Raw genomic sequence first — 60,948 nt, 5'->3', positions numbered from 1 at the left:
GGTACCCCAGCATCATCATTTCGATCAGCGGCCAAACTACTGTGCATTTCGGAAATGTCAAAACGTTAAAAAACTGTCCTGGGCCAACTGATCCATAGAAAATCTCCGAAGCAGCAGTGGTGACCCTGAGAGATGTCTCAGGACCTTGGATTTTACTGTTGAAAATTAACCTGGTCCCACCAAGTCTGCATCTGGATGGGGAACCAAGGCAAACCAGCACAGCGAGCAGCTCGGCCGCAACCAAGACTTAAATAAACCGGGTTTTTGTGGGAAGGGCACCTCCTACAGCCGGCTTAGCTGGGCCAGTCTTTGTTTGCAGCACAGAACGCTCAAAAGCTTAAACACTGGACAAACTGCTAAAGTTACAGCTAAACGTTATACCATCGACCTACTCGTGGCTAGAAAAAAAGGAGAGAGGCGATCCGAAGTCCTTCAGGCTGCGAAAGGTCCCCATGAATTACTGCTTAGATGCGTTGCCTCCTCCGTTGTGCTCAAGGAATGTCTGTGAAGGTCTCAGTCTCGTTTCTTCTCCCTCCCCTTCGCTGTGAATTCGGAGCAGCATCCACCCGAGATGCTCGAGAAGAGCTGGGAGCTTGTCCATGGTCAGGAGGTGAAGTAGGAGCTCTGCATGGAGTAGAGTCGGTCGATGGGGTTGCCCACGCGGGCTTGCAGGAGGTTGGCGTCGGCCGTGGACAGCAGGCAGTCTCCCAGGTGGCCGATGCCGTCGCCGTCCATGTCGTGAAAAACTCCTTCCGAGTCTGGAAGAGGGAGGAGAAGGAAATGAGAGCGTGTCTGGCGGGGAGCTGCAGCGCAGAACAAGTGGCTGGAAAGCTGCCCGGTGGAAAAGGACCGGGGGGTGTTGAACATGAGCCAGCGTGTGGCCAAGAGGCCACCAGCATCCTGGCTTGTGTCACCAGCGCTGTGGCCAGCGGGACCAGGGCAGTGACCGTCCCCTGGGCTGGGCACCGGGGAGGCCAAACTGCGGATCCCGGGGGCGGTTTTGGGGCCCTCAGCTCAGGGCTCAAAATGGCGGCACCAAGATCACCTCAGGGCTCGAAATGGCGCCAAGGTCACCTCAGGGCTCGAAATGGTGGCACCAAAATTACCTCAGGGCTCAAGATGGCACCAAGATCACCTCAGGGCTCAAAGTGGCGGCACCAAGATCACCTCAGGGCTCAAAGTGGCGGCATCAAGATCACCTCAGGGCTCAAAATGGCGCCAAGGTCACCTCAGGGCTCGAAATGGCGGCACCAAAATTACCTCAGGGCTCAAGATGGCACCAAGATCACCTCAGGGCTCAAAGTGGCGGCATCAAGATCACCTCAGGGCTCAAAATGGCACCAAAGTCACCTCAGGGCTCAAAATGGCGGCACCAGAATCACCTCAGGGCTCAAGATGGCGCCAAGGTCACCTCAGGGCTTGAAATGGCGGCACCAGAATCACCTCAGGGCTCAAAATGGCGCCAAAATCACCTCAGGGCTCAAAATGGTGGCACTAAAATCACCTCAGGGCTCAAAATGGCAGCCAAAGGGGCATCAAAATCACCTCAGAACACAAAATGGCAGCCAGAGGGCTGTTGGGATCACCTCACGCCAAGAAAAACCTTGAGGAGCTGCAGCGAGTTCAGAGGAGGGAACGGAGCTGGGGAAGGGGCTGGAGAAGGAGGCTGAGGGTGGAAATTTGGGGTGATTTCTTCCCCAAAGGGCTGTGGGGCGTTGGAACAGGCTGCCCAGGGCAGTGCTGGAGCCGCCATCCCCGGAGGGGTGAACAAAGGAGGCTCTTGGGGATGTTTTAGTGCTGCTTAATGGTTGCACTTGATGATCTTGAGGGGCTTTTCCAACCAAAACGATTCTATGAGTCTGTGATTCTAACTCTTTCCTCCCTCACCCCAATAATTCACATTGCCAGAGATAAGCCCTCACCCTCTGGCCCTTATCAGAGGCTCTGGCCTCACCAAACTTCTGAGAAAGGCTCAGCTTAAAGTCCAAGCGCCATGGAGCACTCGCTGCCTTCAGCAGCAGCCCCAGCTTTGTCATGATTTGCGCTGCTATGGGCGGTTTTAAAGCAAAGAGAGGATAGTTTCCTACCATAGGGGTGCAGGTGGTCCCCGGGCAGCTGCGGCGGCGTCAGCCCTTGTCGGTACAAATCGGTGCTGTAGCCGTTCTGGTCCAGGGGCAGAAGCTGCTGCTGGGGGATCCTGGGGTAGGGAACCATGAGCCCATCCAGGCCGTGGACGCTCGCGCCGTCTAAAAACACAACGTGCGGGACGTGTTGAAGCAAAGGGCGCGTGGTGGGGCGACGTCGCGATAACGTTATTCACATCGCCGCGGGAATTTTTGGTGGTCGGACTCCAAACCAGCACCGCGCGGTACCAGGCTCCGCGTGTCCGTACAACAGATAAAACCCCGCCGCCTTCTCAAAAAGAGGAGGTACGTCACGAGCCTCGCTGCACTCGCTCCTCCAGCTTGCACCTACCGATGTGGTTATAACCCGCGTGCTTTTTGCCAATCTGTTTTCCCCCACGGACGCCCGAGTCGATCCCCTCCGCCGCAGCCCCCGGAGCGGCTCCTCACCTTCGCTGTCGTCGTTGCTCTGCCGGCTGCTGCGGCCAGTCCCTCTCCCCGTCCCCAGGCGAGGGTTCCCCAGCTGCTCCTGCTCCTGCTGCTGCTGCTGCTGCTGCTGCTGCCTGCGAGCGATCTTCTTCATCTGCAAGGACACCGAGATGCCGGCCCTGAGGTTCTGAGCGAGGGCGGTGGGTTGTGCGCAACACCATCTGCCGCCGTCCAACCCCGCTCAGACTCCTGCGGGTCACCCCTCTGCAGTCCGTGCTCTCTGCAGACGTCCCTGCATGAGGACCGACACGTTATCTTTGTGGGAGATGCCGTTTAAAAAAACCAAAGGACTTTGTTTTACTACAAAGCCAGGTTGCCAGAGCCGCGTATTTTCTGTTTTCACCCTTAAATTCTGCAAAATTAGACGTGTTTCAGCTTCTAGAAGTGGGAAATCCTTCTAGTCTTTCTATAGTGAGAGGGAAAAAGCAAGGAGAAGAAGAGTAATAACAAAAAAATGTGTGAAATATGTTAAGCCCTGCGAACATCTATAATTAATCAATCTTCGTATTTCTCTTTAAGCTTTTCCTACTACTAGATACATGTTGTAGGACAAGGTGGACCTGTGGATGGTCCCGCGTAGCTGTTCTTCTAACCATTTTCTCTTTTTCTGAGCTATTCTACATTTCCTGCAAACCGAACGAGCGCGGGTGATACCCGGCGGGTCCGCAGAACCCAACTGCGGCACGGGAACCGTCACTCACCTTGGCTCTTTGGTTCTGGAACCAGACCTGCACCACTCGCACCGTCAAGCCCGTCTCGGCCGCCAGGGTCTCTCTTACCTGCCCACAAAACCCGGAGAGCTGAATCAGAACTTAAGCCGCGCTTAAGAGGATCCGAGCCAGCGGCTGGGCTGAGCGGGCTCATACCTTGCGGCAGGGTTTTGAGGAAACCTCGAAGGAGGCCTTGAACGCCCGCCGCTGCTGCGTGGTGAGGATGGTGCGCGGGCGCTTGGAGCGCTTGTGGTCTTTGGCGTCCTCGCCGCCTTTGCCGTGCGAGTGGCCGCCGTCTTCGTCCTCGCTTTTCACTGCAACGAGAGATCCGGAGTGGTGATTCGGCCGCCTCCCCGGGTGAGGATTTGGGAGAAGTTTTATTTAGTTTTGCTCTTTCCAAGGTGTGATTTAGAGCAGGATGAAGCCAGCAAAGCTCCCGGACTGAGCTGTGGCTCAGGGGAACACGGGCAGCTCAGAGATGGAGCCACGCTGGTCCCAGATCATCCCTTCCATAATGTCTCAGAGCCTCAAACCTCTAGATCTTGGCAGCCTCATAGTCTCTTGTCTGCCTTTTCAAGGGGAAAAGATGCTCCAGCCCCAACCTACCTACATCTCTTCCCCCGGAATCTTTCGCTATAATTAATTAGGGACCAGGCGTTACCTGCCCTCTCCAATGTTCCCCACCCTTCGGCCCCTCACCGGACTCGGTGGGCGCCGGGCTGATGGCGCTCAGCATCTCCTTCTCCTTCTCGTAGTCACTGCGGCAGAGCAGCTGCCCCTCCTTGAGCACAAACTCGTCCCCTCGCTGCAGGCGCCGCTCGCACTCGCAGCAGTAGAAGCAGTGGACGTGGTAGACGTTCTCCAGCACCCGCATGATGAGCTCGGAGGGGGCGATGGCCTTCAAGCAGCTGCTGCACTTGGTCTGGAACAACCTGCGAAGAAGGTCCTGGGGGTTAAACACTCGAGTTGGGGGGATCAGCCCTGGGTTGGGGCTCGGGAAGCTGAAGGAAGAGCGGGGTGGGTGTTTAGAGCACGTCCCAGCAAGAATCGTAGAGTCAGCAAATCATTTTGGTTGGAAAAGCCCCTCAAGATCATCAAGTCCAACTGTTAACCCAACCCTGGCAAGCTCCTGCGTCTTGGAGTCTGAACCTGGGCAGCAATGGAGAGATGGCGTGAGAATCAGGGAATCAGAGAATCATGGAATCATTGAACCATGGAATCATTGAATCATGGAATCATTGAACCATGGAATCATTGAACCATGGAATCAATGAACCATGGAGTCATAGAATCATGGAATCATCAAATCATTGAATCATCGAATCATTGAATCATCGAATCATTGAATCATGGAATCATGGAATCATGGAATCATAGAATCATCGAATCATAGAATCATCGAATCATAGAATCACAGAGTCATCAAATCATAGAATCATCAAATCATAGACTCATAGAACCCTAGAACAATTAAATCATCAACTCATTTTAGTTGGAAAACCTCAAGATCATCGAGTCCGACCATTAACCCAATCCCAGCACTAAAATGTCCCCAGAACCTCATCTCCGTCTGTTCACCCCTCCAGGGATGGCGACTCCACCACTGCCCTGGGCAGCCTGTTCCAACACCCCACAGCCCTTTGGGGAAGAAATTGTTCCTAATTTCCAATCTAAACCTCCCCTGGTGCAACTTGAGTCCGTCCCACCTGGGCTCTGGGCTTTTCTGAGCCTCCTTAGCCACAGGGAGGAACACGAACTTGCCCGGCCCAACATACAGAGCTCCGTGTCCCCTCTTCCTCCTCAGAGCTGTTCAAAGCCCGGCTTTGTTAGGCTGCTCCTAGCAAGAGGGCTTTGTGGAGCTCTCCAGGACCATCCCCAGGGACCGTCCCCTTACGCAGGGCGTCCCACGGCGGGGGATGTTTGTGCCCCACACCGTGTCCAGAGAGAGAAATAAACAACTGCCGAGTGCCCCGCATACGGAGCAGATGGTTCTGATGAAGTAATTTGGGATCTAAACAAATGTGAGCGGTGGTGGCTGCCGGCTGACAGCTTCTATTTAGCCACTTGACAAGAGAAAGTAATAAAATAGGGATTAATTAGGCTGTTGTTTAAACACACAGGATCTTCCCCACCAGCAGGGAACTCATAAACTGGGATTGAGAACAAGACTGGGTTAATCCTCCTGGCAAACTCTGCGGAGCGGGATGAAGAGGCTTTGCAGGGGTGGGCTCATCCCTTCCAAATACCACCGTGGATTTGTGCTGCGCGGTGGCTTTGGGCTGAAGTGTCTGGGACATTCCGGCTGGAATGGGCTGGGATTTCTCTCTCCTTTGTGTGAGCGCGTTTGCCTGCGTGTTCCTCTCTCTCTGTCTCTCTCTCTCCCCCTTCCCTCTTTGTCGTTCTGTAATTCCTGCTTGAAAAATAAAAATAATAATAATAATGGAACTTGAGTTGAAAAAGCTGGGAGAAAAGAGCAGCCTTTTAACCACGACCTCTCGCTGTCTGACGAAGGCGCAAACTGGGAGCACATTCCAGGCACAAGCCCAGTCTAAATCTGGGCTGAGTCCCAATCCGTGCCTTTCCTAACACCGACAACCTTCTGTTACAGCAGAAGCGCAAGAGTAAAAAGAATAAAACCGACCCGACAACGGAGCCAGCCCGCGATCGCGGCTCTCTGGGATCAGTCAGTGGCATGTGATGTATTATTAAACATTAAGTTATTAATGTTTGGGGGCTTTAAGCCCAGATGGAAGATAACGGTGATGTAGATTCATCGCGACCCGGAGGATCTCGCCCGGGGATTCCCACCTCAAGCCGGAGGCTCCGGGATCTTTCCGCATCCCTTGAGAAGATGCTCTGGGGGCTGATTACCTCCTCGTCCCTTATTTCCAACTGGAATTGTCCTTCACTCCGTGCCGAGCAACTAGACCTTGTCACGGCTTTATGTTCTCGAGAACCACTTCTGATTAGTTCTGCCAATTGTGGGAACGTAGCGACACAAGCACCGTTCGACTCAGAGCTCCCGTGTCTTTCGGAGCCGCGTTTACTCCTGTCGCACAGCCAGGCCAGGCTGGTTCCACCCCAGAGCCCCAAACCCAGGGACAGACACACTCAAAACATGGACCTGCCAAACAGGAGCATTACATTAGTATCCCGACCTGTCTCCAAGTAAGAAACTGGATGGTTTATGAAAAAAAAACTGATGGAAAACTCTCTGTCTTGTTTCACATTTGTGTTTTCTTGATTATTTTTATCCGTGTAGGTGCTGGAGCATTCCCCAGGTCCTTTGATATTTCTAACCTCAGTGATTTCATCGGTTGCTTGGGGAAAACACCCAGAATATCGTTTGAGCAAGGCAGGTAGAGGAAAGCTTGGAGCACGATGGATGGAGCGGGACGAGGAGACACGGAACCAAATGTCAGAGCTGGAAAAAGTGATTTATTCACCTGCAAGGCACCAGAGCGGTCCCTCCCGCCGCTCTTGGGACAAGGCAGTTAGCAAACCCTACTTCAAGATGTTGTCATGCGCCAGATTTCCTCGAAAAGGGCTTTTTTTTGCAGCCATCAGGTGAGGGAAGCGCCGTTACCGCGAGGTAACTCAATAACCCTCCCATCTCCCCGCTAAGCCCCGAAAACAAATCCGCTCCGCTTTGTACTAATTGAAGAAAACATCCAGCGAGCAGCTCATAAACACGGTGTCAGCTCGCATTACACGAAATTAAAATTCTCAGCCCCCTCCAACACCAGGAATTCCTAAAGAGGCTGGTTTTAATATTGCCCGAATCCGTTTAAGTCAAGGTAATATCGTTTGGGTTGCCATAGGAACGCAACACGTCTCGGTCGCTGGCAGAGGGTGGCGAGGAGGTTTGGGAGGCCGCGCCACGGCCGCGGATACGCGACGTCCGCCCAAAAAGCGGCGGCTTCCCGGGTCCGTAATGCAAAAATGTGTTACGGAACAACCGCGGCAGAGCGAGAACAACAACCTCGGCAGCAGCCGGAGCGATTCCAAGCGCCCGGAACCCCCGACAACCGCATCCCGCTGCTTTTGGGGGGACCCTTGTGCTGCATAAGCCCACACGCTTCTGTTTTGGGTGTCCCCGTGTCCTTGTTTAACCCCCTTGTTTTCGAGGCTACAAGGACAGTTTTTGGGGCTACAAGGATGGATTTGGAGGCTACAGAGCCAGGTTTTGGGGTTACGGGGACAATTTTTTGAGCTACAAGGACAGGTTTTGGGGCTACAAGGACGGTTTTGGAGGCTACAGAGCCAGGTTTTGGGGCTACAAGGACAGTTTTGAGGGCTACGAGGACGGTTTTTGAGGCTACGAGGACAGTTTTTGGGGCTACAAGGACGGTTTTGGAGGCTACAGAGCCAGGTTTTGGGGCTACAAGGACAGTTTTGGGGGCTACAAGGATGGTTTTTGAGGCTACGAGGACAGTTTTTGGGGCTACAAGGACGGTTTTGGAGGCTACAGAGCCAGGTTTTGGGGCTACAAGGACAGTTTTGGGGGCTACAAGGACGGTTTTTGAGGCTACGAGGACAGTTTTTGGGGCTACAAGGACGGTTTTGGAGGCTACAGAGCCAGGTTTTGGGGCTACAAGGACAGTTTTGAGGGCTACGAGGACGGTTTTTGAGGCTACGAGGACAGTTTTTGGGGCTACAAGGACGGTTTTGGAGGCTACAGAGCCAGGTTTTGGGGCTACAAGGATGGTTTTTGAGGCTACAAGGACAGTTTTTGAGGCTACAAGGACAGGTTTTGGGGTTACGGGGCAATTTTTTGAGCTACAAGGACACTTTTTGGGGCTACAAGGATGGTTTTGGGGGCTACAGAGACAGTTTTGGGGGCTACAAGGACAGTTTTGGGACTACAAGGACAGTTTTTGAGGCTACAAGGACAGGTTTTGGGGTTACAGGGGCAATTTTTTGAGCTACAGGGACAGTTTTTGGGGCCACAGGGGCAGTTTCGGGCAGCTGATTCATCACTGATGGACACTCATCCCATAACAAGGAGCTACATCCTCCGCGAAAAACAATTCCACTGTTCGATTCCTTCGCCCTACGGCTTCGCTGTCTCTTTTTTGCCGCGAACGAGTTGCTTTTAATACCGGACTGGTTGAGGAGGGCCCAGCGTGTCACTAAATTTCCCCCTTGGGAAGTTCAGCAGCGTTTCAAAGCGTGGAAGCAACCGCATGCATCTGTCCAGCCGAGGAGCTCCCAGATCTTCCGACAGGCATTTCTCGGACTTTATTTAATCAGATTTTAGCCCTGGTGAAACACCCCGATGCCTAACGCCCCGTTAATCCTCGCAGAGCACCCGTGTTGTGGCTCTGGAGGAGCCCGAGCTCTCCAGATGGGGACGAGCCGAGCAGCAAATGATTTGAGAACTTCTCTGACCTGCCGTGACACAGAAAAGGCACCGACCCAGGCCTGGGAAGGGTAATTTGGGGGGCACACGATTGTCTCGCTGGGATTAAAAGGTGTTAATGAAGCAAGGAATAAGCCGGGAGGCCTGCGCTTCATGAAATGAGCTTATTTAGTTAGGGTTTAGGCAAAATGAAGCAGTCCGGGCTTAAGCGAGGTCTGTTTACTTAACGCTGAGCTGCAAAATCCATTGTAGCCATCTGAAATATTGAAGTGGAACTTGCAAAGCCTCTTTCCAGAGCTCGGGCCGGGGGCACGACGGGGAAGGGGACGCGCAAGGGAAAGGAGGAGGCGGCGGCGGCACAATCTGCTCTTTCATTCAACAGCCGTTTCCCCCCGGTTCAGCCACACCGAGCGGCACCGGGGGATTAAAGGGGGAAAAATTCCCTTCTGCTTGATTTCTGGCTTTTTCCAGCAGTGTTTGGGTTGGGGAGGGAAGGGGTGATTTGGGGACAACGGTCGCCTTTGCTCTCCGTTCCCTCCACAGCTCTTTGTGGGTTGTGTGGATAGGAACTTAAATCTCTGAAAGGAGAGGAAAGGAACTTGAAAGGAACTTAATCATGTAATTATGTCGTTGTCCCTCTTCTCAGAAATGGCGAGACTCAAACGTGCCCAAACCTCCTCTACGTACGTACATCAGAAAATAAACCTGCAGGAGTCAAAGCCGAACTGCCTGCAAAGTTCTTGCTCGAGGAACAGAAAAAAAACCCACCCCAAATTTAAAATAACAAGTGTTAGTTATGTCACTTAAACGTTTCGCTAAAAGGCAGAAGGAGAAAAGCCACCATCACGACCCGACCTTCTCGATCCATCTCTGGAAATACGATTTGCAAGGCCGAGGGCAGCACCGCGGTCGTGTAGAACAGGAGGATCTGGAGACCGAGCAGGAGACCTCCCCAAAGCTCTACATCGAGCGCCACGGGCAGCGTTTAACGTCATTACACCTGGTTATAAAAAAAATAACCCAAACAAGCTGCATCTCACAAGCATGGTCCTTGACTGGACCCTGGAAACGCCTTTGGCGTCCCCCAGAAGGCACGAGGTGTTACGAGCTTTGCTCCCCGCGCTTGGTTCTCTTCATGTCAGAGATGAAAACTGACGCTGGGGAAAAAAAAAAAATATATATATATATATATATATATAAAATAAAACCGCCACCGCTACCGAAAACCTAAACCGCAAGCAAAACAGAAAAGCAAAACAACACCAAAGAGGTTCCCAAAGCCGGAGAGATTCATAAATATTAAAGTGACACGAGTGAAACGCTTCTGAAAGATTTAATACTGTGCTGCTGCTCTGTCCCTCAAGGGGTTAAACCCCCCACTGCGAGGATATTGCTGCCAGCACGGTGGCACCGAGCCATCACCATATAATCTGATGAACTCTTTTATTAAATTTCACAGGCCTGTCTTCTTTATTAAAATCTCCCAGAATTCATAGGGCGCCTGTCATATCGCTGCTGAATGCTAACAAAAAAATGTGGTGCATTTTTTTTTTGGGGGGGGGGTGGGGGGGGGTTTATTACCTTTTTTTCTGCCAGGTTGTGTCGAGGTGTCTCTATACAGGTGAGGGGAAGGGGGGACGGTGCTATGGTGGGAAAGGGGGCTGAGTGCCTTCGCAAGCACGTACCCCCCCAAAAAAAAACCCACCTCCCTTCACGCCCCACAGTCCCTCCCTGCAGGTGGTGGGAAAATGGGTCCCAAAAATGAGTTTTACTCATTTCGGGTGCTTTCTTCGCTGGCAGGGTGTCCCCACGCAGGGGGACGCTCCATGCGATGGAGGGACCACGACAGGACCACGGTCACCAGAAGCCACCAAAAAACACCATTTCCAGGGAAAAAAAGGAGCAGAATCCTTCCAGAGACACCCCGAACAGGGGGGTGACAACGGGACACGTGTCCCTGCCCTTCGCTTGGAGCCGCTCACACCCCATTTACCATCCTCGCAAGAGCCCTCCGGACCCAAAAATGCTCTTTTGTCACCGAGGCAGCGCAGAGGAGGGAAATTCAGCTCTTGAAACCGCCCTCGCCCCTGCAAAACAGAGACAAAACTGCTCCTGCTCAGCTTTAATCCCACTTTAGACCGGCTCAGAGCTGCGGGACGGTGGGATTCAGCCATTGAGTCTCTCCAGACCTGCGCTAGACTGGAAATTAAGGCTGCAGCTTCGGTTTTATGCTCTTCAGTGTACACTCTAAAGGTTTTTTTTTTCTTAATATTTCCAACAGGACGCTGCGGGAGTCCTACCCGGATGGGATGCGCAGAGTTATCGCGAGCAGGTGCAGCATCGATTTCTCTGCAGCCCGTGCAAAGTTCCAGCTGGAATTCAGCAGCTCTTGGGGCTTTTTCAAGGATATTCTGCAAACTGTGAGGAGCAACAGAGTAAAGCCAATTCTTACTGGTGTGGGGGAGAGGAGGTGGGTCCTGCCCCAAACCTCCACCTGCCCAGAGAACGGTGTTGCCCGAGTCTTAGAATAATTGAATCGTATAATCGTCTTGGTTGGAAAAGCCCCTCAAGGCCATCGAGTCCACCCATAACCCAACCCCGGCGCTAAAATGTCCCCAAGAGCCTCCTCTGTTCACCCCTCCGGGGATGGCGGCTCCAGCACTGCCCTGGGCAGCCTGTTCCAACGCCCCACAGCCCTTTGGGGAAGAAATCACCCCAAATTTCCACCCTCAGCCTCCTTCTCCAGCCCCTTCCCCAGCTCCGTTCCCTCCTCTGAACCCGCTCCAGCTCCTCAAGGTTTTTCTTGGCGTGAGGTGATCCCAACAGCCCTGGGGCCGCCATGGGAGCCCTGAGGTGATTCTGGCGCCATTTGGAGCCCTGAGGTGATTCTGGTGCCCCTGGGGCCAACATTTTGTGTTTTGAGGTGGTTTTAGTGCCATTTCGTGTTTTGAGATGATCTTGGTGCCCCTGGTGCTGCCGTGTTGAGCCCTGAGGTGATTCTGGCGCCATTTTGAGCCCTGAGGTGATTCTGGTGCCGCCATTTTGAGCCCTGAGGTGGTTTTGGCGCCGTTTTGAGCCCTGAGGTGATTCCAGCGCCATTTTGAGCCCTGAGGTGATCTTAGAATCATTTTGTTTGGAAAAGCCTCTCGAGATCATGGAGTCCAACCATAACCCAACCCCTGCACTAAAATGTCCCCAAGAGCCTCCTCCGTTCACCCCTCCGGGGATGGCGGCTCCAGCACTGCCCTGGGCAGCCTGTTCCAACGCCCCACAGCCCTTTAGGGGAAGAAATTGTTCCTAATTTTTCCTAATATCCAATCACAATCTTATTGAAATGCTTTTATTCTCCAAGCATAGAGAGCTGGGGTAGTGCCTTGGCGAGCCGGCTCAAGCTGAGCTGAGCTCTTAAGAAACTTCAGTCCCTGGTTCGAAAAAATGAGAACCGCATCTCTTATTTGCGGGGATTCTCCCTTTTTAAGAAAAGACCAAGTTTCTGGTCCTGTCTCACCAACAGCACCATTCTGAGACGGGAACCATCACCTCCTTTCTCTTTCCTCTTGTTTTCCCCTTCTCTGCTCAACCGGGCACAACCCAAAAGCTCGTTTTGGGTTTAAAACCAGGAGTTATCAATTCCGATTATTGATTTTTTGCCCCGGCGCGGGGAAGGCTCCGCGTCCCCATTAGTATGCCTGGCAGCAGAAGGGCTCCCTCGCTCAGTAGCTAAGGGTGATATTACCCATCCAGATAGTATCCCAGCTCAATATCCTGTTTCTCCTTTTCTCATATCCTGTTTGCAGGGCTGAAAGCCGCCGTTGTCACCGCGAGAAGGGGGGGACGGCAGGGGAACAAGGGAGACAGCAGGACCCTGCGTGCCGGGGACGGGGGGGAGGGAGGGAGAAGGGCCGCAGACACTTTTATTACAGATTTAATAATGACAAAAGAACATCATTAAACATTCATTAGAATTATTTAATTAAATTTTACTTGGTGGGGGGGGAAGCAAAAAAAAAAAAGAGAGATTAGATATGATGTAAAAAGCAATATTGATTGAGGAAAGAACAAGCTTGGGAGACGCGGTTTAAATTAAACTCGGCGCTCTCGCCCTTGCGTCTCTGTTTTAAAGGAGGAAGGGGCTGCGCGGTGGCACAGGGGACAGTTCGGTGGCAGGACAGGGACGCTGCCACCTCCAGGAAGAACATTTTAGCTCCAACCGGTGACAACTTTCCCAGCAAAATTCCCCTGGTACCTCCAAAGGGTCTCAGAGCTCAGCACCCAAGTCGGGCATCACCGGGTGAGGAACTGGAGACATCGGCAATTAAAAAATGTCATCTCTGTCCACACCCTGCTAGAATATTTTTGGTAGCTCTGGGTAAACCCTCTCTGTGCCACGGTTCCCGTTGTGGATTAGGAATAACAGCATCCGCACTGCGAGGGCTCTGAAGAAATTCTCCTCGAAAGCGAGACTCATTTTAGAAAGAATTAAAATGCTCGCCCAAGAGGCGGCCAGGGCGGTATTTCAGCACAAAACTGAGGATTTATTATAGAAAAGGCGCATTTCAGCTAATAGCGACCTTAGGAAAAAAAAAATTTGAATGTAAAGTTGCTCGTTTCTCCGCTTAAACCCAGGCCCTAAATTTAACGTAGCGCTACCGGTGAATTACGCCACTCTTTGGGATTAACACGACCGGTCGAAAAGCATATTGGTAATTAAAGTTGTGCATCTTATTTTTTATTGTTTTACAGGCCAGGCTTCTTTCTAGTTTCAGCTTTCTCCTGGCACCAGGGAAACCACATCCAGGAATCGGGGCAGGGATTTGGGACGCAGGGCTGACCGGCTCCGATATTACCATGGCTGTATGGGCAAGACCTCAATCGCGGAAAAAAAACCCACGTGGGCAGTCGAAGACGTGTGAAGCTGCCACCCAGATAGTGAGGATAAACTGTAATTAACCACAGTTAAGCTTAATTGCATTACGAGGGAGGGGGAAACGAGAGCTGGAAGCAGATTATGGATCTGGCTGATAATTCGATTTGGAAAGAAGGGGCCGCGTTCTCCAGCAATGCGGGAGCAACGCGGGAGCTGCTGGGGCAGAAACCACCGAGGGGAAGAGGGTTGGGAAGCAGAAAGTAGGAAAACACCCTGGGAGATACAAGGGAGAAAGAACAAATCGGCATCTCGCGGAGGGCTGGGGGGACAGGGTCTCGTTTTTGGGGCGCTGGGTGGCACCCACAGCGGCACCCCCACCTCGCGCCCCTGTTCCTGCAGCGTCTGGTCGCACATGGACTCGGCAAAGAAGGAAAGAGGGCGAAGGAACCGGGCGATGGATCGTAAGGGCTGCGCTCACAGGTTGGACGAGTTTAGAAATCGATGCGATAATCCGGGGACGGCAGCGCCTCGATGCTTCATAAACCACTTTCCCTTAAATCTTTGCAAATCAATCTGTCCTGGTTTTGGTTAAAAAGAAAATCGGTCTCGTTTTAACCAAAACCAGGACACTGTCACACCAGCTGTGGGGTCTCTACATTAGCGCAAACTCTGCCTGTAAATACCTCTCAGTGCATCCTCTGTTTAGATTACAAGAGAGAAAAACAGGCCCTTGCCACGCTCCAGGAATCCCTGAGTCTGGGAAAAAGCTGATTTTTTTGTAGTATTAAGAGTTCAGGGCTCCCCTTTGCCCATCGGGATGCTGAGGAACAGCTCCCGCCCGCCCTTCCCAGCGCCGCAGCCCCTGGCACCGCTGCGAACGGGTGCTCAGGAGTTTATTTCTGGCACCTTTTCCTTCGCGGCCGCCCTCTGCTGGTCCCCGGCTCTGGACCGAGCGAGATGCTGCGTCCACACAGAGGAGCGTGGTCCGGCCTCCGACCCCCGCGACCCTCCGTCCGCGTCCAGGGCCGTTCCCGATAGGCTGGGAAAGCCGACGGGGCAGCAACCTGCAAATATCCGCAGTGCTCGGTGCCCGTACGGGACGTCCAGCCCACCCTGGGACAGACGGACGGGACGGGAATCGCATCGGTGCCCAACCTCGCGGCGATCGCTGCTTCTCACCCTGACACCCCTTCTTGCTTGAACCCGCAAACCCCGTCGGGGTCGCGCTGCTTCTAAACCCGATTAATCCGGGGGACACACGCTCAGAATGCAGCCGGGTCCGTGTCGGGTGCAAACCCCTTCCAGCCCCCCCGACCTGAGCCAAACTTCCCTCCTCCTTCCCCATCGCCAGCCCCCAGTGAACTCGGGGGGAGACGGCAGAGCTGTCGCGTGTCTCTCAGTGCCGCGGTAATGAACTTGGCCCTAACGAGCTGCCTGTCGAACCCCGGGCTGCTCTGAGGGCTCTTGCCCGCTGGCCCGTGTCCCCCTCCCCAAACCCAGGTGCCAGCGTCCCCAATGGCTCCTTCGTGCCACAAAACCACGGGAGGGACAAGAAACATCTTTCAGTGGCCGTGCTGAGGATCCAAACCCTTTGCAGCCCCTCAGTTATCAAGGTACATCTGTGCCCTCCGTTTGGGGGGGCGAAACCTTCAATTAGACTCGTTTACTTTGATATCTAAGTCTTTTTGGGTTGGTATTTTCCTTTTCCTCATCAGAAGAGAAAGCAATTTTGACAATAAGGCATAACTGGTACCAAACTCTGGCTGCAGGGCTTCAGGGGCTTGGTGGGTAAGAAAAATCTGCCCGGATTTAGTAAGAAAGTTGGTGATGTGGGTGCAGGAGAGACTCAAAGCCATGGGACACAAAACATGGAAAGGAAAAAAAAAAACCAGCCCAAAAGAGAAAGAGTATCTATCAAAGTAAATTACATTTAATTAAACTAAAAAAATGATGTATGAAAAAAAGTTCTTCCTCCCCCACGTGTTCCCCCCGGTTCAAAAAACAACCCGAGAGCGCTGGGGAACAGACAGCACGTGGCGGCTGGTTCCTTAATCGCGCTCAAGGCGCATCTGCATATTTCTTTCATTTCACAGTGATTAGAGAGTTTAGTGTTTAATTTCCTGGGCCCTGCGAACAAACCGATGCGAGGGAACGGCGAGAACTGGGGTAGGAATAGCTTCGTGTAATTAACGCCATTAATCATCAGTCGGGCTTCACTCTCGGTGGGAGCCGGGGCTCAGCCGCCCGCCCGACGAGGAAGGAGGAAAAATTTGGGATGGGGGGCAAAAAAGGCGCCGGATTTGTTGTTTGCTGGAGCTTTGGGGAACCGGCCCCGCTCCAGGGTGGCGGTTGGAGATGGAAAGCTCCAAACCCAGCGGGACCGTCCTAAAAAACAGGGCGCTGGGCTCCTTCCCAGGCTCAAACCGCCCCGTTTCTGCCCTCCTGAGGTCCTGCTGCTCCTCACCATGGTGGCTGTGGTGACCCCCAACTTTGGAGGAGCAAAGTAGCTCAAGACACGAGCTGGGGCTGCTCCTGGGACCAGCGAGAAGCACCACTTGCCCTGTTGATGGTGCCACCGATGGGTGTTTGGCCTTGGTCCCATCACCCAGCCCGGAGGGGCTGGAAGGAGCTGCAGGTTTGTCCCTTCCCACCTCCCTCGTCCCCCAGGTCCCCGCGGGGTCCGTCCATTTGTCACCGCCTCGTCAAGGGGGCTCGTTATCTCATTTATTTGCTGAGCACTGTCACTTCTCGTTACCTCCCACCAGCCCGACGGGGAAGACGTGACTCGGTTGGGGACCCCGTTGCTCAACGGGTGGAAAATCTGCTGGGGGACAGGGGGGACAGATCCCCCCAACGGGACTGGGATCCCCATTTGGTAAAGCAAAGCTGAAGCCCCTTTTTAAGAGCAGTAGCTGCCATTAGCCCTTACAATAATCCATCACGTTTTGACACCGTTTTGCGCTTGAATCCCCATTTCTCAGGGTTATAAATATATCTCAAGCACCACTTTTTAACATCCTTATGCCTGGGAAGCGCTCCAGTAGCTCATGGCATGGGGGTCGGACTAAATGAGCTTTGAAAGTCCCTTCCAACCCCAACTATTCCATGATTCTATGATAGTTTCTGAGCTGACTACAACTAAATGTCCCAAGTACAGCAGCACAGGGGAAGGGGAAACTTTTATATTTAAAATCCAAACAGAAATCCCACCACACAGCAAAAGAAAAAAAAAAAAAAATCCTTCTGGTTTCGACACCAATTTAATCATTTTTAGGGCCTGACTCCTGCTCCTGGAATGCGCTGGGGGTTGCACACAGCCTGGGCTCCCTATGTCCAACTCCTGTCCTGGGAGATCTTTGCTGGGGGGGGGAGCCCTCCCACGGCCTTTAAATATTAACCAGCTCGCTCAGAAGAGCTGCCAAGGCGCCCGCTCGGGGTCAGCCCCCGATATTCCGACAAGGAGGGTCAGATTTGGCTGCGCAAGAGGCTTTCAGTCCCCTCTGCCCTCCCTCCGCGTCCCAACTGCTGCTTTAACCTCTTTACTCCACCCGAGGAAAAAAATCAGGTTCTATTTCCCCATTTCTCCGGCAACTCCATGCGTATCGCGCCACTCACCTCTCTGCTGAGCTATTCCCAACTGGCACAGCACAGAAAATCAGCCAAAATGGTGAAAGGTCCCAACAGGTCGATGCTGGACCACTCCAGGGTACCAAAATTTGGCATCTGTGCACCAGACGCTCCGGTCTCAGAGCTGCCTCGGGGTAGCTCGGGTTATTTGTGGGTTTCAAAAGGGAAGTGGTAGAACCGGAGAATTGTTTTGGTTGGAAAAGCCCCTCTGGATCACCGAGCCCAACCATAACCCAACCCCGGCGCTAAAACGGCCCCAAGAGCCTCCTCCGTTCACCCCTCCGGGGATGGCGGCTCCAGCACTGCCCTGGGCAGCCTGTTCCAACGCCCCACAGCCCTTTGGGGAAGAAATCACCCCAAATTTCCACCCTCAGCCTCCTTCTCCAGCCCCTTCCCCAGCTCCGTTCCCTCCTCTGAACTCGCTGCAGCTCCTCAAGGTTTTTCTTGGCGTGAGGTGATCCCAACAGCCCTGGGGCCGCCATCGGAGCCCTGAGGTGATTCTGGCGCCATTTGGAGCCCTGAGGTGATTCTTGTGCCCCTGGGGCCTCCATTTTGTGTTTTGAGGTGGTTTTAGCGCCATTTCGTGTTTTGAAATGATCTTGGTGCCCCTGGGGCTGCCGTTTTGTGTTTTGAGGTGATTCTGGAGTCATTTTGAGCCCTGAGGGGATTCTGGTGCCATTTTGATCCCTGAGGTGATTCTGTTGCCCCTGGGGCCTCCATTTTGTGTCTCGAAGTAATTTTAGTGCCATTTTGAGCCCTGAGATGATTCTGGCGTCATTTGGAGCCCTGAGGTGATTCTGGGGCCATTTTGAACCATGTGGTGATTTTGGCGCCATATTGAGCCCTGAGGTGATTCTGTTGCCCCTGGGGGCTCCATTTTGTGTTTTGAGGTGATTTTAGTGCCATATTGAGCCCTGAGGTGATTTTGGCGCCATTTTGTGTTTCGAGGTGTTTTGGAGAAGAGCCCAACACCCTCCATCCTACAACCTCCTCTCGGCCGAGCTGCTCTGGGTTCCGAAGGGTCTCCCCGCACTTTGGCCACCCCTTTGTGGGCTTTCGAAACCCCCGTGGCTCCAAATATCATCTCAAAGTCAAGCACAGCGCCGGGTTCTGCACATCCCACCCGGCGAGGACGAAAGAGACCCCGAAAAGGGACGCGGGTCAAATCCTCCTCAACCCTCTCGCTTCTACAACCAGATGGGGGGAAAAAAAAAGGACAATTTGGGCAAAAAGCGCGGAGCAGGAGGGCGCTGGGCTGCGCCGCTCATGTGCCGGCAGCCGCCGAGCGATGGAGAAGCTGCAAAGTTCAGGTTCGAGCCGAGTTCAGCCCGTATCTCTGTGAGGACGAGCAAATCATCTCCACATGGGCCAAAGGAGAGCGCGGAGGAGCCGGGAACGGCTGCCAGCGCCCGGTTCAGATCCCTCCCGACAGCTCCCGGCAGCCCCCGCACCGCCCGGCATCCCGCTCAACAAACTTCAAAGCCAACAAGGCGCCCCGGACCCGGCCGGTGCGGCCGCTCGATCGTCGGCCACAAGGATTTTTCCTTCCTCCCCCTCCTGGAGCTGGATTTACAGGGCAGGTGCCTGAGCAAAGCGCAGCAGAGCCGGCTGGGCCCCCGGCACGAGGGGAAGAGGAGAATCTCACAAAAAAACACCCCTTCAGATTGCGGTTTTATATGATAGGGACTGCAGAACAACATCCATCTTCGGGCTTAACATTTCATCTCCAGATCAACAGTTCCTTCCCCCGCGCTCAGCTGCAGCTGCTGGCTTATCTCTCCATTAAAGCATTTTCCCCTTATTGCGCGGGTTCACGTGGGGAGGGATCGATGCCAGACGGGTCTCCCCGCCGGGTCACGGCGCTGCGAGCCCTGGGCGACACGAGATGGGATTCATCGCCGGCCAAAAACACAAACTTGGGGAAGTCAAGGCCAAGAACGAACCCTCTGGGGGACAAGATTTGCAAACAGGAGGACTGAGAGTTCGCCTCCCTGAAAATTCCCATGCTGGGAGCACAAAGGTGCTGAGCAGAGACGCCTTCAGAAGGGCCTGAAGCACCAACTTTTGAGGAGCTGGAGACCCCGAGGGGTGTTTTTGAGACCAGCCGAGATACTTTGGAGTGCAGGAGAGGGACGGAGCAGAGCCCGGTGAGGGTTTGCAGCCCTGCGGCTGCAGCACAGTGCTAAGAAAAACAGCACAGCCACGCTATCCTGCCCGAAAATCAATAGAAAAATAAGCAATTTCAGTGTTCGGGACCTCTCCACATGGAAACGCCACCCTTGGCCTCGGGTCAGCCCAGAGGAGGAGATGACGCTCCTTCCAGACCCGTTTTGCAAACACGTTTTTAGCTGGTTCCTCTTAACCACAGCGGCCAAACCCGCTCCAGCACTTGGCTCTTGTCCACCCGCCCCGCAGCCAAAGCCAGGACCTTCCAGGACCTTCCAGAGGTCCCTCTCCTTCAAACATCCCTGTCCTGCCTCTCCCAGCCACCCAGGGAAGTGGGCAAGCCCTGGTATTTTTATTACCATCCCCATCGCTGCCAAGCACTTGCGTCAGCGGCCGGGAGGAGGCTGCGCTCGGTTTATGAAGCACAGGGAAGATAAGATGGGGCCGTTAAGTCTTTAGAGGATGCTGCCAAACTTCAGGGGATTGATGGAGCGTCTTCCCGGCATCCCTGGATGTCGGTGTGTCACCGGTTCTTCCCAGAGGCAGGAGGGTCACAACTGGGCACAGGGCTCAGGGGTGACAACCACGGGCTTGGAGGTGACAACCAAGACCGTGAGGAGCTGGAGCGGGTTCAGAGGAGGGAACAGAGCTGGGGAAGGGGCTCGAGAAGGAGGTTGAGGGTGGAAATTTGGGGTAATTTCTTCCCCAAAGGGCTGTGGGGCATTGGAACAGGCTGCCCAGGGCAGTGCTGGAGCCGCCATCCCCGGAGGGGTGAACAGAGGAGGCTCTTGGGGACATTTTAGTGCCACGGTTGGGTTATGGTTGGACTCGATGGCCTTGAGGGGCTTTTCCAACCAAAATTCTCTGATTTTATAAGGTGGGTGGACCCAGCAGCTGGCATGGAAGCAACTCCACTTTTTATGCCATAATCAAAGTGCTCAGTCTCTCATTTCTTGCAGACCATCCCACCAGCCACCAGCTCATCCTCTCATCCTCTTCATCCACCAGCTCAGCCCTTCCTCCTCTTCATCCGCCAACTCAACCTTTCCTCCTCTTCATCCACCAGCTCAGCTCTTCCTCCTCTTCATCCCCACCACATCACCACGTTCAAACAAAGCCAACTACTCCTGTCCCTCTGTTTGGACAACGTCCCTTCGCAGGATACCTCTGTGGTCCTCATCATCTCACCGGCCTCCATGACACCAACACCGCGATGCCCTTTCCTTCCAGAGCCCCCATCTCGTGATCGAACCCATCCCGCCTCCACCAAACCGAGCCGAGAGGGAAGGAAAAACAGTAAAAACACCCCGGAGGGCACTTACTTCTCGTAGTCGTGTTTGCAGTAGAGCTGCCGGTTGCGGCAGTAGCAGGTCCCGGCCAGCGGCTGCAGGCACACAGCGCATTTCACGCAGCCCTCGTGCCAGGAGCGCTCGTTGACTCGCAGGAGGAACCGGTCGGAGATGGGGGTGTCGCAGCCAGCGCACACCTCCCGCATCTTGGAGTCGGAGCCTGGGGAGAGACGGCGTGAGAATCAGGGAATCGTGGAATCGTTGAATCATAGAATCATCAAATCATGGACTCATAGAACCCTAGAATAACCAAACCATCAACTCATTTTGGTTGGAAAACCTCAAGCTCATTGAGTCCAACTGTTAACCCAACCCTGGCAACCTCCCGCGTCTTGGAGTTGGGAGCTGGGCAGCAATGAGGAGAGACGGTGTGAGAATCAGGGAATCAGAGAGTCATGGAATCATAGAATCATTGAACCATAGAAGCATCAAATCATAGAGTCGTAGAACCCTAGAATAATCGAAACATCAGCTCATTTTTGTTGGAAAGCTTTATGCCGCTTGAGTCCAACCCTGACAACCTCCCCCATCTTGCAGTATGGACCTGGGCAGCAAGGAAGAGATGGTGTGAGAATTAGGGAATCATAGAATCATGGAATCATAGAATCATCCAGTCATAGAATCATCAAATCATAGAACCCTAGAATCATTGAATCATCAACTCATTTTGGCTGGAAAACCTCAAGCTCATGGAGTCCAACCATCACCCCAACCCTGTCACTAAAATGTCCCCAAGAACCTCATCTGTTCAACCCTCCAGGGATGGCGACTCCACCTCTGCCTTGGGCAGCCTGTTCCAATGCCCCAAAACCCTTTTGTAAAGAAATTGTTCCCAATTTCCAATCTAAACCAGTGCCCAGTAAGGGAGAAAGGGGTTCCCTTTGCTGGGGGGCTCATGTCCTGCAGTCTCTGCCTTTTGATGGGGGGTGATGTTTAGCGTCACATAACTCCTTGCAATCATGTCCTGTTGTTTTTCCAAAAGCCACGTGGCGTTACTGGAGGAGAAGGAGAAGGGAGGCTCAGCATGGAGGTTTTTTGGGACAACCTTGAAAAGAAATGTCGAAGTTGGGTCTGGAAACGCAGTAGGTTCTGGGCTTCTCCGCAGGTGGGAAATTCAAGGCGACCCCCAATCCCACAGCTCTGGCACCATAAATCGCAGAGGATGCGGAGAACTCACATTTGGGAACCAGAGACACAGGAGACTTGTTGGAAACCTCGGCCCAGGTCAGAGGACAGACCCGGCTCTGAATTTTGTCCACTTTCACCCCAGATTCGCTGCCAAGAGCCTCTTAAAAAGGCTCCAGAGCTTTGGGATTCTTATTTCTTTTTTTTCTCCTTAGTGTTATCAACTCGTAAATCTATGGCTGCTCTTCAAAGGCTTTGTCACGATAACTTCAAGGTGAAGGAGTAAGTAATAAATCCATTCTCTGCTGCGCTGGAGCTGAGTCGCAGCGGCACCGTCTCCAATGGCCACCACTGAGCTCCTTGGGTTTTATGAGCCCTTCTCTCCATCCTCTCCAGCCTCTCGATACTTTTCCCCTCCTGGAAACTCATAGATCCTGAGGTAACACCTGCCCGGGCCCCTTGAAGGGGTGGGGGAACGATGAAGCTTATGGCAACCAAGGTCTTGAGCTGTGCCTTGGAGGAACAAGAGGTTGAGAGGGAGTGCTAAGCCCAGCTCTAATTTGGGCTCTGTCCCAGGGCAAGGACTCAAAGCCAAGAAGCAGCGGTGGCAAACGGCAGGAGACACGTGCCAGAGGGGCCCTGACCCAGCAGCAACTCCAGCGAAAAGGGCATTTTCTGCTTCTCCAGGAATGGGAAGAGACTTTCCCAACCCTGCAGATCTTCCGTCCCGGGCTCGGAAATCGGGTGGCAGCGTCAGCTGGAGGGGACCAGCCCCCAGGAGGCCTCCTGCCAACGGGGATCCAGCAGATCAGGAGGGGAAATGAGGATTTTCAGCCCAAGAAGAGGAAAAATAACGGTGCCTGGAGAGCAGCGTGGACGGCCAAGGCACCGAGCAGCCACGTCCGGGGGCTGCGGGCATGTGCAGAGATTCCCTGGGGATATTTATCCCACATCGAGCCTCCGCTTCTCATGTTCCTCCTTTTTGGAGTCAAATATTTCCACCCTTTTTGACTTGGACCCCAGGGGCTGCGTGTCACCGCAGGACCAGCCAAACCTCCAGTGGGTCGGAGGCACCTGGGACTCAAAATCCCCAACTCCTCTTTAATTTAGGGGTTAAAAAAAAATAAGCGGGGAATAATCTAAGAGTAAATGAGTCTGAGAGCAAAATGCCGGGGAGATTTGGGAAGGTGGGATCAGTCTGAAAGGGAGAGAGACAAAAACTTTGGTCTGTCCCTCCGTGTCGCCCAGGGAGAGGACAGGAGGATGCCGGGGATTCGGGATGCAGAGCAGAGGTTACCCAGCAATAATTCACCCCAAAATCTTGTTCGGCACAAGGGCCACAGCGATGCCATAACACAACGGGAGACAAGCGAGCGATCCCGAGCTCCGCAGGGATGCGAAAAATCCCAAGAAAACCATCGGCTTCCCTGAATCTCCCGCAGCCACCAACAGGCAAAACTGAAAGTAAAGGAGATTCTGCCTCGCGCTGCCCTAAAAACATCAGGCTCCTAAAAACGCAACAGTTTGGACCAGCAGATACGTTAACGAGGGGCGATCCCCAGCAACCACACGGTCTCTGAGCAAGGGAAAAAGGACAACAGGGGGGACGCGACCTGGTGAGACACAGAGGGTAGGCAGCAAGTCATCCCATTATTCTCCCAAATTAACCCCCTGCGTCCAGGCCCTCCCTCCCACGGCACGTGAACTCCCCACCAGCTCTCGGGCAGATATTTTGGCTGTAATTTAAATTTTAGGTCAGCAAAATCGGGTATCGCCGGGCGACGGCCACACAACCATGGCTGGGCCCTGCACGGGATGTTCCCAAAAATCAGCGAAGGCTCCGAAAGGGCTTATCCAGGAGGTGGGGACAGACAAGGGACAGACACTCGTGGTGTCCCTGTCCCTTCCAGGCTCCGTTGCGACGTCTGCCGTTAAGGAAAAACCTCAGCCCACGGAGCCACAGCCGCTTTGGGCTCGCAGGATGGCATTTTGGAGCATGCCAACATCTCGCCGCGGCTTTCGCCGCCGCCAAATTGACAAACCGCAAAGCCGGGCTGAGCCAGGGGGTGCTCCCCGGTCACCCTGACAATTCGGGGAGGAAGGAATCTCCTTCCCGAGCGGGGAATAAACACGGCGGAGGAATGCGGGATCCTACGGTTGGGGGAAAACGGGCAGCGCAGGCAGGGCCGGCTGGTCCCGCTGCAACTTGGGGACACGCCGAGACCCCCGGAGCAGCCGGGGAGGATGAGGATGGGGAAGGCGGCCGAGGATGCTGCCCGGGCTGGGGGCGCTGAGGGTCTCCCCGGTGTGTGACACCCGTTCCCGGTCTCTCGGGCACTCACCGAAGCCCAGGACCGGCGTTGCCTGCTGCAGGCAGGACGGAGCCTCTTCCGTCTTCATACCGGCGGCCGGCGGAGGGGCTGCGGGCGGAGAGGAGCGGTGAGACCGGGACCCGTCACCCCCGCGCTGGCTCGGGGCTTCCCGGTGCCTCCCGATCGTTTTCTGTGGCCCGGAGCTCCCGTTAAACGAACGTTAACGAAATCACGCAGGCGGCTCCGTCCACCCGCCCCGCTTCCCCCGCTCCCGTTGGGGTTCGGACCGACCTTGCCCCCGGTATCCCCGGAGCCCCCACCGGGGGCTGCACCGGGGGATGCGGCCGCGGTGATTCATCCCTCCCCCTCCCGTCCTGTCGGGACACGGCGGCCCGACGGGTCCCTGCGCTGCCGGTGCCGGTGCCGGTGCCGGTCCCGGTCTCTCCGCTCACAGACGGGGCGCACACCCGCGTTTCCCCCCGCCCTACGGGGCATCCCCGCCGCCCGGTTCCCGGCCCCGCATCCCCGCCCGCCCCGTCCACTCGCGGGCACTTACCGGGACAACGATCCCGGCGGCGGCACCGGCGGGGAGGGGAAGGGAGCGGAGCGGAGCGGGGAGCGACCGAGCGCGGGGCAGAGCGCGCAGCCCCCGCGCGTGTCCGCGCCCGCGCCCGTGAGCGCCGCCGCCCCCCGCCTCCCCCGGGAGCGCGCCTGAGCCGGGAGCGCGCCGGGGGCCCCATCAAGGCGGGGACCCCCCCCCCCCCCCGAGAACACCCGCTCCGGACCCTCCCGTTCCCCCCGAGGGCTGAGCCCGGGGCGCCCACGGGGCGATACCGACGGCGCTCCCGGCAGCGGCTGTCGCGACAGAGGCAGCGCTGCTCACGACAGGGGCTGTCGCAGGCACGGGGGAGGCTCCGCGGGGTTCGGACCGGCGCGGGGGCGGGGGGGGTGTCTCGTTAATCCGCTCCCCGCGGGGCGGTGTCACGACAGCCGTGTCGCCGACAGGGCAGCAGGAGACGCGTCCTCCCGCCGTCGGGGCGACTGTCGCCGCTGTCGGCTCTGGGGACGGGCCCACCGGGGAGGCACCGGCACCGGCACCGGCACCGGCACCGTGCGGGGGTCACCCGGGGGTCGGGGCTTCGCCCAGTCGGGGTCCGCGTCCCCCCCGCGGCTCCTCGGACGGATCCGCCGGGGGGAACGGGAGAGAACCGGGGAGAACCGGGGGGAACCGGGGGGAGCCGGGGGGAGCCGGGGAGAACCGGGGGGAACCGGGGGGAGCCGGGGGGAGCCGGAAGAACGGGGGCAACCGGGCACCTGCAGGACCTCGGGGCTGCAGCCGGGGGGTGTCCCGGTGCTGCCCCCCCCGGGTCCCGGCTCCGAGCTGCCCTGGGGTGGGGGGAACACGACCGGGGGCACTCCCGGTACCGGGCGACTGAGGGCGGCGACAATGCGCTCCCGGCAGCACAGACACGGACCTTGGGTGTGCACGGACACGCGTGTGCACGGACACGCGTGTGCACGCCCGCTGCCTGCAGCACAGACACACTTTGCAGTGTGCACGGACACGCGTGTGCATACCCACTCACTGCAACACATACACACTTTGCAATGTGCAAGGACACGCGTGTGCACGGACACGTGTGTGCACACCTGCTCCCTGCAGCACAGGCACACTTTGCAGTGTGCACGGACACGCGTGTGCACGGACACATGTGTGCACGCCCGCTGCCTGCAGCACAGACACACTTTGCAGTGTGCACGGACACGCGTGTGCACGGACACACGTGTGCATGCCCACTGCCTGCAGCACAGACACACTTTGCAGTGTGCACGGACATGAGTGTGCATGGACACACGTGTGCACGCCAGCTGCCTGCAGCACAGACACACTTTGCAGTGTGCACGGACACGCGTGTGCACAGACACAGGTGTGCACGCCCGCTGCCTGCAGCACAGACACACTTTGCAGTGTGCACGGACACGCATGTGCACGGACACATGTGTGCACGCCCACTGCCTGCAGCACAGACACACTTTGCAGTGTGCACGGACACGCGTGTGCACGGACACACGTGTGCACACCTGCTCCCTGCAGCACAGACACACTTTGCAGTGTGCACGGACACGCGTGTGCACACCCGCTGCCTGCAGCGCACACGCCTTGCAGTGTGCACACGCTTTGTAGCGCGCACACGTGCATGTGTGCACCTACTTGCTGCAGCTCACACACACTTTGCAGTGTGCACACGCACACGTGTGCATGGACACGCGTGTGCACAGCTGCTCCCTGCAGCGCGCACACCTTCAGCATGCACAGACAGCCTGTAGTGCGCACATACATGCACACCCACTCCCTGCATCAAATACACACCTTGCAGTGCACACGCACACTCGTGCACACTTTCTCTCTGCAGCACACACAGCTTGTAGTGCGTGCACACGTGTGCACACCCACGTGCATCATGCGCACACCTTGCAGTGTGCACACACATCCTGCAGTGCACACACACGCTCATGTGCACACACATGCATTTGCATGCGCTCTCCCTGCATCGCACACACACACACTCATGTGCGCACATATGCCTGTGCACGCGCTCTCCCTGCATCGCACGCACACACCTTGCAGGGCACGCACACACGTGTGCACACCCACGTGTATCGCACACACACTTTGCAGTGTGCGCACACCTTGCTGTGCACACACACACCCTGCAGTGCACACACACACCTTGCAGTGCACACACACCTTGCAGTGCACACACACACTTTGCAGTGCACACACACCCTGCAGTGCACACACGTGCTCATGTGCACACACACGCGTGTGCACACGCTCTCGCTGCAGTGCACACACGGCTTGCAGTGCACACACACCGTGCAGTGCACACACACGCTCCCGTGCACACATGTGCGTGTGCACACACTCTCGCTGCAGTGCACACACACCTTGCAGTGCACACACACACTTTGCAGTGCACACACACGCTCCTGTGCACACACACATTCATGTGCACACACGTGCATGTGCACACGCCCTCGCTGCAGTGCACACACACACTCATGTGCACACAGACGCGTGTGCACACGCTCTCCCTGCAGTGCACACACACACTCATGTGCACACAGACGCGTGTGCACACGCTCTCCCTGCAGTGCACACACACACTCATGTGCACACCCCCCCACGTGTGCACGCGCTCTCTGCAGTGCACACCCCCGTGCACACACCTGGTGACACCACGCACCGTCCGGCTGCCATCAGCAGCTTTTCGCACTTGGGCGAGAGGTGTGAGCCGACTCCTGCCTGAAACCAGCGCGGGAACTCCAGGTTTCTGGCCCAAAATGAGGGGGTTTTTTTGCAGAAGGATGGAAAATGGGGGAGGGAGCCCAATCCCTGCAGAGTCCCGGAGCCCAATGACCCTCCGGTGACCAGTGACACGGAGCTGAACCACGACCGAGTTTCGCATTAGAACCAACAAGCACCAGCCGATTTTGCCACGTGGAATCCAAACCTCCCTGATGGCTCCACGGGTGATGCCCCCGTCCCAGTCCGGGCATCCCAACCCCATTTTCTGTCCCATTTGTCCCCAGCCCGCTCCCGGTGGCACCGCTGACCTGCACCACGTCCATCCGCAGCCCCAGCTCCAACCCACCCCTCCAACACTCGCCTAGAAACAGAGAAGCTTCGTTAACCAGAGCAATAATCGTCCTTTATTAGGCTGAGCTCCCCACAGAGAACCCGGATTCCTGGGTTTATTGCTTAGGACCATCCAAATCCATCTCTGCTCTTCCTCGGGACAACACGGTGGGGAGGAAGAGCGGGGACCGGGCACACGGATCGTATAAATTAAGAAGAAAAAGGAATATTTGTGGTGCCAGAGCGTCGGATGGCGGCTCCATATGGGGCTCTGCTCAGTTGGGCAGCGGCTTCTCGCAGACGTAGTAGCACTCGTAGGTGCAGTAAACGTCGTTCCACTTCCCGGAGACCCAGACATGGGCACAATCTTCGTTGCTGTTGCTGTCGTTGGGCTCCCCCTCCTTCCAAAATCTGGGGCGAGAAGGGGCGAAGTGAGACGGGGCAGGAGGGGCCGAGCGGAGCCGCTTTCCCTGGGCCAGGGCTGAGCTAAATCGGGCTGATTTGAGATGGGTTTAGGTGCTAATTCTTGCCTCTGCTGCTGTGTTAGAAAGCCGGTCTACTGGCAAAATGTGGCACACGGGCAGGGCAGCCACCTGCTCTTTTGGGGTGACGGGCACGAAAACGCAGGGCGGGCCGGCACTCACGTGAACGTGGTTTTATAGTCAGTCCCGTCGATCCATTCCCATTCCCCTTCCGCGTTCTCGTCCGTCAGCCCGATCCAGAAGCGCTCATTCCTTGTCCTGAACATGACAAAATTCTGCAGCGGGGAGAGGGATCAGGAGGGAAAAGCGCCAGGAAACGGCTCCTCGGGGCGACCTCAGCTCCGCGGAGGAGCCGGAGGGCGCGATTCTGCACCGGGCGGCGGGTTTTATGAGGTGGGGGAGCAGGATGGGTGCTGGCGCCGTTCCTGAGCATCCCGAGCATCCCGTGCCTGTACCGGAGGAACCGGGACGTGCGGCTTCTGCCTGCTCTCTGCTGGCTGATGCAAAGGATAACAGCACCCAGCGAGCTGGGGGTGCAGCTACGGGGGGGGCTGGAGAAGCTTTGGGCTGCAGGCAGGTGTGGGCAGCACAAAAAGCAGTGCGTAAGCAAAATAAAAAGAAATCCTTACGCTTACACAATGTATTTTGGGCTGTGACACCTTTCCGAACCCCCCCCGGTTGTCTAGTAACGCTTCGCAAAAGGGAAACGCTTCCCCAGGTGCTCCGGTCCAGGCCTGGAGGGCTCTTTGCTGTCCCTCGATGTCCCCAAATGTCCTTCTCGGAGGGGCTGAGCCTCAGAAACACCCTTGGGGCAACCTCGGGGGGTCCACACGGGCGCTGGGCCGCGCGGTTTGGGAAGCTCGGCTTGGTAAAGCTCCAGCAAGAGCTTAATTTTCCTCCGGTCCAGGCCGCCCCAAGGCTGAACCCTCTCAGGTGTTGCTGGTTGAGCAACCACCAGTTTGACGCCGGCACCAAAGCTTCACCGGGGTGCCAGCCCCAGGATTTGGGATAAACCCCGACTTTCCTGCCCAGAACCGCGCGGGTGGGTTTTTTTGGTTTTGGTTTTGTGGTTTGCTTGGTTTACGATTTTTTTTTTACCTGCTTGGCGTAGCTGTTGATGACGGCCAACTGCGAGTGCATCTCTTCGCACTGCGCCTTCGCCTCGTGCCAGTTCGTTCGGGCGAGGGAGAAGTAATAACATTTGCCATCGAAATATTCCCATTCCCTGGAGCCGGGTCCGCAGGGAAACACTGCGAGAGAAAGGACAGGGGGACATTGCGGGGACGACGGGTGGACGAGGGCGTCCCAGCAGCCTCCCAGTACCAAACTGGGACGGACGCGACGGCTGGGTGGATATTGGGCTGCCACAACGGTGACAATTACCACCTGAAAAACCCTCGACCGCAGGGACAATTTGTCCTTTATCTTGTAGAATAGAAAAGCAAACCCAGAAGGGGGCGGATTTGTGTAGCGGATTGCCGCGAAGGTGACAATCGGCAACCCAAAAACCCTCGGTCGCAAGGAAAATTTGCCCTCGTTTTTCTAAAATAGAAAAGCGAACCCGGGAAGAAGGGACAGATCTCTACATTGGATTGCCGCAAAGGTGGCGACTGGCACCTGAAAAAGCCTTGATGACACCAAAAAAATGGTTTGGGTTTGGTTTTTGGGTTGGTTTGTATTTTTTTCTAAGATATAAAAGCGTTTGGTGCCGGCGGAGCAGCAAACCCAGAAGGGGACGGGTGCCCTACGCCACCCCAGCAAAGCAACCGAGAGCAGGAACATTTTGGGGACGATTCAGGGAAAATTCAGAGGGGAAGAAAAGCCGGCGGGTTGTGGCGGCATCCGGGACTTACACAGGGAATCCCGGCCAGAAAAGTTGTGTCTCTGTTCCGGCTGCACCTCGTTGAGTTTGGAAGAAATGGCCGAAACTATCGAGAGAGAGGGAGAGACGTCGGTCACGGGTCGTGTCGCCACCCGAGCGTCGCGAGACTGAAGACGCGTTTTGTTCTGGGTTCTTTATTCCGCTGGCGATGCGCTTCTCCAGCAGCCGACGGGGCAAAGAAATCCCAGGAAACTCCAAATGCTGAGCTAGAGCCTGGATCAGCCAGGATTTTATATGTTTTTATATATTTATACATATAGGTGGTAGCGTGGTCTCTAGGTGGGAGCTCCTCTTGGTCACCCTGCCATGCGGAGTTAGGACCTATTGATTCTTCTAGAGCAGGAACGCGCGCTTAGACCTCATGTACCTCGTGGTCCTACCCGCCTAATTAACTAATTAAAAGATGTCCCGGTACCTCTGGAGAGCGACACGGCAAACAGGGTGATGATGAGCAAGAAGGAGAGGGCCAGGAGCAAGTACACGGTGAAAAAGGATCTCAGCTTCTGCTGGAAGAAGTTTCTATCTTCAAAAGAAAATCAGAGACACGTGAAAATATTCCCCCCCGGGATCGGCGGGGTGTTTTCGGAGCTCGTCTGGTTCCGTTTATAGAAGGGTTAATGAATAACCTGGTTAACTATTGGGTACAGAAGCTGAAATTTTGGGGATAATCCCCGTTCAGGCCAGGCTGGGGGGCTGGAAGGACCCCAAAAGTGGCGGCTGTCACACAGCGAGCGGCGTTACCGCCGGGCGGGTGATCTCAGGAACCGCGTTACGCAAAAGCAAAAGAAATCACAAGTTTCACACCACGCGTTTCGGGCTGTGACGCGTTTCCGAAGCCTCCTGGCCGTCCGGTAACGCTTCGCAAACGGGAAACGCTTCCCCAGGCGCTCCGGTCCAGGCCTGGAGGGCTCTTTGCCGTCCCTCGCTGTCCCCAAATGTCCTTCTCGGAGGGGCTGAGCCTCAGAAACACCCTTGGGGCAACCTCGGGGGGTCCACACGGGCGCTGGGCCGCGCGGTTTGGGATGCTCGGCTTGGTAAAGCTCCAGGATGAGCTTAATTTTCCTCCGGTCCAGGCCGCCCCAAGGCTGAACCCAGCGCCGCCATGAAGGGCCCGGGGGTGACATCTGAGGCAACGTCCCCGCCCGTCATCTCCCACCTGAACCCCACAACGAGCTCGTCAGGGTGGGGTCCCCCTCCCAACTAATCAACCCCCTTGGCGCTAATTAGCTCAAGCGACTAAAGAGGGGAGGAAGGAGAGCAGGGGCCTTCGTCTCCCACAGGAACCGACCGTCATGGTGGGGAAAGGCCGCGCTATGAGACACGGCCGCGCTCCCCGTCTCCTCGAGGCCGATAAAGGGCGGATGTTTTACCTTTAAAAACGTGCAGATCATCGTTAAGATGCTCCTCGTCCATCCCGGTGGCTCTGCCTGGGAGGGGGATGTGACCAAGGACCAAGGGAGAAGGTTTTTCCACCGCGATCTCTGGAGGGAAGAACGTGGAATGTCTCTACGGACGTTCCATCCAAAGGTTATAATTTAACCAGCGGATTTTTCAGGCTGTGCCCTATCGGTTTGTCCCTTCAAAATAGCAATTTGGCTCATGTCCACTTCCAATAATTGATCTATCTGGAGGTTTTTGACCGGCCAAGCTCTGTGCCCTTTTTGTTCGTAATTCTCTCCATCCCTTTGGAGTAGTAAAACAAAAAAATAAAAGGGCAAATTCTCAAGGTTTTGAAGGTATTTCCTCCAAGCGTGGAAATGAGCAGGGCTGCAAAATAGGAAATGGTGTTTGGTTTGGAAAGCAAAGCTGGAGGCACAAGCTCACCCAAGAAAATAAAATAATTTGGGTCTGATGAGCACCTGTATGAAGGTGCCGTATAAATCTATATGTGATGGGGGTGTAGGAGCAGCTTCAGTGATGACGGTCGCCCCCTCCAGTGACCAATAATGTGGAAAGTTTGGGGCTTTTCTAAGTTTTCTTTTCACTTTGGCCGTCGACTTTGGCCGCTCTCAGCCCCAACAGGACCCTGAGAGCCGCTTCACGCCCCGCGGGTTGAGCCGGCTCTCTTTAAGTCTTTTATTCTGGATTTTTCCCAAAAGTTGGGCTTTGGTGTCGCGATGTTTGGGGCAGAACTGTTCCAGTTCAACTTTGGCAAAAGCTGCAATGGGGTTAAACAGGGTAGAAATCCCCGCTGAGGGTGGAAAGCAGGAGCAAGAAGGGTCTGGAACCGCCCTGCAAGAGCCGCCACTGGGGCAGAAACACAACTGCTGACTCAAGGAGACCCTTTTCAGTCCTTTATTGCTACAATTTGCCCCGTGGTCGTCAGGTATTTACGGCCCCGACAAGGCCGCTTTGGGCCACGTCAACTCGGAATTTCTGTTCAGTGCCTCTGCGGAGATGAAAAGGGGCGAGTTGGGACCGTGGGATATAAAACGAGGTTGTTGCCGTCGCACTCGCGAACACCTGGAGAACATTTCGGTTCAAGCCGCGCCTTGACTGTCGGCTTTTTTTTGTTTTCCCGGTTTTTAATTTTCCCTTTTGCTGTTTTTGCCTCCGTTCTCCGAGCCCTTAGAGTGCTGGGACAGAGAGTAATTCAAGTTTTAATAACGCTAATTACTCCGGCGTGATGAACGCGGCGCGGTGGTTATTAAGCCAGCAGCCTTGGGACGCTTTCCAAAGCGGAGCTGGGGCGTTTAACCGTTGTTTATTTGCCCCAAAGCTCCGCTGAGCTCGTGGATAGGAGCAGAAAAAAGGCCAGGGCACAAAGACCGGTTGCTAACGAGATGCGCAGCAACGAGGATTTCGTCATTCGGGTCTGTCTGGAACCAAACGGCTTATTGCATAAGCTGCATGGAGGGCTGGGCAGTTTTGAGGGGGGGAAATAGTCGTATTGTGAGATGGAGCCCAAAAAAAAGCTCAGGTGGGACATGAATCCTTTCGCTGGGCTTCCCAGGAGAAGGAGCTTGTTTCTCCCAGCTCCTAAAGAGGGGGGGAAAAAGAGCAAATAATGTTCTGGGGGAAATCTCAGTTCAAATATCTCAGTGTGAATTGGGGGGGTGCGAACCACGTGGAAGAAAATCACAGGGAGGGGATCGGGGCGTTGAGAGGATCCGAGATTTGGGTGTTCGGGCTCTTCGCATTTCCCTGCGGGAAGGGGAAAGGGGTGAAGGTCAAAGGAATCAGGACGCGAATCGATGGTCCCGCTCGTACCCGCAGCTCCGAGGACGCCGTTTTGTGCCAAAAGCTGCCCAAGTTCTTTATTTTAACAACGACATCGGTTCAGTGAAAACACGGCAGCGTGAGAAACCATCAACCAAAAGCAGCTTTATTAAATAAGTGCGACATTTGATTTAAAAACACCCTAGGCTGACCCGGCGACCCGAGAGCAGAACGTCACAACGTTCAGTGTCACTTATCTGGGGTTTTGACGTTGCGAGGAGGAGGAGGAGGAGAATAAAAGGTGATGAAGGGGAGGATCGCCTGAGCTCTTCCAAGAAATCGGCCGCCCTGGCGCGTCGCTGGGGCGTTATTTCCCCGGGAGGGTTTGGAGTGTGCGGTTAAGCAATCGGAGTTGGATATTAACTGCAAGTCTGGGGGTTGGGTTGCCAGATAATTATTTTTTTAGTAGCAGGAGGGCGCCTCGCTTTGGTCCTCAAATTCTGCGCCGCATCATCGTGATATTTAGCAGCAGGGAAAGAGGATAAGACAGAGGTTAAACTTGTAAACTCAGCCCGACTTGGGTCAGTTCAGTGGGGTTCCCGAAGGCCGGGTGTTCCCCGGGTTTCCTGTTCCCCCCCATCCGTGGAAAACGGGGGGAATCCCACCAAAACCAGGTTCCTGACAAACCGTTTTAGCTCCAACAAAAACTCTTATCCTAAAAATATGTACGACAGCTCCCAGGAAAACAGGCTTTACCCAAAAAGGAGCACTTGAGGTGTAGAAACCATAGAATAATTTGGGTTGGATTGGACTTTCAAAGCCCATCCAGTGCACCCCCCGCCGTGAGCAGGGACATTTTCACCGGCTCAGGTGGCTCAGAGCCCCGTCCAGCCTGGCCTGGGATGTCTCCACCTCTCTGGGCAACCTGGGCCAGTGTTTCAACCCCCTCATTCTGTAAAATAGATCGACATCTGCTCCGCGTAAGGCATTACATGTAAAGCTACAGTGGGCAAACTCTCCTGAATTCTAGCTCTTACTTCATCTGCAGAGTGAGGGATGGCTAATTTGAGCTTCCTCAGCTGGGGCAGCGCTTGGCACAAAGCAATGACGGCCCCAAGAGAAATGCGATCGCTGAGGTCAAGACCCAGCGTCTCCAGGTGCCGCGGGCTCGTTAAATGATCCAGCCCCGCATTCGTCAGGGACCGGGCGCTGCGGATCTCCAGGAACCGCAGACGTCTCATGTGGCGCCTGATAAAATCCACGGCGGAGTCAGTGATAACGGAGCCGTGCAGCACAAAGAGCTCCAACCCCTCCAGATCCGGAGCCGCTCGCCCAATATCCATATCATCGATGTTCAAGAAGCCAGAAACGCTCTCTTCAGGGGTAATGGGAGGCGACGTTGAGCAGATGGTGACTTTCAAAGGTGTTAATGCTGCGGACAACGAGGTGCTGAAGCTGAGGCACGGCCCAGCCGCAGAACCAGGAGTCGGGATTAAGCAGCGGCTCAGCTCCAGCCTGGTGAGGGAGCGGGGAGGCTGGCGTAGGGGACGCTGCGGAGATCGGCGTCGTCCACGGCCACGCAGCGGAGCTGGGGACAGCGCGTCCTGAGGTCTCTGAGCAGTGCCGGGGTGAGGAGCCGCCGGTTGATGCCGGGGCCGGCCGGGCTGCGCAGCCGCAGCGCCCGCAGGTTGTCCTGGAACCGCCACCGCGCCAAGCACCGCAGGGGCCAGGTGCTGTGCTGGGGGAGAGAGAGAGAAAAGGGTCCATTCCAGGGGGTGGGGACCCCCAGATCCTTGTACGCAGTGGGGTGACCCCCCACACACCCCCCCATCTGCAATGGGGTGACCCCCCCTGCCCCATCTCAGGCCCTGCCCGCAACTGGGGTGACCCCTCCCCATAATGGGGTGACCCCCACACACACACCCTTGCCCCATCTCACCCCCTGCCCATAGTGGGGTGACCCCCCCGATCTGAGCCCCCTGCCCATAGTGGGGTGACCCCCCCTGATCTGAGCCCCCTGCCCATAGTGGGGTGACCCCCCCGATCTGAGCCCCCTGCCCATAGTGGGGTGACTCCCCCCAACCTGAGCCCCCTGCCCATAGTGGGGTGACTCCCCCCAACCTGAGCCCCCTGCCCATAGTGGGGTGACCCCCCCCAACTGACCCCCTGCCCACAGTGGGGTGACCCCCCCGATCTGAGCCCCCTGCCCATGGTGGGGTGACTCCCCCCGATCTGAGCCCCCTGCCCATGGTGGGGTGATCCCCCCGATCTGAGCCCCCTGCCCATGCTGGGGTGATGCCCCCATCTCACCCCCTGCCCATAGTGGGGTGACCCCCCCAACTGACCCCCTGCCCACAGTGGGGTGACCCCCCCGATCTGAGCCCCCTGCCCGTGGTGGGGTGACTCCCCCCGATCTGAGCCCCCTGCCCATGGTGCGGTGATCCCCCCGATCTGAGCCCCCTGCCCATGGTGGGGTGACCCCCCCGATCTGAGCCCCCTGCCCATAGTGGGGTGACCCCCCCGATCTGAGCCCCCTGCCCATAGTGGGGTGACCCCCATCTCACCCCCTGCCCATAGTGGGGTGACCCCCCCACACCCCCTGCCCCCGCTGGGGTGACCCCCCCACACCCCCTGCCCCCGCTGGGGTGACTCCCCCACACCCCCTGCCCCCGCTGGGGTGATCCGGGCTGCGGCCCGTACCTCGGCCCGTCTCAGACCCACATCTCTCGGTCCCGCACCAGATGGCGCCCCTGCCGGCAGGCGCTGCAGGGAGGCGGAGGCAGCGCTCAGCGGCGGAGCCGAGGCGGGGGGCGGCCGTTCGGAGCGGGGGGATCCCACCCGGCCACCCGCGGTCGGTCCCGCCCCGGCGGCAGCTCCAGGATCCGGAGCCGCAGCAGCTCCGGCGCCTCTGCGGCCGCCATCTTTCCCGCTTCACTCGTGTCGCTGACGTCACGTCCGCCCACACTCCTGGTAACTTCCGGTTCCGGCGTCGAAGCGGCTGCGGGGAGTGACGCAGAGCTCGGTGGGTACCGGGGGGCACCGGGCGGGCTCCGGTGGGGCCGGGACGTCCCTGTTCACTCCTTGGACCCCTTTCATTAACGGCAAATCCCTCCCGGCGCCTCTTGGCCCCCTCCCCGGTGCCTCTTTCCCCCCTCCCGGCGCCTGTTGGCCCCCTCCCCGCTGCCTCTTTGTCCCCCCCCTCCCCGGTGCCTCATCCCGTCCCCCCCCGGTAACCGCTCTCATCCCTCAGGCAGCGATGATCGAAGTCGTGTGCAACGACCGTCTGGGCAAGAAGGTGCGGGTGAAATGCAAGTATCCTCGGGAAGCGGGGCGGGGGGGAACAGGGGGGTCGCCCGGGGTTTTGGGGTGGGGGGGTTGAGCTCCCCGGTTCCCGCCGCCTTTTCCTTAACGGCCCCGGCAGCACCGAGGACTCGATCCGCGACCTGAAGAAGCTGATCGCGGCCCAGACCGGGACCCGCTGGGACAAGATCGTGCTCAAGAAGTGGTGAGTGGGAGCGGGGGGGTCCAAGCGGCGCCCCCCGCCTCTCCCCGTCCCAATCCCGTTACCGGCCGCCTGACCCGCTGTGTCCCGTCCCCGCAGGTACACGATCTTCAAGGATCACGTCACGCTGGGCGACTGTATCCTTCTCCGGGCGGGTGTTTGACAGTTTTAACGGGGCAGGGGGCGCGGTGTCCACAGCTTCCCCAGCCCCACCGATCTCCGCCCTTCTCCTTAACCCCACCCTGCAGATGAGATCCACGATGGGATGAACCTGGAGCTCTACTACCAGTAGCTGCTGCCGTCCCCCCCAGTTCCCTCCCGGTTCCCTCCCGGTTCCCCCTGCCCGGTGCTCTCTTCCTCCACCCCCCGCCCAAAACCCCCATCTCCCCCTGCCCCCCCGGTATCGCCGAGCTGGAGCCATGTTGAGGCTCTAAACCCTTCCCTGGCGTGTTGAAGTGATTTATAATAAACGTGTTTCTCGAGTTTCTGGTTGCTGTGTGGTTCCGGGGGAATGAGCAGGTCGGTGGCGTTTCTCTGCGCCTTCCTGCCGCTTTTGGCCGCCCGCGGCCACCGTCCGCGCCTCCGTCACGTGCCCAGGGCCGCTTCCGGCTTCGACGCAGCCTCCCGCACGCCGCCAATGAGCGCAAGAAGGACGGGTGCATCCACCAATGGCAGCGCGGGGAGGTTGGGCGCTGCCTTTCTTCAGACCAATAGGAGCGGGGAAAGGGTGGGTTAGCCCCGCCCCCTCGCCGCGCCAATGGGGCCGGGCCGGGCGCGGGCGGTGCGGGAGGCGCTGCCGAGGGAAGATGGCGGAGGAGGAGAAGCTGCCCGCGGGCTGGGAGAAGCGCATGAGCCGCAGCTCCGGTACGGGCAGCGGCGCCGGGAGCGCAGGGGCTGGCGGGTTGGGCCTCCCGGAGCAACGGGGGTGCGGCCCGGTGGGCCCGGCCTGGGCCTCGGTGGGGTGTGAGGGGCCGGAGCGGGGCCTGGGCCCGGCGGGGTGTGAGGGGCCGGGGTGCGGTGCCCCCGTGCCCGTGGGGCTTCGTGCCCCTGGGGGTCGTGAAGCGGCTCCTGGGCCCGGAGGGTTGTGGGGGGGACGTGGGTCCGTGTGGGGGGAGCGGGACAGGGCGGCAGAACCGGAGAATCCTCCTCGGAAAAGGGCGGGTTGGAGCCCCATGAGACACTTCGCCCCTGGCGGGGGGTTGTGGTGGCTCAGGGCGATGTTTTCAGCGGGGTTTTGGCGCTTTTTTTGGCGAGTTTTTCGTAGTTCCCGCCTCTAAAGCAGCTCTTGGCGGGGAGGGTCGCGTCCATCAGCCTCTGCTCGATTAGGGACGATGAGTCTGGGGGTGCCGAGGGAGAATCGGGGTCTGTTTGACCCTTTCTGTGCCACAACCGCCGCGGCTGAAGCTCCTGGACCCAGCAGCTCCAGGCTGCTGGTTGGGATCACGACGGAGAATTCGGGTCGTCGCTTCCCGGCGCTCGGCTTCGCCGTTGCGATCCCCCCCCTTGCTTTGCTCGGCTCTTTTATCGGGTTTACTCCGCTTCTGGCTTCGGCGGAGGGTTTCAGGGTGAATCGTTTGCTAGGATAAAACAGAAATCGTCTTGTTGGATGCCGTGAATTATCGCACGCGTGGCTTTGAGCAACGGAATTACCCGAATGTGTCGAGGGGCGACTCCACGGGAGCTCCGTTTGCCGCCGGTGGAGGAAACCGTCTTATTTTCTGGTAGAAAAAAGGTGATTTTTTGGGAAGGAGCTGTGCAACACAAAGGTGCGATCTCTGCTAACACGTTTTGCTGCGGGATGCGCTCAATAGTGGGGGTTTGACGCCGTTTCGGCCTCGGAAACAGAGCTGGAGTGCGTAGGAAACGATGCGGAGTTGGAAAGTTCTGTTCGGTGTGTTTGATGCCAGTGTGGATGCGGCCGGGCGCTCGCAGAAATCTCGTCTTCTGCGCCTTCAGGGTTGAGAAAGTGATTCTTGGGGTTAAAACCGTGATTCTTGGCATTGAAAACTGGATTCTTGAGGTCAAAAACTTGATTCTCGGGGTCAGAAGCTGATTCTTGGGGCTAAAAGCTTTGATTCTCGGGGTCAGAAGCTGATTCTTTGGTTAAAAACTCAATTCCTGGGGTCAGAAACTGATTCTCGGGGTCAAGAAACTGATTCTTGAGGCTAAAAATGTGATTCTTAGGGTCAGAAGCTGATTCTCGGGGTCTAGAAACTGATTCTTGAGGCTAAAAATCTGATTCTTTGTTTAAAAACTCAATTCTTGGGGTCAGAAACTTGATTCTCGGGGTTAAAAACTTGATTCTTGGGGTCAGAAACTGATTCTTGGGGTTAAGAAACCAATTCTTGGGGTCTAGAAACTGATTCTCGGGGTTAAAAACTTGATTCTTGGAGTCTAGAAACTGGTTCTTGGGGTTAAAAATTTGATTCTTTGGTTAAAAACTCAATTCTTGGGGTTAAAAACTGATTCTCAGGGCTAAAAACTTGATTCCTGGGGTCAAGAAACTGCTTGTTGGGGTTACAAATCTGATTCTTGGGGTGCAGAAGCTCCTTCCCGGGTTCTTCCAGGGTCAGAAAATGATTCTTGGGGTCAAAACTCAATTCTTGAGGTCTGGAAACTGGTTCTTGGGGTCTGGAAACTCGGTTCTTGGGGTTGAAAATTCGGTTCTCGGGGCTAAAAACTTGATTCCTGAGGTCAAGAAACTGCTTGTTGGGGTTACAAATCTGATTCTTGGGGCGCAGAAGCTCCTTCCCGGGTTGTTCCAGGGTCAAAACTGAATTCTTGGGGTCAAAACTCAATTCTTGGGGTCTGGAAACCGGTTCTTGGGGTGTGGAAACTGATCGTTGGGGTCGGAAACTTGATTGTTGGGGTCGGAAACTGATTTTTGGGGTTAAAAACTTGATTCCTGGGATCAAGAAACTGCTTGTTGGGGTTACAAATCTGATTCTTGGGGTGCAGAAGCTCCTTCCCGGGTTGTTCCAGGGTCAAAACTCAATTCTTGGGGTCTGGAAACTGGTTCTTGGGGTCTGGAAACTGATCGTTGGGGTCGGAAACTGATTTTTGGGGCTAAAAACTTGATTCCTGGGATCAAGAAACTGCTTGTTGGGGTTACAAATCTGATTCTTGGGGCGCAGAAGCTCCTTCCCGGGTTGTTCCAGGGTGTTTTTCCCCCTAACCTCGGCCCCTCTCGCCCGCAGGCCGCGTCTATTACTTCAACCACCTCACCAACGCCAGCCAGTGGGAGCGGCCGAGCGGCGGCCGGACCAACGGACACGGGGAGCCCAGCAAAGTGCGCTGCTCGCACCTCCTGGTCAAGCACAACCAGTCCCGCCGGCCCTCCTCCTGGCGCCAGGACAGGATCACGCGCACCAAGGACGAGGCGCTGGAGCTTATAAACGGCAAGTAAATAACCCCAGAATGTCAGGGAGGGGAAGGGAGCTCGAAAGCTCAGCCAGCCCGATCCCCCCGCCGGAGAAACACCCCGATGAGGTTACACAGAACCAGGCGGGTTGGAATGATCCAGAGGAGGAGACTCCACAGCCTCCCTGGGCAGCCTGGGCCGGGCTCTGGCACCCTCGCCGGGAAGAAGTTTCTTCCCATCTTGAAGCGGAACCTCCTGTGTTCCGGTTTGCACCCGTTGCCCCTTGTCCTGTCGCTGTTGTCACCAACGGCTCCATCCTCCTGACGCTCCCCCTTTCCATATTGACAACCATTAATGTCACCCCTCAGTCTCCTCTTCTCCAGCTCAGAGCCCCAGCTCCTCAGCCGTTCCCACACGGGAGCTGCTCCACTCCCTCCAGCATCTTCGTGGCTGCGCTGGGCTCTCCCAACAGTTCCCTGTCCTTGGACTGAGGGGCCAGAACTGGACACAATATTCCAGATGCGGCCTCCCCAGGGCAGAGCAGAGGGGAGGAAAACAAGGGAGCGACCCCCAAGGTGCCTCAAAATGGCGCCAGAATCACCTCAGGGCTCAAAATGGCGGCACCAAAATCACCTCAGGGCTCAAAATGGCGGCACCAAAATCACCTCAGGGCTCAAAATGGCGCCAGAATCACCTCAGGGCTCAAAATGTCGCCAGAATCACCTCAGGGCTCAAAGTGGCGGCACCAAAATCACCTCAGGGCTCAAAATGTCGCCAGAATCACCTCAGGGCTCAAAATGTCGCCAGAATCACCTCAGGGCTCAAAATGTCGCCAGAATCACCTCAGGGCTCAAAATGGCGCCAAAATCACCTCAGGGCTCAAAATGTCGCCAGAATCGCCTCAGGGCTCAAAATGGCGCCAGAATCACCTCAGGGCTCAAAATGGCGCCAGAATCACCTCAGAGATCAAAATGGCGCCAGAATCACCTCAGGGCTCAAAGTGGCGGCCCCAGGGGAACCAATTTTAGGGGTTTTTTTGGCCTTGATGCAAGCCTCTACGCTTGCCCTTGTTCTATTTCATTAAATTTCTCCCCGCCCAGCTCTCCAGCCTGCCCAGGCCTCTGGATGGCAGCGCAGCCTCCCAGCGTCAGCCAGTCCTCCCAGTTCGGTGCCACCAGCGAACTGGGTGACAGTCACTTTATTCCCTCATCCAAGTCGCCGATGAATATATTGAATAATACTGGTCCCGAATGCAGCAGAGAGAGAAAATTCTACCGTTAAAGGGGAAAAAAAGGCATTTTAAGGCTAGAATTGGGCCCTCAGATGCGGTTGGGTGTGTTGCGAACTTGCTAAAGCAAAGGGGTTTTTTTTTAAAGCCAAATGGGTTGAACCTGCACTTCTGTGTGTCCTTAGAGAGCCGGTTTTGCTGTTTAAATGATTAAATGACACAACGACAGGTCCTAGCCCACCTGGTTTGTCGTTTGTTTTTTTTTTTTTTTTAATTTTGTAATGTCATTTCAGAGGTTTGTTTGGATTTCCTTTGTAAATGTGTATTTTTATATATACAAATAATAAAATTATTTCAAGCTAAACCAAGTGGTTTTTAAACATTTCTTTCTTTTCACTTCTTGCCCACATAGCAACTTAGAGTCAGTTCTAATTAAGCTCTGGTTGAAGTCCAGTTGATTGCAGGCGGGAATCGACTGTGCGGACGATCCCAAAACGTTCTGGGCTGTGAGCCGGTCCTCAACAGCCTTAATTTATTTTATTTTCTATTTTCCTTGCCACTCCGGCAGCAGAATTGATGTCGCGTTTCTTCAGCATGGTGAGGTTTTAATCTTTCAAAGGCAAGTTCAAAGCCCAGCTGTTAATTGCGGCTTTTTTTCCCCCTCTTAGGGTGAGGAATTTGAGGGCTTAAGGTGAGGTTTAAATCAGTCCTGCTGATTAATTGATGACGCTGGGCCTGTCTTATCTTCAGCAATGAGGGAGGGAAGACAGGGAGGGTGTTTTGGCCTCTGCCCAACCATAAATTTAAGGACTTTCTTAGCTGAAAGTCCTTGGAAGGGAAATATCTGTGCCGAATAACCAGTGACCAGCAGGTACCTGCTCACCACCCGTTGCCAGGGGGGTTAAATCAGTGAACCTGGAGCTTTGTCAGGGGAACAATTTCCATTTTTAGGAGGGAAAATCGTCTTTTTTGCATCTCAAGAGGAATTTCAGGAGCTTGTGGCCAGGGAGGCTTTTTGATCCGTAGATGTTCTGTAAACTGGTGACGCCTAGAAGCCCCAATAACGTTATTTAGACTCAACAATTTTCATCATTCTTACTTTGTGCTTTTCTTCGAGATGCTGCAGTTCTTTGCTACGTGATAAGGGGACGGAAAGAAACAGATGAACCTTGAGAAATTGAGCGTCTCGCTATCAAGCTCTGATGTTTCCTCCTCTCTCTGTGGTGTCTGAAGAGGGAAGAGCCGCGATTAAAACTTTGCTTTTCATAAATAGCCTGCTGGTTTTCATGGTAAAGGCCATTAGGGACTTAATTCCTACAACGGGACCCTTTCTGTCCGCGTTTACCGCTAATAAACACCATTCCTGGGAAGGTCGTAGGGAACTCATGATTAATTATTTTACAGCGGCTTCTTGAAAATGATTTTAAGTTGAATTTCTAGAGCAGCTGAAGCTCCTTGGGTTCTGTTTTGGCTCCGGATGGTCGGGCACCAAAAAAATTATCTGTGACGGTTATTTCAGACCATGTTGCGTAGAAACCCATTTTCCAGCTAAATACAACTTAGGATCAGTTTCCTTCCGGCGTTTCTCGCGTCGGCGTCGTTGAATTACTGAATTAAATTGAATTTCTTCCCGCTGGTTTAATATTCTGACCCCCCCTTTCTGCCGCTGGTGCTTCCCCACCCTCCAGCTGGGGTTTTTTTGCGTGTTTTCTTATCTTACCCCCCATTTCTTGTTGCAGAATCAGTTGAGATTCATCCCAAATTCAGCCCCTGGAAGCTGCTTTTCCCCAATATCCCCATTTCAGCACAATTCTTCATCTTGTTCTTCATCAATTTGTTCTAAAGGGCTGAGATTATTTGGGGGAAAAGGCTCATTGATCCCACTTTGCGGAGCCGACGTTTTGTCTCGTTCCAGTCGAGGTGACTCGAAACGACGTCGGCTTTAAAAACGCCTCGGACTCGGGCCAAGAAAACCCACTTGACAGGCAGATTTTTTGGTCGCCGGCGTAAAATTCGGGGGGTTTTAATATTCCAAACCCTATTTCGATGTGTAGGTGGCTGGTTTGCTCCGCTTCCGAAACTCGGCACCTGCTGATGTGACCAGGGCAGGCGGTTTGGGGTAGAAATTGATCCTTAATTTGGATTATTTATTACTTTAACGTCACTATATGTGTGGAAGCCGGAATTCTGGACGCTTCTGGGGTGATGCGTGCTGGGGATTGGCAGCTCTATGCAATGAAATACGTATTTATAGTAGTGCGAATCTGTATTTTTTCGGATAAATGCTGTTTTTTCAGCAAGCGAAAGCAGCTTAGTTTAATAGGATGAACCAGGATCAGTTTATTTCCTAAACCCGCGGCCCTCACGGGTATTTCCTCAGGCGGATACAAGTATAGAGCATTAAAATAAGCCGCAAAATACTTATTTCTTTTGCATCAGAAACCGCCCTTTCCGGAGTTATTCGCGTGACCCTTTTTCCAGTCGGGATCTTCCGCTGCTTGTGCTTGGAATAAATGATGCCCAGCCTGATTTTTGTTCATTTTTATAAAGGTTTATCCCGCAAAGTGCGGGCTCTTTATACAGTGACGTGAAACAGGAATTTTGGTTATGGAAACCAGGAGATTTAAGAGCTTAAAGCGGGGGGAAAAAGCAACATTTCTCTTGATTCTCCTCGGCTCCCTCTCATTTTGCAGGTGGAAAACAGGCCTGGCCGGTTCAAAAGGCGGACGGGAGGTCTCTGGAAAGAGGGATTGAAAGAATTTTGCACATTTCTAGGGGAGGAAAAGAAGTTTTAGGTGGATTTCAGCCAGTAGGGAGAGTAGTTTGGGGTTGGAAGCTGCACGCGGGGGCAGATTCCTCCGGGAATACGCGCGCGAACGGTGATTTTTTGCAATGTAATTCAAGCTTAATTTCTCACTCATGGTTCCAAACCCCCTGCGGTTGATTCGGGGTGGTGGGGGGTTAAATGGGAACTGGGCAGAGCGACACTTTGGGGTTTTAATTAGCGATTAGGCTCCTTTTAATGAAGGAAGCCGGTTGAGCTGCGTGAAACTCCGCAGGGTTTTCTCGGCGCTCCGTGAAAACCGCGCCAATCGGGATCTGTAATTAGCGGCTCCGCAGTCGCGTTATCAAGCTATCAACTGGAAAATATCACTTATCTCATAGATTTTCTTGTTATGAGCTACCGGAGAGGGTTAAAACTGGTCCAGAAAGATTCGGAACAGTGAGGCAGAGCTCTCGGTTAAGGGTACGAGTGTTTCTTTTAAAAATAATAATTCACTCCTCGAAGATTCTTGGTACTCGGTCGTCGAGCCCTTCCGAAACCAAAAGCTCGTTTATTTGCAAGCTGAATAATAAATTCCTGTGAGTCAGGGGGAGCGGGAGGCGGAATCACCTTTTTATTTCTTAATTTAATAGGAGTTTAAACAGAAATAAGGCACGACGTAAAGCAAAACCCGCGCCAAGCGCTTTTGGGGTACGAGGGAAGTTTAGTTCTGGCTCCGCCGTTGTTCGAAAACCGTCTTGTGAAGCTCGCGGTGGGATTTTGGCTTTTTCTCCCCCTCCTCTGACTCATTCCCTGTATTTCCAGGCTACATCCAGAAGATCAAGTCGGGAGAGGAGGATTTTGAATCTCTCGCTTCCCAGTTCAGCGACTGCAGCTCGGCCAAGGCGGGAGGTGACCTGGGTGCGTTTGGACGGGGTAAGTCCAGCTTAGCCCGGCAGTTTGAGCCCAGGATTGAGATTAAACGCTCGACGCCGATGTTCTTCACCGGGGGGGGGTCGGGTTTAATAACGCACCCGCTGCCGGCGGGGGAACGAGCAGGAAAAAACGGATTTACACACCGCGCAGGAAACGTGGTTTGATGCCTGGAAGTTAAACCAGTTAGGAGCGAAACCGGAATATGACTCGAGGCAGAGATGGGATGTCGTGCAAACGCCCTTCGTGAAATCGGCTTTTTCCCCTCTGGAAAAGGGGTTTTTTTTGCCGGGTGCAAATCCAGTTGCGGAGCGGAACGGGGAGCGGATAAGCGGGTAAATGATTTGACGTTCTGATCTTCGGTGAGAAAGCGATTAAGAAACGGTGGCAATGAGGACAACGATGACGTTGCTGCTGAGGGAATTTATCCCAGGGCTATCGATCGCACCAAAAAGCTCGTGGACGCTTCCTCGCTAACGAGATTTGCTGGGGTGGGAGGAGGAATCCTTGGGATGGGGAAACGTAATAGCGGAACCTCTTTCGCTTTGTCTTCCAAATGCTTTTTGCAGTAATTTCCACTAGGAGGAAAATATAAAGCGATGATGGCGTGAGTACGGCTACAATACTCAAAGAACAAGGCAAAATCTTTTCGTAGCGAGGGTTTCCGTGCGTGTTTTATTTGCAGAGGGTCAGGAAAAAGTTCCTTGTTAGGGTGCGGTGCTGCTGCAGTTCAACATTTGCTTCCTCAAATCGATCCTTTCAGGCAGGGCCGAGCAGCGATATTTTATTTTATAGAATGAAACGTTCATCCCGGGCTGCTCTATCTGTTATTTCGGGTTCCGCAGAAACTCGGCTCTTGGGAGACGTCCGGAAAGAGATTTATATTCTCTTCTGACTGCACCAAAATGTAAAGAAATGTCGCAAGAGCCGGTTTTCCACTAGATGGCATTGGAACCACGCGCGGTGCCCAAACCCCTCAGCTCTCCCTCCCTCCCCCTCTTTTTTCTTTTATTTTACCCGAAACTGAAAATGTAATTTGGTAGAACTCGGTGCGCTGGTTACTTCAGAGGTGAAGTTATTAAAACATTTCCATTTATCTTCCTGAAGCCCTTCAAATGAGTCGTGTTTCCGCTGCGGTGGAGCGGGGAGGCCGGTCCCTCATCCCAAGGCGAGATTTTCAGGTCCTGGTGGAAAATAACCCCCGAAAATTCAGGTGATAAGGCAGATCTGCCCGACAGTGAATGACACCAGCTTTGTCACCGGCTGAGCTGCTCGTCTCTCCCGGCAATTAATCTAAAAGCCGAAATGAGAGAAGTGAAACGCTGTGCATCAGGTCGCTTCAGGAATAAAAAAATCCTTTTTTTTTTTTAAATTTAGAAGGGGAAAATACCAAACCGAAGCTATTACTAATCCTGAAAGGGAGGAATTGAGCATTTTTTTGGTGGCATCTAACTGCCTGGCCTAGAGAAAAAGGTGACAAACGGATGGAGATCCTGAAATAAAACCTAAAATACCGTCATTCTTGAACCCTTTTGTAGGAGACCGGTGGCTCCTCTTGGCTGGAATTATTCTGGCCGAGCGCTCGTGCTCCTTTTTCCTCCCGCTCGTGAATCCTTCGAGCGCTTCTGCCTTATCCCCATCACTAAATCTTCCGAAACTCAGGGACTTAGAGACCAGAACCTTAAGAGCGATTCTTATCTAGGTCGTGACATTATCCGTGTGCGCCTTGTAAATTATTGAGCGCAGCTTGTAACTCACACTGCGTCCGAACCCGGAGGGCGTGCGAGCCGGGAAGGCGAAGATCCGCTCACGCCAACGCGTTTCCTCCCGTTTTTCGGGCCCGCGGATCGGAGCAAACCCCCCCGGTTTAAAAAAGAAATAAATCCGTGTACGGGCGCGCGTGAATGAGCCATTTTGAACCATCTCCCGGCGGCGGATGAAAACAAACGCCCCCCTGCGAGTTATTAATCGGTGACTTTGTTTGCCTGGCGGCTGCCTCCGTTTGCTGGGAAAGATGCTGCGCTCGTTGCCGGGTTTAACGGCGCTTTCTGGTGTCTGCTCCCCGCAGGTCAGATGCAGAAGCCGTTTGAAGACGCCTCGTTCGCGCTGAGGGCCGGCGAGATGAGCGGCCCCGTGTTCACAGAATCAGGGATCCACATCATCCTCCGCACAGAGTGAAGTGCCTTGGCCGGAAAGGAAAGGGCGAGGGGAAGAAAAGGCGAAGAAAAAACAACAAAAAAAAAAAACCCGACTCCAACCTGCGCTCTCCCCAAACGAACTTCATACCCAGTTGAAAACAAAAAGCTCATTTCATATCTCGATATCTTGGGTGGCACCTGACACGACGTTTTTCACCTCCGCGGGTAACCAAGGGTGAGGACTCGATGGAAAGCAGACGGTAGCGTCTTTCCCAAGCAGAGAGAATGTCAAACGCGCCGTTTTTCTGGCATGCCGCAGTTCTCTTGACGCGTCTCCTAAGCCGTCGATGCTCCGGGTCACACTTCAGAGCTTCCCGCACCCACCCCGGTAGAGCCGACGAGTATTTATTACGGCGCCGGTGCCGAGCCGGCCCGAGGAACCGCGTCCCCAACCCTCTGCATGTTTAACCGCATCCGAACCCCTCGCCGAGGGCGGTTTTTTTTTTGCTCCCGCGGTCCGGCCACTTGGTTCGTAGCTCCGATTTCCTAAAGCCGTTCCCCGATGAAAACGGCGGGTCGCGAAGGATGAGCCGGCGCGGGGCGGCCGGCCGCGGCGTCCCCTCCTCTCCCTCCGTCCCGGCGGCACCGGGAGCTCCCGCCGCTCCCGCCTGTCGCTTTGACTCAAAAACTTGAAAAATGCCTTTTTTTTTTTTTTTGGTGGATCAGGGCCAGTCGTTGCGCTGCGGGAGGGGGGCCGCGCGGCGTCGCGGTCCGGAGGACGCTCCGTTATTTCGCCGCGATGGTGCCGTTTCGTAGGGCGGGCTTTCCTTTTTTCTTTATCCCTTTTAGCTAGAAAACCTTTTTTTTGTTCTTAAAATTTCTCAAACTCCATCCACCTGTGGTTTGAACACTGTAAGCCGTCGTTTCCCGGTTACGCCGCGTTGCTGCTGTTTAGCGAAGTAAAAACAGGAAAATAAAGCAAACAAAAAGAAAAATCCCAGCTTTGGTCCAGTGCAAACCGGCTGTATAGTTCCAGTTCTCTTAAGCAGAAAATAAAGCCCTCTCCAATTAAACATTTCCAGAGCTCTGCTATTGATTATTTCTCCTCCTTTGCCTGTGGAGATCGTGTTGCTTCTATGAGAACGAACCAAAAAAACCCCTCTGCGATATGTGCTGGGTTGGTTCTTGCTCTTTCGTCGTCTTTTGGGGGGGTTTGTTTGGTGCTGGTTTTTATTTTTAAATCCTAAAACGGAAATGTGGTTTGCGTGGTATTAAGAAAAAAAAACCAAACTTCTCCAAATTAGTCGTAAGCTCTAAGTGAATATTCTTTATTCTGTCGTCGCTGGGTTTTGCTTTGCGTGGAGTCGACGTCTCGTTTGGTGAGAACTGTTGAACTCCTGGTACGAGCTGTGACTTCAGATAAGGTAAAATCAGTATTTTAGCGCCATTTAATAACTATTTCCGACCTCTCCTCCATTACGGTAAAAGCCTCCTCAGCGTGTTGGGTGTTTTTTCCCTAAAAACTCCCATTTTAGAGCCGGGGGAAGGCGACATTTCTACGTCCTCTCACTGAAAACAAACATCTGACTATCGCTCGCAGTTCTGCTTTTTGAAGGCGCTCGCGCATCGGATGGAAATGGGTTTCCATAGCTACACATCGATTTAAACGAGGGGGGAAAAAAAAAAAGAAAAAGAAAAATATCCAGCTGGAGGTGACGAGCAGGCGAGAACTTCAAAAAGAAAAATCACCTCAAATAACGGGGAAGGATCAGAGGTAAAGAAAGATGGGAAATGCGGATTTCACCGTAGGAACCGGGGTCCGAAGGCCCCACGGACACCCTGGGCTGCGTTTATTTTATTTATTTTATTTATTCTATTTATTTCCCGCTGCCGTTTGCCTGTCGGGAAGCGAGGGAGCCCCGGGTGGCCCTGCTGGGGAATATCAATTATTTTTTGGGTGCTCCATCAAACCCCTGCGACAATTTCTGCATCCTTCGGCTCCTTTTCCCCGGGGAGCTCGGAACCGCAGCAAAAATCCCCTTTTCCTTGCAAATCTCGTCGCACCGACCCCGTGTCGCTTTTATTAACGTTCCTGCTCAGTTTCCGAAGGAATCCTTGATTTTCAGATTTGTTGGTTATTCCCTTTTGGCTTTTTAGACGGTGGCACGGGAGGGATTTTGCGGAGGGAAAGTTTGGCGTATTTGGGTGTTAAAAAGGCGTGTTTGGGCTTTAAAAGGTGTATTTCTGCTTTAAAAAGGCGTATTTGGGCTTTAAAAGGGCATATTTGGTCTTTAAAAAGGCGTATTTGGGCTTTAAAAGGTGTATTTCTGCTTTAAAAAGGTGTATTTGGGCTTTAAAAGGGCATATTTGGGCTTTAAAAAGGTGTATTTCTGCTTTAAAAAGGCATATTTGGGCTTTAAAAAGGCGTATTTTGGCTTTAAAAAGGCACATTCGGGCTTTAAAAAGACATTTGGGCTTCAAAAAGGCGTATTTCTGCTTCTAAAAAGGCATATTTGGGCTATGAAAAGGCGTATTTGGGCTTCGAAAAGGCACATTCGGGCTTTAAAGAGGCGTATTTGGGCTTCGAAACGGCATCTTTGGGCTCTGAAAAGGGGTATTTGTGCTTTAAAAAGCTGTATTGGGGCTTTTAAAGGGCACATTTGGGCTCTGAAAAGGTGTATTTGGGCATTAAAAAGACATTCGGGCTTTGAAAAGGCACATTTGGCCTCCTGAAGGCGTTTTTGGCCTTTGAACAGGCACATTGCGCATTTGGGATCTAAAGAGACGTACCCGGGCCTCAAAAAGGCGGATTTTTTGCTTTTTTAAGAGGCGCCTTTCTGCTTGCAAAAGGGGCGTTTGGGCTTTAAAAAGACGTATTTTTTGGCTTTCCAGAGGCGTGTTTCTGCTTGCAAAGGCCCGGTCTGGCTGTCCGGGCCGCAGGCCCGTGGCGAGCGTTGCAGGCCCGGGCGCCATCCCTCCCGGCGACGCCGTCCGCGTTTCTCACGACCCTCGCGTTTACCACAGCGTTCACCTTTATCCTAATCTTCGCGTTTCTTGCCTCGGGGACGCCCGCGCCTCTAGATGTGGCTCGCGAGCCGCCGCGTGAAGACGGGCCCAGACGCGTCCCCCAGCCCCGCGGGGCCATTTTGTGCGAGCGGCATCTGCCCGGGGACCCGCGTCTCCATCCCCGAGCCTTAATTGCATCGTCAGCTCCATCTAATTTGTGGGGCTTTATTCCCTCCTCCCCGCGTTCCGGGCAAACGAGCTGCCGGCAGCTTGAGGATGGAGCTGGAGCCGTAATGAACTCGCCCGCTAATTATTTTTCGGCGTTCCCAGCCTAACGAAGAGCTGGCGTTCCCGGCCTGGAGGGGCTGTGGGGGGAGGACGTGACGCTTTGTGCGAGGTCCTTCCGAGAGAACGAGGCTGGGTTATGAATTTTTTTCGCTCGGCGTTTTGGCACGAAGCGTTTTCCCTGAGCCCGCCTGGGCTTGGAGGCCGCTGCCGCGTTTGCAAACGGGGTCGGGAGCATCCCCCGAAGGTACTGCCGGAAAAACCCCCCCGCGTGATGAGACACGTTGGGGTGCTGGCATCGCCTTGAACCCCCCAGCAGCACCTCAGCTCTCCCAAATTCCCCTCCCCGGGCTCAGCTTGGGGGGAATCAGCCCCATTTTATTTGCTTGAGACGGCTCTAAAATGCAGATCGAGCTCCCAGCACACGGGGGTTCCCTTCCCGGTTGCGCTTGTGACTCGATTCTCTTATTTTACCCCGATTTTCCGCCTGCCGTGCGTCTCGGGGACGGGGTTGTGCGTCTCAGGGATGTTCATCTTGGGGATGTTCATCTCAACGCTGCAGCTTTACCCCCGTAAATCTTAAAAAAAACCCCGCGGAGACGCGGTCCTTAGGGACACGGTTTAGCGCCAGCGCTGGGTTAACAGTTGGACGCGGTGACCTCGAGGGTCCTTTCCAACCAGAATTCGATGCTAACAAACCAAGGCCAGGCTGTGCTGGCTCCTTTCCCTTCTCCGATGGTGAATTATGGAGCTCCCGTGTGCTCGGAGAGCAAAGCAAAGAAGGGAAATTTTGTCCCGAATCCCCCGCCTCCGATCTTTGCCCCCACGGACGGCACCTGGGGTTCCGGCTCCCTCTATAATAGATGAGGGAACACGATTTATTCATCTTCGGGTCATTATTTCCATGAAAAGGGCTCCGAGAACGTTTGAATGTGACAACGACTCCGCTGGCCTCGGCTCGAGCCGAGCGAGGTCCCCTCGTCCCCGCTCCTACTGGGTCACTAAACCTGCTTTTAAATGTTTGTTTGGGGGTTTTTTTTTATTATTATTATTTAATATTATTGTAAAACATCCGCTTTTCTGTCCCGAACGAGCCGCCTTCCCCGTTTCTTCCCCAAGCATCTAACGTTTCATGGCGTCCTTGTGACCTGAGAGTCATGAACCGAAGAAACCGCTGTTAACGAGCCTGGCGGGGTAATTAAGCCGGGACTGGCTGGGTAATTAAGCCAGGACTGGGCTGGATCAGTGACATGCGGTGGCATCGATGGCTTTGAAGTCCCCAAAACCGCCCGGAGGCTCCTACCCTGCCGACCTTCGGGGAGATAAATGAGGAGCTGCTCGTTTAAACCCGCCGCTGCTGCTTATTCCATCCAGAGCAGCGGGAATGTGCCCTCAGCTGCTTTTTTTTTTGGCTTTTTGGGTTGGGTTTTTCCTCCTTTTGGTGCTGCAGGGGGTTGTTGGAGCCGGGTTTTCCGCTTCGGGGCTCTGGGCTGCAGCAGCACCCGGGGTTATTTGCACCCACCGCTGCTCCTCTGCTTGGAAATCCCTTTCTCCCCTGGTTTTTGGCTCCCAAATGATGGTGTTTTGGCCGCCAAATGATGGTGTTTTGGCCCCCTAATGATGGCGTTTTGGTCCCCAAGTGATGATGTTTTGGTCCCCAAGTGATGATGTTTTGGGCCCCAAATGATGATGTTTTGGCCCCAAACGATGATGTTTAGGCCCCCAAACGATGATGTTTTGGCTGCCAAATGATGATGTTTTGGCCCCCAAATGTTGTTTTGGTCCCCAAGTGATGATGTTTTGGCCCCAAATTATGATGTTTTGGGCCCCAAATTATGATGTTTTGGGCCCCAAATGATGATGTTTTGGCCCCCAAACGATGATGTTTTGGCCCCCAAATGATGGTGTTTTGGCCCCCAAATGATGGTGTTTTGGGCCCCAAATGATGGTGTTTTGGCCCCCAAATGATGGTGTTTTGGCCCCCAAATGATGGTGTTTTGGCCCCCAATTATGATGTTTTGACCCCAAATTATGATGTTTTGGCCCCCAAGTGATGGTGTTTTGGGCCCCAAATGATGGTGTTTTGGCCCCCAAGTGATGGTGTTTTGGGCCCCAAATGATGATGTTTTGGCCCCCAAACGATGATTTTTGGCCGCCAAATGATGGTGTTTTGGCCCCCAATTATGATGTTTTGGCCCCCAAGTGATGGTCTTTTGGGCTCCAAATGATGGTGTTCTGGCTGCCAAATGATGGTGTTTTGGCCGCCAAATGATGGTGTTTTGGCCCCCTAATGATGGCGTTTTGGTCCCCAAGTGATGATGTTTTGGCCCCCAAACGATGATGTTTTGGCCCCAAATGATGATGTTTTGGCCCCCAAGTGATGGTGTTTTGGGCCCCAAATGATGATGTTTTGGCCCCCAAACGATGATGTTTTGGCCGCCAAACGATGGTGTTTTGGCCCCCAATTATGATGTTTTGGCCCCCAAGTGATGGTGTTTTGGGCCCCAAATGATGGTGTTCTGGCTCCCAAGTGATGGTGTTTTGGCCCCCAAGTGATGATGTTTTGGCCCCCAAATGTTGTTTTGGTCCCCAAGTGATGATGTTTTGGCCCCAAATTATGATGTTTTGGGCCCCAAATGATGATGTTTTGGCCCCCAAACGATGATGTTTTGGCCCCCAAATGATGGTGTTTTGGCCCCCAAACGATGGTGTTTTGGCCCCAAATTATGATGTTTTGACCCCCAAACGATGGTGTTTTGGCCCCCAAACGATGATGTTTTGGCTGCCAAATGATGATGTTTTGGCCCCCAAGTGATGATGTTTTGGGCCCCAAACAATGATGTTTTGGCCGCCAAATGATGATGTTTTGGCCCCCAAGTGATGGTGTTTTGGCCCCAAATTATGGTGTTTTGACCCCCAAACGATGTTGTTTTGGCCCCCAGTGATGCTGTAGCCAGCTCAGAGCCGTGGCAACAGGGCCGGGTGGATACCCAGGGTGTATCGGAGCCGCTTGGGATCTTTAGGTTGTGCCTGTGGTCCCTGGTCCCATCCCCACATCACCCCACGTCACCCCAAATCTCTGGGCTTGGACTTGATGCTCTTGAGGGTCTTTTCCAACCCAAATGATTCTCTGATTCAGTGACTCAATGTTCTCTCAGCTCCTTCCCTGACAGCAGAGCCTTGTCGTAATTAACTTACGTCCTTAAGTCACTGAGACCTCGTTTGCCTCCACCGAGCCAGCAAAGCTTGAAAATCCCATTACTCCCGTCCCCGTCCCCCCCTGTGCCCCACTGTGCATTTCTGTCCCCCCTGGGACTCCAAATCCCATCTGGTACCAACAGCATTTTGGGGGCGTCCTGGCACAGCTTCCCAGGGACGTGGAGACGCGATTAAATCCCGCAAAATTAGCGCGGATTGTTTAAAGTCCCCTTAACGAGCGAGGGGTAAAGAAGTGGGGTGGGTGAGGGGACCTGCCCGCGCCGTCCCAGCCCTTGGTGATGCTCAGCTGCATCCTAAGGCTCCCCGGTTGCCATGGCAACTCCCCGAGCATCCCAACCGCTGCTGCCGAGAGCTGGGGGGGGCGACACGTCCCTACCCGGCCTGGACTCGGGGCGGGGGGCTCGGCACCTTGGCGACATACCCCAAAGTGTGGGCACCATTGGTATATTTTAAAAGATTTCTTTTTTATTGATTATATTTTTATATATTATATATGTATTTTATATACCTATATTACTCCTGTATTCCGTGCAACTCGGGAAAGCCCTTTAGGAAGGCGGATGAGGGCGGATTTTGGGGGACGGGGGCGAGTTTTGGGGGACGGGGGCAGATTTTGGAGGACGGGGGCGGATTTTGGGGGACAGGGCGGATTTTGGGGGACGGGGCGGATTTTGGGGGACAGGGTGGATTTTGGGGGACGGGGGCGGATTTTGAGGGACGGGGTGGATTTTGGAGGACGGGGGCGAATTTTGGGGGACGGGGGTGAATTTTGGGGGACAGGGGCGAATTTTGGAGGACGGGGGCGGATTTTGGGGGACGGGGGCGGATTTTGGGGGACAGGGCAGATTTTGGGGGACGGGGGCGGATTTTGGGGGACGGGGGCGGATTTTGGGGGATGGGGGCAGATTTTGGGGGACAGGGCAGATTTTGGGGGACGGGGGTGGATTTTGGGGGACAGGGCGGATTTTGGGGGACAGGGGCGGATTTTGATGGACGGGGTGGATTTTGGGGGACAGGGCAGATTTTGGGGGACGGGGGCGGATTTTGGAGGACAGTGGTGGATTTTGGAGGACAGGAGTGGATTTTGGAGAACGCGCCGCTCAAAGACACCCCAAAAATCCCCAGCTGGCGGCCGTGGGTCCCTTTTGCATCTCTTGTCCCCGCTACTCGCGCATCTCGGAGGACGCGGTGAAGGGGGCGATTCTGTGCACGTCTCATTCCTCCCCTCTAAACCCACGGTCGCCTTTGGTTCCTTGGCCCCGGCTCTTCCTCCCGGCATTTCTGCCCCTTGTCGGAGGCGATAAATAAGAAAAAATTGGCAGTGAGGCAGCCGGGGGCTTTATCCGGAGCTACATGCGCCAACAAGACTCTGCCTGGCGCAAAAACTTCCAACCGGCACCTGGTTTTGGTGGCAGAGCTGAGCCGCTCTCCTCTGAATGGCTCTCCAAGGCAGATGATGACCATTATCCCCATCCGCAGCCGCCAATGATGCATTTCCAGCCCTCCAAAAGTGCAGCCGCAATTAATCAGGGTCTATTTATGGCAGGCTATTCATCAAAAAAAAAGGAAGAAATCATCCACATTGTAATGGGAGGCTTTAATGTCCGCGCGTTCGGAGGCAAATCTCAGCAAGCTGCTCCCAATCTGCACAAACATCTCGCCGCGTGGAGCGGGGAATGTATTTCCATATTAATGACTTGAGGGGCTTTTATTACTGGCGGGGAATGTGCTGCTCATGCAGAATGAGGGCGCCGGTTCGGTTGGGACGCGGCCCCGGGTGCGCAGAAGTTTGGGGGTTTGGGCCGGTGGCTTCGCCGTCCCCCATCGTTGGGTGAATTTAATGACTTTTTAGCAAAACCAGGGGCGTGTTTTCCGCTCGGGCCGTTGGTCTGGTCAGCAATCTGATTCTGTTGACAACTGCGAACGCACAGACCGGGGAGGGGGAAAAAAATGTCGTAAATGTCATAAATGTGACAATCTTTGCTCCGTGTCCCCAGCCCAGGTTTGGTGACGTTCTCCCTCTGAATCCTCCTTCGCCCGCTGCACTTCGCCGCCTGGGATTGCAGGTTGAAATAGCAATTGGTTTAATTTCTTCTTCTTCTTTTTCGGCCACCGTTGTGCCGACCAGCAGGAACGCAATTAGCGGCGGCGTTAACGGAGCAATTTGGAGCTGCTCCCCCTCTGCTACGCCCTCCTGTGCCGTGGTGCTTTTTTCTTGCCTCGCTTCTCTCTCATTTCCCACTTTCAGCAGCAAAATAATCCAGTGAGTTGAGAGGGTACATCTCCCCTCAAATCACATCCAAGCCCTTTATTTGCAAAGGCAGCCTGCCATTAATCGTTAATAAACCAGCTGGAGACGACGCTGGCTTCCTAGAAGGTTTCCCTTCGTAACGAGCATCAATTAGAAAAGTTCATCGCATGAACCTGGATGAAGGGATCGCGCTGACGGCTCCTGGACGCCGACTCTGCCCGTCACTGGGGCTCGAGATGCTCTTGGAGGAGCCAATATCTTCACCTGCATCCCTCATTTGCTCTTGCCCATCGTTACTCCTGCTCCTCCCCGGGTGCCTGTGTGGGTCCCAACTCCCTTCGTCCCGCCGGATAATTAACCCGCGTTTTAAAAATACCCCGCGCTGCGGCGGGGGGTTAGTATTTTATTTCTAGCATCTCTTCAAATATGTATCTTAGCTCTGGTGAGAGACAGGAGAGCTCATTAGCTGCAGATCCGCTGCTAATTGCCTGATGTGGGCAAGGTGAGTCATCCCCAGGCTGGTCCTTACTCATTCGACCAGGGAACCGGCGCCAGCCAAAATAAAATCTTGGGTTTTCCGCGCGTCCTGGGGACATGCGTTCACCCCGAGCCCCTCGTGGTGTCGAGCTGGGACCTTTCCCAGCGATGACGCCCACGTGGCCGGACCCTCCGGGGCACGATGTCCCGAGCCCCCTGTGGTCCTGGTGCTTGGCCGGAGCCAGAACCTGCTCCGCTATCAAATATTCCCCCTCGTGGGCTATAAACAGCGCGAGATGTGCCTGCGAGTGAAACCGCTTTTAATATAAAGTCACGAGAAGAGGAGGGACGCGGGCAGGAAATATCAGCGCTGCTGGATCAACCTGGCGTGAGCTCCAGAATTAAACCAGCCCCGGGGGCGATCCCAGGGTAAAGAAAGATGAACAACTGGCTCCGGAGAGGAGATGCTGCCCAGGCTGGGCTCAAAAACAAGGTCTGGCTGGTGTTCGTGTGGATAGTCGGACCCTTTGGAGGGCAGCAGGTGAGTTCCTGCCCCTAAACGCGTTGAAAATGTGCCGTTATCAGCTGTATCGTGCTGCAAGGGGCCACTTGGCCTTGACCTCTGTGGTCCTGGCCATCGGGTGACGCTCGTCGTGTCCCTTTGGGCTCAGCGGAGCGCGAGCAGGTTGGGTCGGGCTCAGGCTCCGTCGGCTTCCAAGAGCTGGACTTGCAAAGCTCAGGAGGCACCTTGAGCGAGCCGCATCTTCTTCTCGTCCATTCTTGGGGTGGTTTTGATGCATCAACCAGGAGCACCCAACGTCCAGCGGTAGCAACAAGGTGCAGAAGCCACCGTTGTGGTAGCAGGGGGAAGGTTTTGAGGGAGGTGGAACTGAGAGGAGCATCTCATGAAGATGCTTTGCAGTCGGACTCGATGACCTTGAGGGTCTCCTCCAACCAAAATGATGATTCTGTGAAGGACCCGAAGAGTCGTTGAGCACCAGGTTAGAAAGGAGCAATCCAGCAAACGCTTGAAACCCTTTGGGTACCTTCTTCATCACGTAGGATCCGTGAGAACCGCGAAGCCTCCAACCGCCGGAGGAGCAAAACGGGCTTAAAAAGAACACTTTAAAAAGCCACACGCTCCACGTGACGAGCCCCAGAAACTTGAGATGGGGACAAAAAGCAGCCAGAGGAAGCGAGGGCTTAATCACCTCAATCTGGAGACGGCTTCGTGGTGGAAAATATCTATTCACGGGCCAGACAAAAGAAACTGAGTCTAATCAGGAGCCAGTGTGCGGAGCAGCGTTTTCCCCCTGCAAACAGCATCTTCTGAGATGAAAGAACAATTTACAAAACAAAGGCGCGGCGATTCTTCCAGCCGATAAAGAGGCCGACAATAGATATTTACCCACTAATGAACGCACCGGATGGTGCGGAGGGAATTGAATCCCATCCGGCGGCGCACGGTGGGAAATCTCGGTGCGGCGTCTGGAAAAAAAGGCGATTTCTGCACTGGCTGGTGCCATTTGGTGCTTCCAGAGAGGAACGGGGCGATATCGCGGCGTGTATTAAAGAAACGGGGAAGAAAAGTGCTCGGAATTCCAGCTTTACACCCAAATATCGCAAACCCCTGCTGAGAAAATTAGCCGCCGTGTAATTAACTCGGAATTATATTGGCAATAAATATGTAATTATATTTGTAGTAGGACGGGCGGCTCGCGGTTACAAACGGCATTTAGCACGATAAATGAGGCGGCAAAAAGTCCATCGGCGTCCCGTGGAATGCTGCTTGGCTTTTGCTTTTATTTAAACTGATTTACCAGGAAAAACGAAGCACGTGCCGACCATCCATCAGCATCCCGACGTCTGGATGGGGGCGAGATGCTCCCAGTCCGCCCGGCTCGGGATGTGTGCAGGAAATAATGGGAAAACGGCAGGAAAATAGATCGCAGGGGGGTGCGAAAAGCTCTTTCCCATTGGAGATCGTGGGGGTGCAGCCCAGGAAAGCCTCTTCTTAACCCCCCTCTGCTCCAAACCCGTTTATTTCCTCGCTGCTAATTAATTAAGGAGTCAAACCTGAACCTGTAAAGTGCCACATCTCACGGCTCGAGGAGCCTTCGGCATTAATTCAACCTGGAATTAAGACTTTTTTAGGGGCAGGACGAGCCACCCCGTCCTTCCCCAGGTCTGATGCTCCGAGCGGTGGAATTTTTTTTTTGGGGGGGGAAAGCGCGGTTTGGAGCTTAATTGAGCTCTCCTGGCTCCTAGCCCCCTCCTTTCCAACGCAGCCGCTTTCTGGGAAGCAATTCTCCGGTTCTGGTGAAAAATACGCTTCCATTTAATAAATGCCAGCCCCATCCATCCTGCGCTGACACCGAGCTCGGGTCGGGAGAGGATGGATGGATGGAGATCGCCCCCGGCCCCCTCCCTATAATGAATGTTCCATCTCTGTTTTGCTCGCGTTCCAGGTGCTTTTTCGGGTATCGGGGGGACGCTGGTGGAAAAACAACCTATGTAAAAATAATTCAGCATGGAAAGGGATTGAACGGCCAGAGCCAGCCCCGGGGGCTGCGGGGGACGCTCATAAATGATATAAACCTTGCGCTAACGAGCTCCTGGTTTTAATTACAGGGTGGCTGGGGGTAATAGCGGCGTGTGTGTGCAAACACGGCGAGGGACGCCAGCCCCTCGCTGTTCGACAGCGAGAGAGCGGGGTTTGGGTGTAAGCGGAGCGGCTGCAGGCTGACAAGTTAAATACAGGTTTGGTAAAAAGAAAAAAAAAAAGGAAAAAAAAAATTACAAAAAAATCTGTGCAGGGAGCGAGCGCTGCCTCCCACCGCCTGCCCGGGAGAGGAAAACGCTGGGTTTGGGATGAAAACCAGGGAAAAAGGCTCAAGGTGGTGGAGCAGCGAGCAAACAAGGCCCAGAGCTCCGCAAAATGTTGTAAACGTGGGGTTTTTGAGCTCTTTTCCTGGGGGAAATCAGGTGTGTGGATCCTCAAGCCTCTGCCCCATCCCCGCTCTGCTTCGAGGGTTGCAGCTCCGTGAGCACCAGCGATGGTCCCCCCACCCCAAAAAAACCCCCTGGTGCCCCAGCTCAGCCTCAATCCAGCCCCAAAGCTCAGGAAAAAAACCTGCTGCTGGAATCTGGGGGCTGCATCGTGCCCCCCATCATCTCAATTCCCCCCCACGCCCAGCGGGAACCGGCTCCCGCTGCCGTGGCAGCTAATTTTAGAGCTTATTTATTAACATTTTAAGCACGAAACGTGCATGAAATATTCACCCGGCGTGACCGCGCGTTTCGCGGAGAGGGAAGCCTTAAATATTTAAGAGGCGTTTTGCAGCATCACGGTGGGAGGAAGCGCCTGTGTCTGACTCACCGGCACAAACGGCGCGGTTTGAGCTCAGCTCAGCGGCCGGTTTTAGTGACGTGCCCCGACCTTGGGGTGCTGGGTGGAGGTTTGGGGGGCGCCAACCCCCCAATTCCGCCCAGGGGAGCAAACTGGGGAGCTGCTTTTCTGCAGGAAGGTCGCTCCCAGGCTGCTTTTCCAATACGGGGAGCAAAGTCCTCTCCCCTCTTTGCTCTCGCTCCCCTGATCCCCCCAGCTCAGCAAAACCAGGGACAAAGCCCCAAGGTTAAGCCTGGCTTTACCACCTTTAGCTGACCAGAGGCATCCGCCAGATTTTCTCTTTATTCCGCATCTCGAGAGCGCGGACGCTCGAGCAGCAGCTAGAACAGACACGCAGCTTAACAAAAACCTACACAAACCGTGAAATTCTGCATCCCTGATCCTGTTAGGAGAGGCGTTTAGAAGGAGCCTAAGTTTTCTGGGCAAGGAAGACAGGCTGTAAAGCCATTTAGAAGAGCCTGTTAGAAAAAAATAACCTCCCCGTGGCTCAGAGTAAACCAGCACCATCTTCTGCTGTCTTGGGAGAATAATTTGTGACTAAAGCCACAAGATTAAGGAGGCGTCGAGTGGAGTTTTTCAGACCGTTACAAAGCTGAGCCCGTCAAACTGCAGCCAGGGAGAAGATGAGGTTTTGCTCCGGCCACAATTTAGGACTCCCTGCAGATTTTTAAGGCAATTTTGGCGAGATCCATCCCCAACCTCACCAGCATCGCAGTCCGGGGACGAGCAGCCGCGAGGACACGGTGGGGACGGATGGTTTTGCGGTCAAGCGGCCGCCGGTTCGCGGGAGGAAGAGCTGCCGAACATCTCCTGGGAGGCGTAAGTCAGGTAGAGAAACCCATCCTCGTCCTTGTTGTCCTGGTACAGCTCCTGCATGGTCATGGCCATGTTGGGCAGCCCTTTGTTGTTCACCAGCAGGTAGAAGGTCTGGGAGGAGGCCAAGCAGAGCCGCGTCCTGCCCGGAGGGTGAGAAGGAGAGCGTTCAAACCATTGGGGTTGGAAAGACCCTCAAGATCAAGTCCACCCATAACCCAACCCCGGCACTGAAACGTCCCCAGGAGCCTCCTCCGTTCACCCCTCCG

At 54.6% G+C, this 60,948-nt stretch overlaps 6 protein-coding genes across 7 annotated transcripts in view; 2 read left to right on the top strand and 4 right to left on the bottom strand.

Annotated features, from left to right (window-relative positions):
- Window positions 1-603: 603 nt before the first annotated feature.
- Window positions 604-24,870, bottom strand: LOC136000966 (LIM homeobox transcription factor 1-alpha-like). Of its 2 annotated transcripts, XM_065654991.1 has the most exons (9): window positions 24,687-24,870; window positions 24,161-24,238; window positions 20,667-20,853; window positions 4,022-4,254; window positions 3,479-3,636; window positions 3,314-3,391; window positions 2,574-2,706; window positions 2,088-2,246; window positions 604-758 (listed from the first exon to the last, which is right to left on the bottom strand). In XM_065654991.1, exons 1-9 carry the CDS (start codon window positions 24,868-24,870, stop codon window positions 604-606), a joined length of 1,365 nt encoding a protein of 454 aa, XP_065511063.1. The 2 variants fall into 2 exon arrangements, with proteins under 2 accessions (XP_065511063.1, XP_065511064.1); XM_065654992.1 differs by lacking the exon at window positions 24,687-24,870 and having other exon boundaries at window positions 24,167-24,218.
- A 2,996-nt stretch (window positions 24,871-27,866) lies between these two features.
- LOC136000994 (hepatic lectin-like) lies at window positions 27,867-31,547 on the bottom strand. Its single transcript, XM_065655043.1, has 6 exons — window positions 31,505-31,547; window positions 30,550-30,657; window positions 30,106-30,180; window positions 29,351-29,502; window positions 28,415-28,527; window positions 27,867-28,181 (listed from the first exon to the last, which is right to left on the bottom strand). The coding sequence occupies exons 1-6, from the start codon at window positions 31,545-31,547 to the stop codon at window positions 28,046-28,048; spliced, it is 627 nt and encodes a 208-aa protein (XP_065511115.1). The 3' UTR covers window positions 27,867-28,045.
- Window positions 31,548-33,450: 1,903 nt separating this feature from the next.
- FBXL12 (F-box and leucine rich repeat protein 12) lies at window positions 33,451-36,389 on the bottom strand. The gene is given in 6 exon segments (XM_065654907.1): window positions 33,451-34,679; window positions 34,681-34,789; window positions 34,792-34,821; window positions 34,824-35,031; window positions 35,994-36,222; window positions 36,334-36,389. Coding segments are annotated over 6 exon segments (1,071 nt in total). The 3' UTR covers window positions 33,451-34,240.
- Window positions 36,270-37,277, top strand: UBL5 (ubiquitin like 5). Its single transcript, XM_065655024.1, has 5 exons — window positions 36,270-36,315; window positions 36,544-36,605; window positions 36,715-36,798; window positions 36,895-36,932; window positions 37,044-37,277. Exons 2-5 carry the CDS (start codon window positions 36,550-36,552, stop codon window positions 37,085-37,087), a joined length of 222 nt encoding a protein of 73 aa, XP_065511096.1. The 5' UTR covers window positions 36,270-36,315; window positions 36,544-36,549; the 3' UTR covers window positions 37,088-37,277.
- A 269-nt stretch (window positions 37,278-37,546) lies between these two features.
- On the top strand, window positions 37,547-48,292 carry PIN1 (peptidylprolyl cis/trans isomerase, NIMA-interacting 1). The gene is made up of 4 exons (XM_065654982.1): window positions 37,547-37,659; window positions 39,993-40,193; window positions 44,974-45,084; window positions 47,150-48,292. The coding sequence occupies exons 1-4, from the start codon at window positions 37,602-37,604 to the stop codon at window positions 47,257-47,259; spliced, it is 480 nt and encodes a 159-aa protein (XP_065511054.1). The 5' UTR covers window positions 37,547-37,601; the 3' UTR covers window positions 47,260-48,292.
- A 12,339-nt stretch (window positions 48,293-60,631) lies between these two features.
- The window catches only part of LOC136000983 (microtubule-associated proteins 1A/1B light chain 3C-like), a 2,247-nt gene continuing 1,930 nt past the window's right edge, over window positions 60,632-60,948 (bottom strand). Inside the window, exon 4 of the mRNA XM_065655026.1 lies at window positions 60,632-60,821. Coding sequence (XP_065511098.1) covers window positions 60,632-60,821 — 190 coding nt within the window. The remainder of the gene's footprint in view (window positions 60,822-60,948) is intronic.

Source organism: Caloenas nicobarica, chromosome 36 (assembly GCF_036013445.1).
Source record: "Caloenas nicobarica isolate bCalNic1 chromosome 36, bCalNic1.hap1, whole genome shotgun sequence".
NCBI lineage: Eukaryota > Metazoa > Chordata > Aves > Columbiformes > Columbidae > Caloenas > Caloenas nicobarica.
The sequence above is the reverse complement of the archived record's forward strand: the minus strand, read 5'-3'. Positions and strand labels throughout refer to the sequence as shown.

What these genes read in the sequence shown, in the direction of transcription:
- LOC136000966 (XM_065654991.1), bottom strand. Translation starts at nt 24,870, where the DNA reads ATGGGGCCCCCGGCGCGCTCCCGGCTCAGGCGCGCTCCCGGGGGAGGC. An exon ending in AACGCCGGTCCTGGGCTTCG is followed by an intron (nt 20,854 to 24,160) that starts GTGAGTGCCCGA and finishes GTCTCTCCCCAG; the next exon opens with GCTCCGACTCCAAGATGCGG. An exon ending in CCTCAAAACCCTGCCGCAAG is followed by an intron (nt 3,392 to 3,478) that starts GTATGAGCCCGC and finishes TTTTGTGGGCAG; the next exon opens with GTAAGAGAGACCCTGGCGGC.
- LOC136000994 (XM_065655043.1), bottom strand. Translation starts at nt 31,547, where the DNA reads ATGGACGAGGAGCATCTTAACGATGATCTGCACGTTTTTAAAG. An exon ending in TGCCGTGTCGCTCTCCAGAG is followed by an intron (nt 30,181 to 30,549) that starts GTACCGGGACAT and finishes CTCTCTCGATAG; the next exon opens with TTTCGGCCATTTCTTCCAAA. An exon ending in GACTATAAAACCACGTTCAC is followed by an intron (nt 28,182 to 28,414) that starts GTGAGTGCCGGC and finishes TTCTCGCCCCAG; the next exon opens with ATTTTGGAAGGAGGGGGAGC.
- UBL5 (XM_065655024.1), top strand. Translation starts at nt 36,550, where the DNA reads ATGATCGAAGTCGTGTGCAACGACCGTCTGGGCAAGAAGGTGCGGGTG. An exon ending in AAGGTGCGGGTGAAATGCAA is followed by an intron (nt 36,606 to 36,714) that starts GTATCCTCGGGA and finishes CGGCCCCGGCAG; the next exon opens with CACCGAGGACTCGATCCGCG. An exon ending in AAGATCGTGCTCAAGAAGTG is followed by an intron (nt 36,799 to 36,894) that starts GTGAGTGGGAGC and finishes CCGTCCCCGCAG; the next exon opens with GTACACGATCTTCAAGGATC.
- PIN1 (XM_065654982.1), top strand. Translation starts at nt 37,602, where the DNA reads ATGGCGGAGGAGGAGAAGCTGCCCGCGGGCTGGGAGAAGCGCATGAGC. An exon ending in GCGCATGAGCCGCAGCTCCG is followed by an intron (nt 37,660 to 39,992) that starts GTACGGGCAGCG and finishes TCTCGCCCGCAG; the next exon opens with GCCGCGTCTATTACTTCAAC. An exon ending in GGCGCTGGAGCTTATAAACG is followed by an intron (nt 40,194 to 44,973) that starts GCAAGTAAATAA and finishes CTGTATTTCCAG; the next exon opens with GCTACATCCAGAAGATCAAG.